This window comes from Argopecten irradians, chromosome 5 (assembly GCF_041381155.1).
Source record: "Argopecten irradians isolate NY chromosome 5, Ai_NY, whole genome shotgun sequence".
Lineage (NCBI taxonomy): Eukaryota > Metazoa > Mollusca > Bivalvia > Pectinida > Pectinidae > Argopecten > Argopecten irradians.
Genome location: NC_091138.1, coordinates 50559959 through 50632047, shown reverse-complemented (window position 1 = coordinate 50632047; position 72089 = coordinate 50559959). Strand labels below are relative to the sequence as shown.

Sequence of the window (72089 nt, the reverse complement as noted above, 5' to 3'; positions counted from 1 at the left end):
GGAAAAGGTAGAAATTAACAATGTATCCTTCTCTAAATCAATATGCAAGTGTAAGAATGTATACTAAAATACGACGTTCAGACTTGGGTTTTCCGGATTTTCTTTGTTTCGTCACACAAAATAGGCGTCAACTCACTGATTTGGGAAATTTAGACATAGATTTGGGAAAAAAACCAAGAAATACAATTGGGAATGGGGCCTTATTTCGGCCCCAAATATATAGGCAGGAAAAACACTAGCCATAATGCAATGGTAGCATCCTTATAGGGTGGGGATTCCAAATTGTGCAAATGATGGGGCTGACCCCCCGGGGGCCTGAGGGGCGTGGTCAAAAGGGGCCAATTTGGCTATTTCCATATAAACGACTTCTTCTTTGAAACTAAGCATGGTATAGCACCCATACCGTATTTCACTGCAAATAAGACCCCCCTCCCAGAGAAGAAATAAAGGTCAAAAGTGGTGGGGGGTCTTATTTGCGGACAACCCGCCTGATAACATCGATCTATGAGGTTCGCCATCTTGGATTTTTAGCTCACCTGGTCCGAAGGACCAAGGTGAGCTTATGCCATACCGTGGCGTCCGGCGTCCGTCGTCGTCCGTCGTCCGTCGTCCGTCCGTCCGTCCGTCCGTCCGTGTCCGTCCGTCCGTCCGTTCCGTCCGTCAACAATCGACTTCTTCTCCATAACCGCTGGTCGGATTTCAACAAAATTTGGCTGGTAGCATCCTTATGGGCTACTAACTGAAAATTGTACAAATGATGGGACTGACCCCCCAGGGGCCTGAGGGGCGGGGCCAAAAGGGGTCAATTTGGCTATTTTCATATAAACGACTTCTTCTCTGAAACCAAGCATGGGATAGCACCCATAATGCAATGGTAGCATCCTTATAGGGTGGGGATTCAAAAATTGTACAAATGATGGGGCTGACCCCCCGGGGCCTGAGGGGCGGGGTCAAATGGGGTCCATTTGGCTATTTCCATATAAACGACTTCTTCTCTGAAACCAAGCATGGGATAGCACCCATAATGCAATGGTAGCATCCTTATAGGGTGGGGATTCAAAATTTTACAAATGATGGGGCTGACCCCCCGGGGGCCTGAGGGGCGGGGTCAAATGGGGTCCATTTGGCTATTTCCATATAAACGACTTCTTCTCTGAAACCAAGCATGGGATAGCACCCATAATGCAATGGTAGCATCCTTATAGGGTGGGGATTCAAAATTGTACAAATGATGGGGCTGACCCCCGGGGCCTGAGGGGCGGGTCAAATGGGGGTCCATTTGGCTATTTCCATATAAACGACTTCTTCTCTGAAACCAAGCATGGATATAGCACCCATAATGCAATGGTAGCATCCTTATAGGGTGGGGATTCAAAATTGTACAAATGACGGGGCTGACCTCCCGGGGGCCTGAGGGGCGGGGTCAAATGGGGTCAATTTGGCTATTTCCATATAAACGACTTCTTCTCTGAAACTAAGCATGAGATAGCACTCATAATGCAATGGTAGTATCGTTATAGGGTAGGGATTAAAAAAAATTGTACAAATGATGTGGCTGACCCCCCGGGGGCCTGAGGGGCGGGGTCAAAAGGGTTCAATTTGGCTATTTCCATATAAACGACTTCTTCTCTGAAACCAAGCATGGGATAGCACCCATAATGCAATGGTAGCATCCTTATAGGAAGGGGATTCAAAATTGTACAAATGATGGGGCAGTACCCCCGGGGGCCTGAGGGGGCGGGGTCAAATGGGTCAATTTGGCTATTTCCATATAAACGACTTCTTCACTGAAACTAAGCATGAGATAGCACTCATAATGCAATGGTAGTATCTTAATAGGTTGGGGATTCAAAATTGTACAAATGATGTGGCTGACCCCCGGGGGCCTGAGGGGCGGGGTCAAAAGGGTTCAATTTGGCTATTTCCATATAAACGACTTCTTCTCTGAAACCAAGCATGGGATAGCACCCATAATGCAATGGTAGCATCCTTATAGGATGGGGATTCAAAAATTGTACAAATGATGGGGCTGACCCCCAGGGGGCCTGAGGGGCGGGGTCAAAAGGGCCAATTTGGCTATTTCCATATAAACGACTTCTTCTCTGAAACTAAGCACGTTATAGCACCCATAAATACAATGGTAGTATCCTTATAGTGTGGGAATTCAAAATTGTGCAAATGATAGGGCTGACCCCCCGGGGGCCTGAGGGGCGGGGTCAAAAGTGGTCAATTTCCATATAAATAACTTTTTCTCTGCAACTTAACATGGGATTACGCTCATAATGCAATGGTTACATCCTTATAGGGTTTTGAATTCAAAATTTTGCAATTATGGGGCTGACCCCCCGGGGGCCTGAAGGTGGGGTCAAAAGGGGTCAATTTAGCTATTTCCATATAAACGACTTCTTCTCTGCAACTAAGAATGGAAGAGCACTTATAATGCAATGGTAGCATCCTTATAGGGTTGGGATTTGAAATTGTACCAAATGATAGGGCTGACCCCCCGGGGGCTTAGACCGGCAATAGATGCTGAGGTCAAAAGGTCAATTATGAGGCTACTATTTTCATATAAATTACTTTGTCTCTGAACCTATGTATTGGATAGCATATTTGTATGGTATCAATAGCATCATTGTATGGTTGTGATTCAAAATTAAACTTTGGGAGTCAATTTTTGCTTATTTTTTCTAATTGTCACTGAGTCTTGTGATAATTACTAACAAAAAAACCAGGTGAGCGATACAGGCCCTCGGGCCTCTTGTTTAATGTCCTGTCATTGTTGTAACAGTCGTATGACAGATGGGTAATAGCAAGATGTTCAAGTATTTTATGATAATAATGAAGACGTAGGAGTAAAATTAATCAAATGTTATTACAAATTAAAATATGAACAATACTATGGCAGTTTGTAACGTTAGTCTAAAGGGAAACGCACATTTTTGCAAGAGTCACCGCGGGGACATTCACCAATGAATCAAAACGAAGAAACAACATCATAAGCAATGTCATTTTAATCCAGAAGTTTTAATAATCGTATAGTTATTTTAAAATATTCAAATTCGGTGATTGTTTACGATCACAACTACATCTCCGTCTTAGTAAACACGTGAATCAATCGCCGTGAATCGGGAAGGGGAAAGAAAAGGACGATCGCCGTTCAGACTCAGTCCTATTTTAAAATTCACTGCAAAGACGTTTACATATCAAATTCGTTCAAATACAGAAGAATTTACGTACATTTGTCTCAGCAAAATGAGCAAAACGATCGTGATTTAACTTCAACGTGCCGACATGCACTGATGCAGTTGTTTGTAACATCGTACACACATGTAGGAAAATGGCGCCGGGATGAAGCCATACTTTCACATTTTCACACACCGGGTTTGTGTTTGGGAATTTGATCGGTATTGCTATTGATACAACGATAGTTTGATAATATTTCAGATATTAATCCAAGTATTAACTGCATTAAAACATCGTAGCAAGTATTTTTTGTATCCAGAGTAAAATACGAAACTTTGCGGCTAATCATATTATACTGACTGCGTAAACAAAACATGGCGGCCGAAAAGTAAAGCATGGTTTCTCCAACTGATCGTGAACTACAGGTACGTTACGTTCACAAATAAACATATTTGAAACTGTAAATGCCTTAAGTAAATGTTTTAGGTAATGATTGTATTGAGTTAGAATCCACGACTGCGGAAACGATCTGCATCAATGACGAATATCTTTGCCGAATTCATGTAAAAAATGACAAGCCGTAACGAACACTAAAACGTGTTGACCATGCCGATATGAAGTGTTCATGGAACATATATCGGCGTATTTTATTGAAAATAACCTCCAATTAAATATGAGCACTGTCCACAATTCGTAGTTAGTTATTGATAATTAAATTAAATCACCCGTGAATTAACTTGAATTAAATGACAAAAAATAACAAGCACACAAACAGTTGTGTTTACTACGTGATTTTTCTATGCCGATAAAACAAACAAAAGAAAGTTTCCGATATAAAGTCATTTTGGTGATATTTTTAATTACTCCATTGCTCAAATCCATCATCCAGTAAACTGAAAAAATAGGTGGGGGGTTCTTATTTGCAGACATCCCCCCTAAATCTGAAAATGTGTCAAAATAGGTGGGAGGTCTTATTTGCGGGAGGGGTCTTAATTTGCGGTGAAATACGGTAATACAATGGTAGCAATCCTTATAGTGTGGGGACACTCAAATTGAGTGTAAATGATATGGGCTGACCCCCGTGGGGCCAGAGGGGTGGGGTGCAAAAGGGGTCAATTTGGCTATTTCTATATAAATTGATTTCTCTCTCTGCAACTAAGCATGGTATAGCACCCATAATGCAATGGTAGCATCCTGATAGAATGGGGAATTCCAAATTGTGCAAATGATAAGGGCTGACCCCCGGGGGCCTGAGGGGCGGGGTCAAAAGTGGTCAATTTCCATATAAATGACTTTTTTTCTCTGCATCCTTAACATGGGATTATGCTCATAATGCAATGGTTTACATCCTTATAGGGTTTGGATTTCAAAAATTTATGCACAGATGATGGGCCTGACCCCCGGCGGGCACTGAAGGGCCATGCGGGTCAATAAGGGGTTTACTTTAGCTAATTTCCAAATAATAACAACTTCTTCTGCAGCAACTAAGTAAGGGAATTAAGCAGCACTTAATTAATGTCTATTGGATAGCAGTCCTACATATAGGGGTGGGGACTCAAAAAATTGTGCAAATAGAATAGGGGCTGACCCCCTGGGGCCTTTGCACCGGGCAAAATAGAATTCTGACGGTCTCAAAACAGGTCAATTAACGGCTACTACTTTCCTAATTTAAAATTACTTGTTCTATGAAATCCTATGGTATTGGTTAGCAAATTTGTATCGGTTTAAATAGCAGACATTGTATGGTTTTTGTGATTCAAATATATTAAACTTTGCGCGTAGTCAATTTTGCTTATTTTAGCATAATTGTAGTTAATTTTACTTATTTTTTTCTAATTGTCAGAGTCTTGTGATAATTACTAAACAAAAAACCAGGTGAGCGATACAGGCCCTCTGGACCTCTTGTTTATAACTAGTATTTTTATTAGGGCTTTTCACTATTTGTGAAAAAGACATATTGTTTTCGTTAAGTTTCTTATTCTTCTTCTTATTCTTATTATTAGGGCTTTTCACTATTTGTGAAAAGACCTATTGTTTTTGTTAAGTTTCTTATTCTTATTATTAGGGCTTTTCACCTATTTGTGAAAAGACCTATTGATTTTTCGTTAAGTTTCTTATTCTTATTAGGTTTCACTTTTTCCGTGCTTTTCAAACAAGACATTAGGTCTTTTCACTATTTGTGAAAAGACCTATGGTTTTCGTTTAAGTTTCTTATTGTTTTTCACTATTTGTGAAAAAGACTATTGTTTTCTAAGTTTTGTTCTTATATCTTATTATTATTCTTAATTTTATTATTATTATTCTTCTTCCAGTTTTTGTGAACGCTCTATCGGTCAAACGGTAAGACATAGGATAAAAAAGATTTCAGCATTTTAAAACTGTGTATCAGAAGGTGATCTATGAAGAAAATTAAGTAGGTCAAAAATTCCAAAATGGCCGCAATGATGTAAAACCTAAAACCACAGACAACCTGTCTATAACTCAAAAAGTATGAAAGCTATTTCAAACCTGAAGGTATTTTATTATAAGGAAATGGACATATCTAACTTTAACCCAAAATACATGTTTCCACAAAATATGTCTTGTTAAAAAAGCTCGCTATGAGATCAAAGTTTACCAAAAGTGACTATTTTTAGATTTTTTTTTTATTATTCATTTTTTTTCCCTAGCTTTTTTTAATACATCGATTCAGTATGTCATTCTAAAGGTTTGGATGTCTTCAAAAATAAAATTGGTCCACTAATTAATTTTTTATGACGTAATTCATATTTAACTAAGATTTTTTGGCAAATTTCGACAATTATATTTTAAAACATCTCCTCTGATTCCACCAGTCCCGATTCAAGCCCAAACTCACACAAGATATTCCACTTATTACCGTGACTAATTCTTGTTAATATGGTGTTGATTCAAAATTCAAATATGGCCGCAATGACGTCACTTTTCCGGTTTAACCTAGACAGCCATAATTCGTTAACCACTAATGCTAATTTCTTTCATTTTTTGATATGTTATGAAGAATAGCATACTGAGAAAAACTTTGTAATTGTACATTTTTCTCTAAAATGTCAACTTCCGAGTTGATTATTGACTAATAGTGGCAAAATCGCCGTTTTCGATGAAAATCACGAAAAAATCTTCTTCTAAAGTTCTACATAGTATAGAGGCTTCATGTTTTGCATGACGTAAGCTTAGGTAGTTGACTACCGGATTTGAAAAAATAAACGAGCTTGACTATCATCCAAGGTCACAGAGTGCGTTTGATTGTAGAGTTATGAAAATAATCCTGTGAAAATTCAGCTCATTGAGACAGCCGTAGCCGGTTAACCCACACAAGCCAATTCCTTTCATTTTTGGATATGTTATGAAGAATCAAAAATGAAACAATTAATTTGATAACCACTTTTCTGTAAAACGTCAACTTCCGGTTGTTTATTGACTAATAGTGAAAAATCGCCGTTTTCGATGAAAATCACGAAAAAATCTTCTTCTAAAGTTCTACATAGTATAGAGGCTTCATGTTTTGCATGAAGTAAGCTTAGGTAGTTGACTACCGGATTTGAAAAAATAAACGAGCTTGACCTTCATCCAAGGTCACAGAGTGCGTTTGATTGTAGAGTTATGAAAATAATCCTGTGAAAATTCAGATCATTGAGACAGCCGTAGCTCGTTAACAACAAAGCCAATTACTTTCATTTTTGGATATGTTATGTAGAATAAAAAATGAAACAATTCATTTCTTTACAACTTTTCTGTAAAACGTCAACTTCCGGTTGGAAATAAGGGACAAAGTTCAAAAATGCAATTTTTCGACAAAATCATTAAAAAATCTTCTCAATTTCTAGAAGGCCTAGAGACCTAATATTAAGCATGAAGCATGCTGAAATAAAATGCCTACCAAGTTTGTTAATTTGATTGACCTTGACCTATATCAAAGGGCACTCGGGCTAACAATCCTAAAATCTTCAAATAACTTATTGTAAAGTTCTGAAAGGCCTAAGACGTGGTATTGGACTTTTTTTTGGTACGTTGAAACTAAGCGCTACCAAGTGTTTTATAAAATGACCTTGAACGAAGTAGCTTTTAGGTGAAAAGCCCGTCAAATTGTCCCGGTGACAATTTCTAGTTCTTATTATTATTATTCTTCTTCCTGATTTTGTGACCGTTCTATCAGTCAAACGGTAAGACATGTGATAAAAATTATTTCGGTATGTTTAAATCATATATCTGAAGGTGTTCCACGAACAAAATTAAGTAGGTCAAAAATTCCAAAATGGCCGTCATGTTGTAAAACCTAAAAACACAAAATCTGTTATAACTCAAAAAGTATGAAAGCTATTTCAAATATGAAGGTATTTTATTGTAGGGAATGAACATATCTAACTTTTACCCAATACATGTTTCCACAAAATATGTCTTGTTAAAAAGCTCGCTATTAGGTCAAAGTTTACCAAAAGTGACTATTTTTAGAATTTTTTTATTATTCATTTTTTCCGCAACTTTTTTCAATATATCGATTCAGGATATCATTTTGAAGGTTTGGATGTCTTCAAAAATCAAATTGGTCAAAAAGGCGTCCGTCGTCCGTCCGTCCGTCCGTCCGTCTGTCCGTCCGTCAACATTTCCTTTAAATCGCTACTAGTCATAGAGTCTTGCTTGGATTGTGACCAAATTTGGCCACAAACTCCCTTGGGGGGAGGGGGAACAGAACTTGTATAAATTTTGGCTCTGTCCCCCCCCCCCGGGGCAGGAGGGGAGGGGGCCCAATAGGGGAAATAGAGGTAAATCCTTTAAAATCGCTACAAGTCATAGAGTTCTGAATCGAATGTAACCAAATTTGGCCACAAACATCCTTTGGGGAAGGGGAACTGAACTTGTATAAATTTTGGCTCTGGTCCCCCAGGGGCAGGAGGGGTGGGGCCCAATAGGGGAAATAGAGGTAAAATCCTTTAAATCGCTACTAGTCATAGAGTTCTGAATGGAATGTAACTAAATTTGGCCACAAACATCCTTGGGGGAAGGGGAACAGAACTTGAATAAATTTTGGCTATGATCCCCCGGGTCAGGAGGGGCGGGGCCCAATAGGGAAATAGAGGTAAATCCTTTAAATCGCTACTTGTCGTAGAGTTCTGAATGGATTGTAACCAAATTTGGCCATAAACATCCTTGGGGGAAGGGAACAGAAATTGTATAAATTTTGGCTCTGACCCCCTGGGGGCAGGAGGGGCGGGGCCCAATAGGGGATTTAGAGGTTAATATTAAAATTCCTTCAGAAAAGAAACAATGAACCTGTATTCAGAACATTACTTGGACACTACAAAACAGGTGGAGCGATACAGGCACACCTGATGCCTCTTGTTTATACACGTAATTAATATTCAACTAAGAGATTTTTTAGCAAAATTTTGGACAATTATATTTTTAAAAGACATCTCCTCTTCATTCCACCTGTTCGATTTTATATAACCCAAACTCAACACAAGATTTTCCACTTATTAGATTAACGTGACTAATTCTTGTTAATATGGGTGTTGATTCAAATTCAAATATGGGATGCAATGACGTCACTTCCGGTTTAATCTTGAACAGCCATAACTCATTAACCACTGAGCCAATTTCTTTCATTTTTAGCTCACCTGGCCCCGAAGGGCCGTGTGAGCTTATGTCATTGGCGCGGCATGTCCGTCGTCCGTCCGGTTACGTCAACATTTCCTTTTAATTCGCTACTAGTCATAGGAGTTCTGCATCATGGATTGTAACCAAATTTGGCCACAAAACATCCTTGGGGGAGGGGGAACAGAACTGTTTAATATAATTTTGGCTCTGTCCCCCCCCGGGGGCAGGATGGGGCGGGGCCCAAATAGGGGAGGAAATAGTGGTAAATTCCTGATAAAATCGCCTACTTTGTCCTTAGGAGTTCTGGCTATGGACTTTGTAACCAAATTTTGACCACAAATCATCCATTGGGGAGGGAGGGAAAACAGAAGCTTGTATAAATTTTGGCTAATGGTGGGCCCAGGGGCGAGTGAGGGGCGCAGGGACCCACCCCAATAGGGGAGGTACTAGAGGTAAATCCTTTAAAATCGCATATATAGTCAATAGAGTTTTCTTCCATGAAATTTGTAACCTAAATTTTGGCCACAGAAAATCACCTCTGGGGATGGGGAAACAGTATCTTGTACTAATTTTGTATCTGGTCCCCTAGGGGGCAGGAGGGGCTTGGCCAATAGGGGAAATAGAGGTAAATCCTTTAAATCGCTACTAGTCATAGAGTTCTGAATGGAATGTAACCAAAGGAGAAGGTACGTTAAGACTCGAATATGGCCCACAAAATTAATTCTCCAGTAAAGAACTACATGTTTTGCCATATAACAGTTGAATACATTTGCTAACACGTTACATTCCGAAAATATCCCGCATGTGCCAATTATGTTCACTATGACGTCATCAACATGCAGTTTCCCGCCATTTTCACAAAAAAACCTTGAAAAATCATACTTTTTGAGTGGTTTTCTCTAAAAATAAATGTGGCCGCCTTCATGGAGCAGAAAGAGATTTTCACACGTTGTGTATCGTGTATTTAGGCATATCCATGCAAAATATAAAGTTGCTCCAAGGTGGCTGGCCCAAATTCCATTTTTCAAGCCTTTTCTTAAGACCTAAAGATGATGGAAATTTCTCTTAGCAAAATTTGGCCGGAGAAGTTGAGGAATATCATCTTATTTGATGACGTCAATAGGTTGGAGCACAATCGTTGTACATGGTTAGTAAATAAGTTATGTTTTGATGTATGGCACTTGTTATGAGAGTATTTCATTGATGTGAAAATTGATGTGGAATCAGATAGTCAATATTTTTAGGCGCTGTAAAATTGATGGAATTTTACTGGTCATTTATTCTATCTACTCCTGCTTGGCCACACAATTTACATCAATTGGGGTAAGGGATACAGAACTTGTGTAAATTTTGGATCTGGTCCCATGGGGGCAGGTGGGGTGAGGGCACCTTTTGGGGTTTAGTGGGTATCTTTAATCGCGATCGTAATAGAGTTCTGAATGGAATGTAACTTAATTTGGCCACAAACATCCTTGGGGGAAGGGGAACAGAATTTGTTTAAATTTTGGCTCTGGTCCCCCGTGGTAGGAGGGGCGGGGCCCAATAGGGGAAATAGAGGTAAATTCTTTATATCGCTACTAGTCATAGAGTTCTGAATGGAATGTAACCAAATTTGGCCACAAACATCCTTTGGGGAAGGGGAACAGAACTTGTATAAATTTTGGCTCTGGTCCCCCGGGGGCAGGAGGGGCGGGGCCCAATAGGGGTAATAGAGGTAAATCCTTTAAATCGCTACTAGTCATAGAGTTCTGAATGGAATGTAACCAAATTTGGCCACAAGCATCCTTTGGGGAAGGGGAACAGAACTTGTATAAATTTTGACTCTGGCCCCCCGAGGGAAGGACGGATGGGGCCCAATAGGGGTAATAGAGGTAAATCCTATAAATCACTTCTTGTCCTAGAGTCTTGCTTGGATTGTGACCAAATTTGGCCATAAACATCCTTGGGGGAAGGGGAACAGAACTTGTATAAATTTTGGCTCTGAACCCCTGGGGGCGGGAGGGGTGGGGCCCAATAGGGGATTTAGAGGTTAATATTAAAATTCCTTCCGAAAAGAAACAATGAACCTGTATTCAGAACATTACTTTGCATTACAAACCAGGTGAGCGATACAGGCCCTCTGGGCCTCTTGTTTTATATGTCATGTAGAATAGGATATGGAGAAACTTTGTAATTGTACATTTTTCTCTAAAATGTCAACTTCCAGTTGATCATTGACTCATAGTGCAAAATCGCCGTTTTCGGTGAAAATCACGAAAAAATCTTCTTGTCAAGTTCTACATGGTATAGAGGCTTCATATTGCGCATAAAGCATGTTTAGGTAGTTGACTATCAGTTTTGAAAAAAATAAACGACTCCAGTCGATCATTGACTCATAATGGAAATTCGCCACTTTCGGTGCAAATCATGAAAACAACTTCTTGTCAAGTTCTACATGGTATAGAGGCTTCATATTGCGCATGAAGCATGTTTAGGTAGTTGACTATCAGTTTTGAAAAAAACAAACGACCTTGACCTTCATCCCAGGTCACAGAGTGCTCGTGATTTTAGAGCTATGAAAATGATCCAGTGAAAATACAGTTCATTGAGACAGCCGTAGCTCGTTAACCACACAGCCAATTTCTTTATTAGCTCACCTGGCCCAAAGGGCCGGTGAGCTTATGTCATGGCGAGGCGCCTGTCGTCCGTCCGGTCGTCCGTCGTCCGTCTGTCCGTCCGTCGTCCGTCTGTCCGTCAACATTTCCTTTAAATCGCTACTAGTCATAGAGTTCTGCATGGATTTTAACCAAATTTGGCCAGAAACATCCTTGGGGGGAGGGGAACAGAAATTGTATAAATTTTTGCTCTGACCCCCCGGGGACAGGAGGGGCGGGGGCCCAATAGGGGAAATTGAGGTAAATCCTATAAATCGCTACTTGTCCTAGAGTTCTGCATAGATTGAAAACAAATTTGGCCAGAAACATCCTTGGGGGAAGGGGAATAGAACTTGTATAACTATTGGCTCTGACCCCCCGGGGGCATGAGGGGCGGGGCCCAATAGGTGAAATTGAGGTAAATCCTATAAATCGCTACCTGTCCTAGTGTTCTGCATGGATTGTAACCAAATTTGGCCAGAAACATCCTTGGGGGAAGGGGAACAGAACTTGTATAAATTTTGGCTCTGACCCCCCGGGGACAGGAGGGGCGGGGCCCAATAAGGGAAATTTAGGTAAATCCTATAAATCGCTACTTGTCCTAGAGTTCTGCATGGATTGTAACCAAATTTGGCCAGAAACATCCTTGGGGGAAGGGGATCAGAACTTGTTTAAATTTTTGCTCTGACCCCCCGAGGACAGGAGGGGCGGGGCCCAATAGGGGAAATTAAGGTAAATCCTTTAAATCGCTACTTGTCCTAGAGTTCTGCATGGATTGTAACCAAATTTGGCCAGAAACATCCTTGGGGGAAGGAGAACAGAACTTGTATAAATTTTGGCTCTGACCCCCCGGGGACAGGAGGGGCGGGGCCCAATAGGGGAAATTTAGGTAAATCCTATAAATTGCTACTTGTTCTAAAGTTCTGCATGGATTGTAACCAAATTTGGCCAGAAACATCCTTGGGGGAAGGGATCAGAACTTGTATAAATTTTGCTCTGACCCCCCGAGGACAGGAGGGGCGGGGCCCAATAGGGGAAATTAAGGTAAATCCTATAAATCGCTACTTGTCCTAGAGTTCTGCATGGATTGTAACCAAATTTGGCCAGAAACATCCTTGGGGGAAGGGGAATAGAACTTGTATAAATTTTGGCTCTGACCCCCCGGGGACAGGAGGGGCGGGGCCCAATAGGGGAAATTGAGGTAAATCCTATAAATCGCTACTTGTCCTAGAGTTCTGCATGGATTGTAACCAAATTTGGCCAGAAACATCCTTGGGGGAAGGAGAACAGAACTTGTATAAATTTTGGCTCTGACCCCCCGGGGAACAGGAGGGGCGGGGCCCAATAGGGGAAATTTAGGTAAATCCTATAAATTGCTACTTGTTCTAGAGTTCTGCATGGATTGTAACCAAATTTGGCCAGAAACATCCTAGGGGGAAGGGAACAGAACTTGTATAAATTTTTGCTCTGACCCCCTGGGGACAGGAGGGGCGGGGCCCAATAGGGGAAATAGAGGTAAATCCTATAAATCGCTACTTGTCCTAGAGTTCTGCATGGATTGTAACCAAATTTGGCCAGAAACATTCTTAGGGGAATAGGAACAGAACTTATATAAATTTTGGCTCTGACCCCCCGGGGGCAGGAGGGGCGGGCCCAATAGGGGAAATAGAGGTAAATCCTATAAATCGCTACTTGTCCTAGAGTTCTGCATGGATTGAAACCAAATTTGGCCAGAAACATCCTTGGGGGAAGGAGAATAGAACTTGTATAAATTTTGGCTCTGACCCCCTGGGGGCAGGAGGGGCGGGGCCCAATAGGGAAATTTAGGTAAATCCTATAAATCGCTACTAGTTTAGAGTTCTGCTTGGAGTTTAACCAAATTTGGCCCAGAAACATCCTTGGGGTTAACAGAATTCCTATAATTTTTGGCTCTGACCCCCTTGAGCAGAAAGAGTGGGGCCCAATAGGGGAATTAGAGGTAAATATTCAAATTCCTTCAGAAAAGAAACAATGAACCTTACTAGGCATTACAAACCAGGTGAGCGATACAGGCCCTCTGGGCCTCTTGTTTTTGGATATGTTATGTAGAATTGAAAGTGAAACAATTGACTTACAGACCACATTGCTGTTATACATGAACTTTTGGTTGTAAATAAGGGTCAAAGTTCAACTGTGAAATTTTTTGACAAAATCATTAACAAATCTTATTTTGAATTCTAGAAGGCCTAGACACCTAATATTAGGCATGTAGCATGCTGACATAAATGCCTGTCAAGTTTTTCCATATGATTGACCTTGACCTATATTCAAGGTCACAGGGGCCAAAAAACCTAAAATATCCAAAACACTTCTTCTGAAGTTCTGGAAGGCCTAGATATCTTTTATTAGGCCTACAGGATGCTGAAATAAAGGGCTGACAAGTTTGTTAATATAAATGACCTTGAACTCAATAACTTTAAGGTGAAAAGCCCATCAAATTGTCCCGGTGACAATTTCTAGTTAGGGCTTTTCACTATTTGTGAAAAGACCTATTGTTTTCGTTAAGTTTCTTATTCTTATTAGGGCTTTTCACTATTTGTGAAAAGACCTTTTGTTTTCGTTAAGTTTCTTATTCTTATTATTATTCTTCTTCCTGTTTTTGTGAATGCTCTATCGGTCAAACAGTAAGACATGGGATAAAAATTATTTCAGTATGCTTAAGCCATGTAACTGAAGGTGTTCCAGGAACAAATTTAAGTAGGTCAAAATATCCAAAATGGCCGCCATGACGTAAAACCTAAAAACAAAAAAACTGCTATAACTCAAAAAGTATAAAAGCTTTTTCAAATCTGAAGGTATTTTCTTGTTGGACAATAAACTTTTTTTCCCTACATATCTAACTTTTTTTTCCGGATGATACATGTCATGTCCGTCCCGTCGTCCGTCGTCCGTCAAAATATGTCTCGTTGAAAAGCTCGCTACTAGTCATTAGAGTCAAAGTTTACAAAATCCTTGGTGACTATTTTTCTGAGAATTTTTAGAAGTTAAATCCATAATCTCAAATCGCCTTACTTGTACCTAGAGTTACAGCATGTGTAAGAAACAAATAAGTAGACCAATAAACACATCCTAGTGGGGAAGGTGGGGATCTAGTACTTGTATAATAATTGTGTGGCTCTGACCCCCGCGGAGGGAGCAGGATGGTGCGGGGACCCAAGTAGGGGAAAAATAAGACGGGTAAATACTTTAGAATCGCCTACTTGCTCCTTGAGTTGCTGCATGGATTGTAAACCAAAAATTAGCCAACCAACTTTCCTTGGGGGGAAGGGAGGAAGGATCAAGAAACTTGTATGAATATTTTGGGCTCTGGTCCCCCGGGAGCAGGAGGGGGGGCGGTGGACCATAAAAAAACAGGGGAAAATCAGAGGGGTAAATTCTTTTATAAACGCTTATAGTCATAATATAGCTTCTACATGATTTGTAACCATATTTGGCCACAAACAACCTTGGTGTAAAAGGGGATTAAAGTATTGTATTTCAATTTTGGCTCACTATGCCCCCAGTGGCAGGCAGGAGGCGGGGCCCAATAGTGGGAAATAGAAGGTAAAGAACCTATTATACTGCTATTCTCTTTATGAGTTCTGAATGGTAATTGTACCCAAATATTGGGCCATCAAAACATCCATGGGGTGGAAGGGGAAACATAAACTACGTCTACGAATTTTGGCCTCTGGCACCACAGGGGGCATGGAGGGGCGGGGTACAATAGTGGGTAATATAGGGTAAAGAATCCTTAAAAATTGCTAATAGTCATTACAGAGTTCTGGCATTCGGTTAGTAACCTAATTTGGACCACAAACATACCTTGGGGGAATGTGTGAACTGAACTTCATGTAAACTAATTTTGACTCTGACCAACACGGGGCTGGAGGGGCGGGCCCAATAGGGGAAATAGAGGGTAAATCCTTTAAATCGCTACTAGTCACAGAGTTCCACATGGAATGTAACCAAAATTTGGCCAGAAACATCCTTGGGAGGAATAAGAACTGAGTTTGTACATAAATTTTGGCTCTGGTCACCCCGGGGGGGCAGGGCCCAATAGGGGAAGATAGAAGGTAAATTCTTTAAATCGCTACTATCATAGAGTTCTGTATGGAATGTAACCAAATTTGGCCACAAACATCCTTGGGGGAAGGGGAACAGAACTTGTATAGAGTTTTGGCTCTGGCCCCCAAGGGGCAGGACGGGTGGTGGGGCCCAATAGGGGATTTAGAGGTTAATATTAAAATTCCTTCAGAAAAGAAACAATGAACCTGTATTCAGAACATTACTTGGCATTACAAACCATGTGAGCGATACAGGCCCTCTGGGCCTCATGTTTTTATTATTCAAATTTTTTCCAAACTTTTTGCATTAAATCGATGCAGTATCTCATTCTGAAGTTTTTGATGTCTTCAAATTAAATAATTGGTCCACTAAATAATTTTTATTACGTAATTTAATATTTAACTAAGAATTTTTTGCAAATTTCGACAATTATATTTTAAACATCTCAAATGCCTACCAAGTTTGTTAATGTCGATTGAACCCTTGACCTATATCAAAAGGGCACTCAGGCCTGGCTAACAATCCAGCTAAAATCTTCAAATGACTTATTGTAAAAGTTCTGAAAGGCCTAAGACTGCTGGTGATTGGACTTTTGTGGTACACTAGAAACTAAGTGCTACCGAAGTGTGTTATGAATGACCTTGAACGGAGTAGTCTTTGAGGTGAAAAGCCCGTCAAATTGTCCTGGTGACAATTTCAAGTTATTATTATTATTAAATATTGTATTAGGGCTTTTCACTATTTGTGAAAAGACCTATTGTTTTTCGTTAAGTTTCTTATTCTTATTATTCTTATACTAGGGCTTTTTCACTTTTTGGTGAAAAGACCTATTGTTTTTCGTTAAGTTTCTTATTCTTATTCTTATTATTATTATTCTTATTATTACAAGCTAACCGATACTTACATTATATATATCATTGGCTTCTTAGGTAAAATATGTGTTCTCCGTTTAAATATGACAATAAAAAAGCTAACCTAATTTTATAACAAGATACGTATAATTCATTTTTCACAAAAAATAATGCGGGCAGGCCACTTGAAATATCATGATACACACGTGCATATCAAAAGGTTTCCAATACTTTTTAAATGACATACGTATCAAATTACTAGTAAACGCTTCTGTCATAATTTGCGTGCCCCTGTGTTTTGGCTGATGTGACCAAGATTGCATTTTACGGATTCGGAATAGCAGTTGAAACTGCTTGTTTTACACATGTTCATAGAAATTTACCTGTCAAAAACAGATATATCTAGATTTAATATCCCATGAAAAGTTACATAATATAATTATAAGACCACGATCGAGAGCATCATAGGTAGCGTTAGGCAAAGGACGTCTCCTTGTAGGCGGTGTATGGGATTTGCAAATTATTTAGTCTAGATGAAATAAATGGTTATTCTAGGTACTGGTGTATGTAAATAATGAATGTACTGGCAATATTTCCAACGTTGGAATTTTTATTTTGCTATAATTAATATCGATGCCGCCACCTTTTGTGCGATGAAATGAGAAGTTGTTGCCGAGTCATCTTGGTTTTCACTGTCGACACCAAAATAAAACTTGTATTGTAAGATAGTGAACGTGTATGATGTTTTATCCTGCAATTTTTTTTCATTATATATACAAAAGATGGTATTCAAAAACGAAAGCCTGTTATTTACACGACTTCGCTCAAAGCGAAGTGCTTCTTTGACGACCAAGAAAAGATGCATTCACTAAACGGAATGAGTGTGTACTCCTTTTTACTACCTTGGGAAATATGTAAGCGACATCATTCCGATGATTGTGACGTCATTGTTTGGCTGGACTGACCGCCGTTTTAGTCACTCCTACTAAAAGTGACGTCACTGGAATGTTCGAGATCAAGCCATCAAATTTAGAAATTGAATTAAACGGAAAGAAATTAAACATTTATTTACTGATATCGTAATATTTTCCTATTACAACTATTACAGGAATTTCTTATTATCCGGTATCGATTTCTGCTCGACTTATGTCGATATTAGTGCTGAAAGTGCATTGTTTTCTTGATATTGTTCCGCTTGTTTTGTTGACTTTAAATTCGTAAAATGAACTTAACCCCACGAAGGGCGTCAGAAAGCTTGTTTTCAACGGGAATAAACACCGTAGTGATAAAGACCTTTCAAGTATGGCAACAGTGAATAATTGCATCAGGGAAATAGGGGACACAAAAAGTCGATTTTCTCTCAAAAGTAAGTAAGTTACAATACATTAATTTTGCTGGAACACTTAAAAAGTCGTCCTGATTTTAGAACAATCAGAATTATGAAGATATCTCTTACAGTATTTTTAGCCCACCATCTGGGCTATTCAAATCGCCTTTTGTCCGTGGTCCATCGTCCGTCCGTCCTTCCGTCCTTCCGTCCGTCCGTCCGTCCGTTAACAATTCTTGTTACCGCTATTTCTCAGAAAGCACTGAAGGGATCTTTCTCAAATTTCATATGTAGGTTCCCCTAGGACCTTAGTTGTGCATATTGCATTTTGGGACCGATCGGTCAACAAGATGGCCGACAGGCGGCCATCTTGGATTTTGATAGTTAAAGTTTGTTACCGCTATTTCTCAAAAAGTTTTGAAGGTATAGTTCACAAATTTCATATGAAGGTTCCCCAAGGACCCTTGTTGTGCATATTGTTATTTGGGACCGATCGGTAAACAAGATGGCCGACCGACAGCCATATTAGATTTTGATTGTTAAAGTTTGTTACCGCTATTTCTCAGAAAGTACTGAAGGGATCTTTCTCAAATTTTATATGTAGGTTCCCCTTGTATCCTAGTTGTGCATAGTACCTTTTAGGACTGATGCATAATGCCTTTCGGGACTGATCGGTAAACAAGATGGCCAACCGGCCGCCATCTTGGATTTTGATAGTTACAGTTTGTTACCACTATTTCTTAGAAAGTACTATAGCGATCTGTCTCAAATTTTATATGTCGTGTGTTTGAAAAGCAGGGAAAAGATCCCTCTTTCCATTGTCAGACATAGATCATTCTTTGGTGGGCGCCAAGATCCCTCTGGGATCTCTTGTTATTATTATTATTATATATAATGTAAGTTAATTATTCTTCTTCCTGTTTTTGTGATCGCTCTATCGGTCAAAAGGTAAAACATAGGATAAAAATGATTTTAGTATGTTTAAAGTATGGATCTGAAAGGTGGTTCCATGAACAAAATTAAGTACCGTATTTCACCGCAAATAAGACCCCTCCCGCAAATAAGACCTCCACCTATTTTGACACATTTTCAGACTTAGGGGGGATGTCTGCAAATAAGACCCCCCACCTATTTTTCCAGTTTACTGGATGATGGATTTGAGCAATGGAGTAATTAAAAATATCACCAAAATGACTTTGTATCGGAACTTGTTTATTTTATCGGCATAGAAAAATCACGTAGTAAAGAACTGTTTGTGTGCTTGTTATTTTTGTCATTTAATTCAAGTTAATTCACGGGTGATTTAATTTAATTATCAATAACTACTAAATGTGAACAGTGCTTATATTTAATCGGAGGCTATTTTCAACAAAATACGCCAATATTTGTTTCCATGAACACTTCAACACGTTTTAGTGCTCGTACGGCTTGTCATTTTTTACATGCTTCGGCAAAGAAATTCGTCATTGATGCAGATCGTTTCTGCACTCGTGGATTCTAACTTAATACAATCATTACCTAAAACATCTACTTAAGGCATTTACAGTTTCAAATATGTTTATTTGTGAAACGTAACGTACCTGTAGTTCACGATCAGTTGGAGAAACCATGCTTTACTTTTCGGGCCGCCATGTTTTGTTTATGCAGTCAGTATAATATGATTAGCCGCAAAGTTTCGTATTTTACTCTGGATACAAAAATACTTGCTACGATGTTTTAATGCAGTTAATACTTGGATTAATATCTGAAATATTATCAAAAACTATCGTCGTATCAATAGCAATACCGATCAAATTCCCAAACACGACCCGGTTTGAAAATGTGAAAGTATGGCTTCAACCCGGCGCCATTTTCCTACACATGTGTGTACGATGTTACAAACAACTGCATCAGTGCATGTCGGCACGTTGAAGTTAAATCACGATCGTTTGCTCATTTGACTGAGACAAATGTACGCAAATTCTTCTGTCTATGAACAAATTTGATATGTAAACGTTTGCAGTGAATTTTAAATAGGCCTGAGTCTGAACGGCGATCGTCCTTCTGATTCACGGCGATTGATTCACGTGTTTACTAAGACGGATTCATTGCCATTGATGAATGTCCGCGTGACTCTTGCAAAAATGTGCGTTTCCTTTCAGACTTACGTTACAACTGCCCTAATATTGTTTAACAAGTTATATTTTAATTTGTCATAACATTTGATTTAATTTTACTCAAGCGTCTTCATTATTGTTATAAATACTTGAACATATTGCTATTACCCATCTGTCATACGACTGTTACAACGATGACAGGACATTAAAAAATCCAAGATGGCGACCTCATAGATCGATGTTATCAGGCGGGTTGTCCGCAAATAAGACCCCCCACCACTTTTGACCTTTATTTCTTCTCTGGGAGGGGGGTCTTATTTGCGGTGAAATACGGTAGGTCAAAAATTCCAAAATGGCCTCCATGACGTAAAACCTAAAACCACAAAAACTGCTATAACTCAAAAAGTAGGAAAGCTATTTCAAATCTGAAGGTATTTTATTGTAGGGAATGGACATATCTAACTTTTACCCATGATATGTTTCCACATAATATATCTCCTTAAAAAGCTCGCTAGAGGTCAAAGTTAACAAAAAGTGACTATTTTTAGAATTTTTTAGCTCACCTGGCCCGAAGGGCCGGTGAGCTTATGTCATGGCGCGGCGTCCGTCGTCCGTCGTCCGTCCGTCCGTCCGTCCGTCCATCAACATTTCCTTTAAATCGCTACTAGTCATAGAGTTCTGGATGGATTGTAACCAAATTTGGCCATAAACATCCTTGGGGGAAGGGGAACAGAACTTGTATAAATTTTGGCTCTAACCCCCTGGGGGCAGGAGGGGCGGGGCCCAATAGGGGAAATAGAGGTAAATTCTATAAATCGCTACTTGTCCTAGAGTTCTGCATGGATTGTAACCAAATTTGGCCAGAAACATCCTTGGGGGAAGGGGAACAGAACTTGTATAAATTTTGGCTCTGACCCCCCGGGGGCAGGAGGGGCGGGGCCCAATAGGGGAAATAGAGGTAAATCCTATAAATCGCTACTTGTCATAGAGTTCTGCATGGATTGTAACCAAATTTGGCCAGAAACATCCTTGGGGGAAGGGGAACAGAACTTGTATAAATTTTGGCTCTGACCCCCCTCGGGGGCAGGAGAGGCGGGGCCCAATAGAGGAAATGAAGGTAAATCCTATAAATCGCTACTTGTCCTAGAGTTCTGCATGGATTGTAACTAAATTTGGCCAGAAACATCCTTGGGGGTAGGGGAACAGAACTTGTATAAATTTTGGCTCTGACCCCAAGGGGGCAGGAGGGGCGGGGCCCAATAGGGGAAATAGAGGTAATCCTATAAATCGTTACTTGTCCTAGAGTTCTGCATGGATTGTAACCAAATTTGGCCAGAAACATCCTTTGGGGAAGGGGAACAGAACTTGTATAAATTTTGGTTCTGACCCCCCGGGGGCAGGAGGGGCAGGGCCCAATAGGGGAAATAGAGGTAAATCCTATAAATCGCTACTTGTCCTAGAGTTCTGGATGGATTGTAACCAAATTTGGCCAGAAACATCCTTGGGGGAAGGGGAACAGAACTTGTATAAATTTTGGCTCTAACCCCCCGGGGGCAGGAGGGGCGGGGCCCAATAGGGGAAATAGAGGTAAATCCTATAAATCGTTACTTGTCCTAGAGTTCTGGGGCCGCGGTGGCCGAGTGGTTAAGATGTCCCGACATATTACCACAAGCCCTCCACCTCTGGGATGCGGGTTCGAATCCCATGTGGGGCAGTTGCCAGGTACTGACCGCTGACCGGTTGTTTTTCTCCGGGTACTCCGGCTTTCCTCCACCAACAAACCTGGCACGTCCTTACATGACCATGGCTGTTAAATAGGATGTAAAACTAAACAAACCAAACCAAACCTAGAGTTCTGCATGGATTGTAACCAAATTTGGCCAGAAACATCCTTGGGGAAAGTGGAACAGAACTTGTATAAATTTTGGCTCTGACCCCCGGGGGGCATGAGGGGTGGGGCCAGAAAAGGGAAATGGAGGTAAATCCTTAAAATTGCTACTTGTCCTAGAGTTATGCATGGATTCTGACCACATTTTGGCCACAAACATCATTGGGGGAAGGGGAACAGAGTTTGTATATATTTTAGCTCTGACCCCCCTGGGGCCCAATAGGTGAATCTGAGGTAAATCCTATAAATTGCTACTTGTCCTAGAGTTTTGCATGGATTGTGACCAAATTTGGCCACAAACATCCTTGAGGGACGGGGAACAGATCTTGTATAAATTTTGGCTCTGACCCCACCAGGGATAGGAGGGGTGGGCCCAACAGGGGAATTTGAGGTAAATCCTATAAATCGCTACTTGTCCTAGAGTTCTGCATGGATTGTAGCCAAATTTGGCCACAAACATCATTGGGTGAAGGGGAACAGAGTTTGTATAAATCTTGGCTCTGACCCCCCCTGGGGCAGGAGGGGCGGGGCCCCATAGGGGAATCTGAGGTAAATCCTATAAATCGCTACTTGTCCTAGAGTTCTGCATGGGTTGTGACCAAATTTTTCACAAACATCCTTGGGAGAAGGGGAACAGAACTTGTATAAATTTTGGCTCTGACCCCCCGGGGGCAGGAGGGGCGGGGCGCTATAGGGGAATTAGAGGTAAATATTCGAATTCCTTCAGAAAAGAAACAATGAACCTGTATTTAGAACATTACTTAGCATTACAAACCAGGTGAGCGATACAGGCCCTCTAGGCCTCTTGTTTCTTCTGCTTGAACCCTGCAATTTACAACGTGCCTTTTAAATTTAAATATGAAAGTTGCTAGTTGAATGGATCCTCTCCTCTGTGAGGGCAACTTATGTATCATTTCCCTCTTATAAGTAATAAAAATCTTCTCTTTTTTTCCAAAAAAAAAAAAAATGAAAAATATGGTATTTTATATACATAGTCAGAATAATCAGGTTTCTGATATATGTTTCAAGCCAGAGTAAAAAAAATAATAATGAAAAGCCATTAGATAAAATAAGATATTCCAATAATCTAGAAATAAATGTTTTTGTTAATTAAGAAAAAAATACAAGTGCTCAAGTGATGGCGAGAATTGGTACTGTCTCACCGAGAACTGGTCGCCCGTCAGTGTACTGTCAAGAATGCTGGTTCCAATGGCATGCACTTCAGACAAAATTGTTTTCTTATGTTTCATTTTAATAATGAAAAACTTTTTCATTATTCACACTTACTGAACATCTATTTTAATACAGAGTTTAATAGGTACTATAACTACTTATCAAGCTAATATACAGGAAAGTTTGCAGTGAAGCGTCATCAACTTTTTGCCAAATAATTATTTAACTATTGTTACCAATTTCAAGTCCAGTCTATGTGTGTTATATAGCACATTTATCCCCGGAAAGTGGAATAATAACGTATTATGGTTCCATAGTAACATGTTTTGAGGTAAAAATATATTTCCACTACAATAGGTAGGTGTTATTCAACTATGATAGGCTGAGCTGTACAACACTAGGCATTCTAATGACTTTGACCAAACTTATTTGTCCTTAAAGTCACATCATCAACAATCGAATGAATTCTTGTATGCTATGCTCTGACCTTCACTTGATGTACAAATTGCTGTTGAAAGTAGACAGGTCATGGTGTTGAAATTTACCATATTTTAAAATCAGTCTGATATACTATAATCATTGTTATGTCCGTCGTATGATAATTCTACTGAGGAGTTTGGTAGACGTGCCTGGACCAGACATAACACAACTTGTTGCTGTTGAATATGTAATTTATTCAACACTGCTAAGTTACAACTAACACTCAAAAAGCTCGTGTCTTGGTAATTGTGTAACAAAAAATACTGTGAAACCTCTATTTATAAAATGTTGTCTTATAACTACTCCATACTTTCAATTTATGTATCTCATCAATTTGGAGGAAAAAAGAAATGAATGAATGAACTCCTCCATACTTTAATATGTTAGCACAAATGATTATCATGGCACAAACCTAGAAGTGAAATAACAAAAAGTCTGACATTGTGTTTCTTTAGATCATTTGGTGGTGGACGAGGAAGGGGAGGTAACCGTGGCGGTCGAGGTGGTAGAGGTGGTGGAAGGGAGAATAAGAAGACTCCAACAGCAGCAGAACTGGATGCTGAACTAGATGCATACAACTCAAAAGTAACCCATTATCTACAATTCTGTGTGGTGGACAATATCTCATTAAGGTTACAGGTCTCACACTGTCCATCGCCATTGGCGCCAATGGTGAATTCAAAAATACATTTGGCGATTTAAAACAGCATTGACGAAAGAAGAATTTTTCATGAATCCAAAATTATCCTTTCACTACAGACATTTCCATACAGTTCAATTTACCAATCCTAGCCATACACCAGGCAGTTGGGCACTGGCTTGGTAAATAAGTAAACAAAAGAGGTGTATACACTGACCAACACACACGGGTCCTAATTAACAGCATGGGTCTGTTTCCACTCGGGTGACCTGAGACACTGACATGTCTGTGTGATCAGAACTCGTGTGACCACTGAGACACTGACATGTCTGTGTGATTAGAACTCGTGTGATCACTGAGACACTGACATGTCTGTGTGTGTGAGGAAGGCTCTGGGTTCTGTCCCCTGGCCGAGACACACCAAAGTCTATAAAAGTGGTAGTTTCTGCTCCTGCTTAGCGTTCAGCATACAGGGAGTGGGACGACTGGTTCGCCCGTTGTCAGTATAATGTGACCGGGTGGGGTGTGTTGCTTGGTGTCTTCGGCGGTATGCTTCAGTGATATAGCACTATAAAAAGGGCAACAGTTCCACTATACAAGAAGACGCAACACAAACATACCGCAGTCTCCCAGTACACTCACCTCGCACAACATACACGCAAAACACTGCATACATGGGAGGCCATCCTTACATGACCATAGCTGTTAATAGGACGTTAATTAATCAAACAAACAAGTGATCAGAACTCGTGTGACCACTGAGACACTGACATGTCTGTTTGATCAGAACTCGTGTGACCACTGAGACACTGACATGTCTGTGATCAGAACTCGTGTGACCACTGAGACACTGACATGTCTGTGATCAGAACTCGTGTGACCACTGAGACACTGACGTGTCTGTGTGATCAGAACTCGTGTGACCACTGAGACACTGACGTGTCTGTGTGATCAGAACTCGTGTGACCACTGAGACACTGACGTGTCTGTGTGATCAGAACTCGGGTGACCACTGAGACACTGACATGTCTGTGTGATCAGAACTCGTGTGACCACTGAGACACTGACATGTCTGTGTGATCAGAACTCGTGTGACCACTGAGACACTGACATGTCTGTGTGATCAGAACTTTGGTGACCACTGAGACACTGACATGTCTGTGTGATCAGAACTCGGGTGACAACTGAGACACTGACATGTCTGTGTGATCAGAACTCGTGTGACCACTGAGACACTGACATGTCTGTGATCAGAACTCGTGTGACCACTGAGACACTGACGTGTCTGTGTGATCAGAACTCGTGTGACCACTGAGACACTGACGTGTCTGTGTGATCAGAACTCGTGTGACCACTGAGACACTGACATGTCTGTGTGATCAGAACTTTGATGACCACTGAGACACTGACGTGTCTGTGTGATCAGAACTCGTGTGACCACTGAGACACTGACATGTCTGTGTATCAGAACTTTGGTGATCACTGAGACACTGACATGTCTGTGTGATCAGAACTTGGGTGACAACTGAGACACTGACATGTCTGTGTGATCAGAACTCTGGTGACCACTTAGACACTGACATGTCTGTGTGTAAGAACTCGGGTGACCACTGAGACACTGACGTGTCTGTGTGATCAGAACTCGAGTTACCACTGAGACACTGACATGTCTGTGTGATCAGAACTCGTGTGACCACTGAAACACTGACATGTCTTATTGTGTGTGTGATCAGAACTCGGGTGACCACTGATCATGAGACACTGATGTGTCTGTTTGATTAGAAATCGGGTGAAAATATTGAAAAAAGTTTTATATTTAGAGTGAAAATTCTAAAATAAATTGATTAGAATGCAATTGACAAAGTTTTGATTGATATATATATATTATCAACTGTAGATTACCAAACTCTCCTCTGATGTTACTGACACAGTCCCAATCTGTTTGAGGTGCTTGATTTTACTGTACACTTTGATATTGTTTTCTCTTTTATTTAATTGATATTCTTTTTTCTTTTGTTTTAGATGGAAACAGACTGAGTGGTAAAGTGTTCAGGGACAATTATAGATTTAGATAGAGGAAAATCAACAAATGATGGAAATAAAGGTCAAGGCTGCTAGCTGTAATGATGTTAAGATCAACGATGACTTTACATGTCATTCCCTCCTGACGGTGTAAACTCCACAACAGATTGTATTTTTGTAAAAGGCCAGAATCAGGATGGAAATGACATGAATTCTCCTGCCTGAGTTTTACAGATTTTAAATGAATGAGTGGTTGGGTGTAACAAGTGGTGGTGTTTGTGAGTTGTGTATGTATAATGTTTATTATTTTATGTTTATTTCATTTCTCATTGTAATAGTCTCATTGTATCTTCAGAATATCATTTATCACAGTAAAATAACTATTTTTATCGTTCTCATTGGCGCATATTTATACATGTGATTAAATGGTTTCAACAGTTTACTGTAGTTGTGTTTTATAGAGATGCATCTGCCAAAGCATAATGAATGGCTAGAAGTACAATATTAACACAAATATTTTTTTCTTTATACCACAAATTTTATGATTTATTAGCTCACTTTTCTAATTCTAAAAGAAGGAGGCTTAATGCTGTGCTACAGCAAATGAGAACGAGGCAAGTATATAAAGCCCTACCGCTCAGCCTCTCACTTGTATCAAAGTACTTCTTGAATGTACCGTGTACTAGTTATAGCCTTCTGGTGTCGCCAAAGCCTTGCAGATATATCAGTTCTGATGCTACATTCTGGCCTCATCCAGTTACGTTTGATAAAAATTGTTACAAATATTTGTAATCTGCTACATTCTATCTCAATAGCTTACCAACCGTAATTTTGTCTAGTACTCGGATATCTTTTATAGCAGCCATGTCTAAGCTGTGGTAAACTAGTCTAATCAACAAAACATTTTCACTTTGACCAGAAAAATAAATTAGGAAACCATATTGTCTAAATGGGAAAATGTCACTCGCTCATATGCACATAATTGGATATCAATACAAAACTGACGTGTGTTGTAAGTAAATCTGGTACTGATAAAAATCGCATTGTTTTACAATTATGCTTGTGATTTCTCAGCTGGCACTCGTGAGGATGACCAATTTAGTGACGTTCTCCGTAAATATGGCATTGTTACAGAGACGATGTGGCATTACATGTAATATAATTATATGCTCCACAACTTTGAATATTGTGTATGTCACTATTGAGCACCATTGTAATCACAGGACAATTCCTTGTGGATGAGATGCACCAATTGCATCATTACCGATTTACCTGTGAGGCTTAGACCGCCTGTGTCCCCAAATTGTTTGTTTGAGTTTGACAGCCCATCGACAACTTAGGTCATTTAGGGCCAAACTACAAGTTTTTCATGACTTGTTTGGTCCTAAATAACTGAAACAAACAATTTGGGGACACAGGCGGTCTGTAAATAGTACACTAAGTCACTACTTCGATACAAGTGAGTGGTAGGAGTTATATACATACATACACATGTACTTGCGTCGTTCTCGGTAGCATGGGAGTAAGGGATTGGCATATGTCATTTGGTTCAAAAGCTTTGATGCAAAATACTGTCTGCTGTAACTGCTGATATAGAAATATATTGTGTTTGGTTTGAACGATCAGGAAGGATTTGGAGAATTTCAAGAGAACCAATCTAACATTAAGTTTTGATGCAAGTTATAAAAAGCGGGTTTTAGCTCAGCTGTTGTAAATATTTCCTTAAATCACTACTAGTCATTAACGATTGGATGGAATGTTACTGTATTTTGGGCTGTAGTATCCTTTGGAGAAAAAGATTTAGAACTTATTTTGTGTAAGCCATAGCCATGAAGGAACGGCAGACGGTGCATGATGGCAATAGAAATGCCGTATATTTTGTCATGGGTTGTATAACTTATGAACTTAATTAAGGACTACATGTATGGTTTGTGCCCTTTTTGTCTCTTTTTGTTGTATAGCATTGCGGCTGCTGTTATTATGGTAATCATCCTAACATTAAATACATAAATTACATAAAAACAAACTGGAAATTTTGTCAATTATTTGCTATGCTAAATATAGAAAAACAGAGCGCATCATTAAACAACGCTTATATTAATCTTATAAAGATGTATCTTAAGTGCCTGCATATTCTCAGTAAAATATTACAAGTATGTACATGTGCATGTATATAATTTATGTTTCTGATTAACTCAATAATTTAATTTCTTATAAGTTGCAAATTATTAGACTGCTATCCTTATATAACTTCAGTTTGTCTTCATAAATTTGGTATCAATTCAAGCTCACAACCCAGGTAAAATACATAGTATGAAATATGTTTGTATAAAAATTGAAATTGAACGCATGTAGGAGGGAATCCGTCCGTTAATATTCAGGATTTGAATAAATGTATCTGTGGTTGGAATAAATGTATCTGTGGTTGGACAAGGAGAACACTTTCATCTTTTATTTGCTACAAAAGCCTGAAATCTATATTTTTAGTTCATCTGACCCGAATGTTCAGGAGGACCTATAGTCATCATGCTCCGTCCGTCATCGTCGCCGTTCGCCGTGCGTAAACTTTTCATTCAAACAACTTCTTCTAAAGAACCAGAAGGCCCAGGGTACGGATATTTGGCCTGTGGCATGCTGGGATGAAGGGCCACCAAGTTTGTTAAAATGAATGACCTTGACCTTCATTGAAGGTCACGGGTCAAATAGGCTAAAATCCTTTAAACAACTTCTTGTGAATAACTAAGAGGCCTAGAGACCTGATATTAGGCCCGTGACATGCTGGGATGAAGGGCTACCAAGTTTGCTCAAATGAATTACTTTGACCTTCATTTAAGGTCACAGGGGTCATATAGGTTAAAATCCTTTAAACGACTTCTTCTCAAGAACCAGAAGGCCCAGGGTACTGATATTGAGCATGTAGCATACCGACGTGAAGAACTACCAAGTTTGTTCCAATGAATGAGCTTGACCTTCATTCAAGGTCACAGGGGTCAAAAAGGCTAAAATCTATAAACAACTTCTTCTCAGGAACCAGTAGGCCCAGGGTACTGATATTGGGCCTGTAGCATGTTGGGATGAAAAGCTATAAAGTTTGTTCAAATGAATGACCTTGACCTTCATTTAAGGTCACCGGGGTCAAATAGGCTAAAATCCTTTAAACAACTTCTTGTGAATAACTAAGAGGCCTAGAGACCTGATATTAAGCTCATGACATGCTGGGATGAAGGGCTATCACGTTTGTTCAAATGAATGACCTTGACCTTCATTCAAGGTCATAGGGGTCAAATAGGCTAAAATAATTTAAACAACTTCTTGTAAATAACCAAGAGGCCTAGAGACCTGATATTGGGCCCGTAACATGTTCAAATGAATGACCTTGACCTTCATTAAAGGTCACGGGGGTCAAATAGGCGAAAATCTTTCAATGAGTTCTCAAGAACCAGAAGGCATAGGGTACTGATATTGGGCATGTAGCATGCTGTGATGAAGGGCTTCCAAGTTTGTTCAAATAAATTACCTTGACCCTCAATCAAGTTCACAGGGGTCAAATAGGCTAAAATCTTGAAACGACTATGTTGTATTGTACTAATAGTTAGATGCTCATTAAGGCCCATGGGCCTCTTGTTTCTAAAAACATGGTACTGAACGGAGGTTATATTTACTAACATTACGATATTTGTCTCTAGTGTCGTATGTTATTTAAGTTATATTAGATTCCGTAATATAAGAAATTTATTCTATATTAAAAGAGAGGAAGATTGTCATACAAAATATATAATGTTGTTATAAGTTATACAACCCATGACAAAATATGCAGATTTTTCTATTGTATCATGCACCGTCCGTCGTCGTACCCCATCTGCCGTGCGCTGTCCGCCGTGCCCTGTGTGTAAACTTTTCTTTCCAACGACTTTTTTACAGGGTACTGATATTTGACCTGTAGCATGCTGGGATGAAGGTCTACCAAGTTTGTTCAAATGAATGACCCTGACCTTCATTCAAGGCTAAATAATAGGTTCAAATAGGCTAAAATCTTTAAACAACTTCTTCTCAAGAACAAAAAGGTCCAGGATACTCATATTGGGCCTGCAGCATGCTGGGATGAAGTGTTACTAAGTTTATTCAAATAAATTACCTTGATCTTCATTGAAGGTCACAGGGGTCAAATAGGTTACAGGGGCGTAGGAAGCGGGGGGGGGGGGAGCAGGGGGGCAACCCCCCCCCCGTTCCCCAGGACGGGGGGGCAAACATGTCTTTTTGCCCCCCCATTTTCGCCGACTGAAATTTTGTAAAAACGCTTATTTGAAAGAAAAAAAGGGTCCTCCTACACATTTTTCGTACTTCATTTTAGAAAACTTTCCGCTGCGCGGCGCATTTCCTAAAACGTTCAAGCACATAATGTCAAACCTTAAATAGTAAAAATTCAACACACACGAACTAGACTAAAAATGTTCATCAAGGGATTCTATGCACTATTTAAAAAAAATGTCTCTTAAAAGATCAATTTGTTTATATGTCTTAGCGAGACAATTAATTCATTTTTTTATGTTACACAACAATGTGCCGATGGTGTGAAGCCGGTATATTCCGATCGAGTAGGGTTGCATAATGTTATGACGACACAATTATCATTTCTAAATGCAGGTAGCTTTAAATCGAAAAATTCCCATGTTAAGAACGCTTTATAATCATTAAAATACATCGTAAAACTCATCTCAGCCATTCTAAATCGTAATTTTTTCTCGGGGGAGACCCCCGGACCACCCAACACCAAATTCATCAAAATGCATCGTAAAACTCATCTAAGCCATTCTAATCCGTGATTTTTTCTCGGGGGAGACCCCCGGACCCCCCAACACCAAATTCATCAAAATGCATCGTAAAACTCATCTAAGCCATTCTTATCCGTGATTTTTTTTCTCCGGGGGAGACCCCCCCCCCCCCCCCCCCCCCCCCCCCCCCCCCCCAACACCAAAATCTCGCCCTTTCGGGCACTCGCAAAATCATCAAAATACATTGTAAAACTCATCTCAGCCATTCTAAAATACAATATTTTTTTCCCGGGGGTCACCCCCAGACCCCTAAAACATAAAAATCTCGCGCCTTTGACGCTCACACGCTAATTTGGCCAAATTTCGTATTCGTTAATTTCCATTTAGCGTCCCCACTGGCTATAAATATATGAAAAAATGTACATAAAGCATATGGTTGGGAGTTGGAGTTGAATTAATCTCCTCCTGAAGGTGCGACGGCGGGGGGGGGGGGGGGGGGGGGTGTTTACAAAATATTGAGGACCTTTGCCCCCCCCCCCCCCCCCCCCCCCCCCCTGACGTTTCATCTTCCTACGCCACTGGGTTAAAATCTTTAAACGACTTCTTGAGAATAACTAGGAAGCCTAGAGACCTGATATTGGGCCTGTGACATGCTGGGATGAAGGGGTACCAAGTTTGTTCAAATGAATGACCTTGAACTTCATTGAAGGCCACAGAGGTCAAATATGCTAAAATCTTTAAACGACTACGTTGTATTGGCTAATAGTCAGATGACCGTTAAGGCCGATGGGCCTCTTGTTATGAAATGTCTACTTTCTGATCAAATGGACAGCAAACTACATTCTTAAGGAGAACTAACATCTATTTAAAAAAAAAAAAAAAAAAAATAAGAAAAACAAGAGGCCCATGGGCCTTAGCGGTCACCTGAGTTCGGATACAGAATGAAACAAAGACACAAAAACACTCTATATTGGCCCATCAGGCCCTTGAAACCAGTCAGTGATTTTATAACTGACTTTTCAATTTGACCCCTACTCAGGGAAAAGTCTGAGATGCCAGGGCCATGAAATTCACAATTTCTATACAGGGCCTTTAAAAGACCTTCCAATTTATAAAGAGAATTTGGTTCTATCAAATTTGTAAATTCAGAAGGAGACTTTTGAAATTTTAGCCATTTTGATCAATTTTGGCCCCATCCTCTAGCCCCTGGGGGTCGGCCAGGACCAATATGGATATGATGTTAAAATGCTATCTCAGGCTAATAATTGTAACAAAGTTTGACTCATTTCTATTACAAATGACCAAATAATGCTCAAAAATGTCTTTTCCCTATATAAACTATAGTAAACTTGACCCCCTCTCCAGGGGGGAACGTGAGACCCCAGGGTCATATAATTCACAATTTTTGTAAAGGACCTCAAGACCTTTCAATCTATGAAGAGTATTTTATTCTGCCATTTCTGGAATTTCAGAAGATTTTTTAAGTTTTAGCCTATTTGACCCCTTTTGGCCCCACCTCTCAGGCTCCTGGGGGTCAGTCGTGGAAAAATTGTTAATAGGATTCAATGGCCATCTCATACTGACAATTCTGACAACATTTGACTTATTTCCTATTACAAATGACCAAATAATGCTCAAAAACGTGTTTTCCCTATATAAACTATAGTAAACTTGACCTCATCCCCAGGGGGGAACGTGAGACCCAAGGGTCATATAATTCACAATTTTTGTAAAGGACCTCGAGACCTTTCAATCTATGAAGAGTATTTGATTCTGCCATTTCTGGAATTTCAGAAGAAGATTTTTGAAGTTTTAGCCTATTTGACCCCTTTTGGCCCCACCTCTCAGGCCCCTGGGGGGCTGGGAACATATAATTCTCAATTTTGGTTGACCTTTGGATATGGAAGGTTTCTGCAAAATTTCATCAAATTTGGTTCAGTAGTTTTGGAGAAGAAGTCGAAAAAGTAAATTGTTTATCGCCATACGACGCACGACAACGGACAAAAGGCGATTAGAATAGGTCACTTGAGACATCGTCTCAGGTGGCCTAAAATGTCTTTTCACTATATAAACTATAGTTAACTTGACCCCCACCCCAGGGGGGAACGTGAGACCCCAAGGTCATATAATTCACAATTTTTGTAGAGGACCTCAAGACCTTTCAATCCATGAAGAGTATTTGATTCTGCCATTTCTGGAATTTCAGAAGAAGATTTTTGAAGTTTTAGCCTATTTGACCCCTTTTGGCCCCACCTCTCAGGCCCCTGGGAGGCTGGGACCATATAATTCCCAATTTCGGTTGACCTTTGGCTATGGAAGGTTTCTGCAAAATTTCATCAAATTTGGTTCAGTAGTTTTGGAGAAGAAGTCGAAAAAGTTAATTGTTTATCGCCATACGACGCACGACGACGGACAAAAGGCGATTAGAATAGGTCACTTGAGACTTCGTCTCAGGTGACCTAAAAATGATGTGAAACCTATGGCAGCAACTAAGAGAATTAGCAAACTTGCATTTATCATGTATTAAGCAAAATAGATATTACAAACCTTAAAATCGAACGCATACAACATGCTATTTTAACTTCTTTCCAAATCATCATATACAAATTGGTATGGTATACGAAGTGACATAGAGAGTCTAAAAGGTGATATTTCATTCAATGGTGTACATACCGCAGGTTTAATTCTAGAGAATATGATGTAACTAATAAATGTATTTCACGACGAAGATTATGCTGCCGTAAGAATGTGCATTTTACAACACACTTTTGCAGGAAATTATCAACATGGGTTTTAAGGTCATCTGACCCGAATCGACCTGTCTGTCGTCGTGCGCCGTCCGCCTTCCGCCGTGCGTAAACTTTTCATTCAAACGACTTCTTCTCAACAACCGGAAGGCCCAGGGTACTCATATTTGGCATGTAGGTTGCTGGGATGGAGGGCTACAAGTTTGTTCAAATCAAAGACCTTGACCTTCATTCAAGGTCACAGGGGTCAAAAAGGCTAAAATCTTTAAACGACTTCTTCTCAAGAACCAGAAGGCCCATGGTACTGATATTTGGCCTGTGGGATGCTGGGATGAAGAGCTACCAAGTTTGTTCAATTAAATGACCTTTACCTTCATTCAAGGTCACAGGGGTCAAATAGGCTAAAACCGTTTAAACAACTTGTGAATAGCTAAGAGGCCTAGAGACCTGATATTAGGCCTCTGGCATGCTGGGATGAAGGTCTACCAAGTTTGTTCAAATAAATGACCTTTACCTTCATTCAAGGTCATAGGGGTCAAATAGGCTAAAATAATTTAAACAACTTCTTGTAAATAACCAAGAGGCCTAGAGACCTGATATTGGGCCCGTAACATGTTCAAATGAATGACCTTGACCTTCATTAAAGGTCACGGGGGTCAAATAGGCGAAAATCTTTCAATGAGTTCTCAAGAACCAGAAGGCCCATGGTACTGATATTTGGCCTGTGGGATGCTGGGATGAAGAGCTACCAAGTTTGTTCAATTAAATGACCTTTACCTTCATTCAAGGTCACAGGGGTCAAATAGGCTAAAACCGTTTAAACAACTTGTGAATAGCTAAGAGGCCTAGAGACCTGATATTAGGCCTCTGGCATGCTGGGATGAAGGTCTACCAAGTTTGTTCAAATAAATGACCTTTACCTTCATTCAAGGTCACGAGGGTCAAATAGGCTAAAATCTTTAAACGACTTCTTCTCAAGAACCAGAAGGCCCAGGGTACTGATATTTGGCCTGTGGGATGAAGGGCTACCAAGTTTGTTCAAATAAATGACCTTGACCTTCATTCAAGGTCACAGGGGTCAAATAGGCTAAAACCCTTTAAACAACTTCTTGTGAATAACTAAGAGGCCTAGAGACCTGATATTAGGCCTGTGGCATGCTGGGATGAAGGGCTACCAAGTTTGTTCAAATAAATGACCTTGACCTTCATTCAAGGTCACGAGGGTCAAATAGGCTAAAATCTTTAAACGACTTCTTCTCAAGAACCAGAAGGCCCAGGGTACTGATATTGAGCCTGTGACATGCTGGGATGAAGGGCTATCAAGTTTGTTCAAATAAATGACCTTGACCTTCATTCAAGGTCACAGGGGTCAAATAGGCTAAAACCCTTTAAACAACTTGTGAATAACTAAGAGGCCTAGAGACCTGATATTAGGCCTCTGGCATGCTGAGATGAAGGGCTACCAAGTTTGTTCAAATAAATGACCTTGATCTTCATTCAAGGTCACGAGGGTCAAATAGGCTAAAATTTTTAAGCGACTTCTTCTCAAGAACCAGAAGGCCCAGGGTACTGATATTTGGCCTGTGGGATGCTGTGATGAAGGGCTACCAAGTTTGTTCAAATAAATGACCTTGATCTTCATTCAAGGTCACAGGGGTCAAATAGGCTAAAACCCTTTGAATAACTAAGAGGCCTAGAGACCTGATATTATGCCTCTGGCATGCTGGGATGAAGGTCTACCAAGTTTGTTCAAATAAATGACCTTGACCTTCATTCAAGGTCACGAGGGCCAAATAGGCGAAAATCTTCTTATGAACCAGAAGGCCCAGGGTACTGATATTGAGCCTGTGACATGCTGGGATGAAGGGCTACCAATGCAAGTTTGTTCAAATGAAGGACCTTGATCTTCATTCAAGGTCACGGGGTCAAATAGGCAAAATTATTTAAATGACTTCTTCTCAAGAACCAGAAGGCCCAGGGTACTGATATTGGGCATGTAGCATGCTGGGATGAAGGGTTACCAAGTTTGTTCAAATGAATGACCTTAACCTTCATATAAGGACACAGGGGTCAAATAGGCTAAAATCCTTTAAACAACTTTTTGTGAATAACTAAGAGGCATAGAGACCTGATATTGGGCCTTTGACATGCTTGGATGAAGGGCTATCAAATTTGTTTAAATGAATGGCCTTGATCTTCATTCAAGGTCATGGGGGTCAAAAAGGCTAAAATCTTTAAACAACTTCTTTTCAAGACCCAAAAGGCACATGGTACTGATATTGCGCCTGTAGCATGCTGAGATGAAGGGTTACCAAGTTTGTTCAAATAAATGACCTTGACCTTCATTCAAGGTCACGAGGGTCAAATAGGCTAAAATCTTTAAACGACTTCTTCTCAAGAACCAGAAGGCCCAGGGTACTGATATTGAGCCTGTGACATGCTGGGATAAAGGGCTACCAAGTTTGTTCAAATGAATGACCTTGATCTTCATTCAAGGTCACGGGGGTCAAAAAGGCTAAAATCTTTAAACAAGTTCTTCTCAAGAGCCAGGCGGCCCAGGGTAATGATATAGGGCCCGTAGGATGCTGGGATGAAAGGCTACCAAGTTTGTTCAAATAAATGACCTTGACCTTCATTCAAGGTCACAGGGGTCAAATAGGCTAAAACCCTTTAAACAACTTGTGAATAACTAAGAGGCCTAGAGACCTGATATTAGGCCTCTGGCATGCTGGGATGAAGGGCTACCAAGTTTGTTCAAATGAATGACCTTAACCTTCAATCAAGGTCACAGGGGTCAAAAAGGCTAAAATCTTTAAACAAGTTCTTCTCAAGAGCCAGGCGGCCCAGGGTAATGATATAGGGCCCGTAGGATGCTGGGATGAAAGGCTACCAAGTTTGTTCAAATAAATGACCTTGACCTTCATTCAAGGTCACGGGTCAAATAGGCTAAAACCCTTTAAACAACTTCTTGTGAATAACTAAGAGGCCTAGAGACCTGATATTAGGCCCGTGACATGCTGGGATAATGGGCTACAAAGTTTGCTCAAATGAATGACTTTGACCTTCATTTAAGGTCCCAGGGGTCATATAGGTTAAAATCCTTTCAACGACTTCTTCTCAAGAACCAGGAGGCCCAGGGTACTGATATTGGGCATGTAGCATACCGAAGTGAAGAACTACCAAGTTTGTTCAAATGAATGAGCTTGACCTTCATTCAAGGTCACGGGGGTCAAAAAGGCTAAAATCTTTAAACAACTTCTTCTCAAGAACCAGTAGGCCCAGGGTACTGATATTGGGCCTGTAGCATGTTGGGATAAAAAGCTATTAAGTTTGTTCAAATGAATGACCTTGACTTTCATTTAAGGTCACCGGGGCCAAATAGGCTAAAATCCTTTAAACAACTTCTTGTGAATAACTAAGAGGCCTAGAGACCTGATATTAAGCCTGTGGCATGCTGGGATGAAGGGCTACCAAGTTTGTTCCAATGAATGACCTTGATCTTCATTCAAGGTCATGGGGGTCAAATAGTCTAAAATCCTTAAATAGCTTCTTCTCAAGAACCAGAAGGCCCAAGGTACTGATATTGGGCATGCATCATGCTGGGATGAAGTGCTACCAAGTTTGTTTAAATGAAGGACATTGACCTTCATTCAAGGTCACAGGGGTTAAATCGGCTAAAATCTTTAAATGACTTCTTCTCAAGAACTTAATGGCCCAGGATACTCATATTGGGCCCACATTATGCTGGGATAAAGGGCTATCAAGTCTGTTCGAATGAAGGACCTTGACCTTCATATAAGGACACAGGGGTCAAATAGGCTAAAATCCTTTAAACAACTTCTTGTGAATAACTAAGAGGCATAGAGACCTGATATTGGGCCTTTGACATGCTTGGATGAAGGGCTATCAAATTTGTTTTAATGAATGGCCTTGATCTTCATTCAAGGTCATGGGGGTCAAAAAGGCTAAAATCTTTAAACAACTTCTTTTCAAGACCCAAAAGGCACATGGTACTGATATTGGGCCTGTAGCATGCTGAGATGAAGGGTTACCAAGTTTGTTCAAATAAATGACCTTGACCTTCATTCAAGGTCACGAGGGTCAAATAGGCTAAAATCTTTAAACGACTTCTTCTCAAGAACCAGAAGGCCCAGGGTACTGATATTGAGCCTGTGACATGCTGGGATAAAGGGCTACCAAGTTTGTTCAAATGAATGACCTTGATCTTCATTCAAGGTCACGGGGGTCAAATAGGCTAAAATCTTTAAACGACTTCTTCTCAAGAACCAGAAGGCCCAGGGTACTGATATTGAGCCTGTGACATGCTGGGATGAAGGGCTACCAAGTTTGTTCAAATAAATGACCTTGACCTTCATTCAAGGTCACGAGGGTCAAAAAGGCTAAAATCTTTAAACGACTTCTTCTCAAGAACCAGAAGGCCCAGGGTACTGATATTGAGCCTGTGACATGCTGGGATAAAGGGCTACCAAGTTTGTTCAAATGAATGACCTTGATCTTCATTCAAGGTCACGGGGGTCAAATAGGCTAAAATCTTTAAACGACTTCTTCTCAAGAACCAGAAGGCCCAGGGTACTGATATTGAGCCTGTGACATGCTGGGATGAAGGGCTATCAAGTTTGTTCAAATGAATGACCTTACCCTTCAATCAAGGTCACAGGGGTCAAAAAGGCTAAAATCTTGAAACAAGTTCTTCTCAAGAGCCAGGCGGCTCAGGGTAATGATATAGGGCCCGTAGGATGCTGGGATGAAAGGCTACCAAGTTTGTTCAAATAAATGACCTTGACCTTCATTCAAGGTCACGGGTAAAATAGGCTAAAACCTTTTAAACAACTTCTTGTGAATAACTAAGAGGCCTAGAGACCTGATATTAAGCCTGTGGCATGCTGGGATGAAGGGCTACCAAGTTTGTTCCAATGAATGACCTTGATCTGGGGGTCAAATAGTCTAAAATCCTTAAATAGCTTCTTCTCAAGAACCAGAAGGCCCAAGGTACTGATATTGGGCATGCAGCATGCTGGGATGAAGTGCTACCAAGTTTGTACAAATGAAGGACCTTGACCTTCATATAAGGACACAGGGGTCAAATAGGCTAAAATCCTTTAAACAACTTCTTGTGAATAACTAAGAGGCATAGAGACCTGATATTGGGCCTTTGACATGCTTGGATGAAGGGCTATCAAATTTGTTTTAATGAATGACCTTGATCTTCATTCAAGGTCATGGGGGTCAAAAAGGCTAAAATCTTTAAACAACTTCTTCTCAAGAACCAAAAGGCACAGGGTACTGATATTGAGCCTGTGACATGCTGGGATGAAGGGCTACCAAGTTTGTTCAAATAAATGACCTTGACCTTCATTCAAGGTCACGAGGGTCAAATAGGCTAAAATCTTTAAACGACTTCTTCTCAAGAACCAGAAGGCCCAGGGTACTGATATTGAGCCTGTGGCATGCTGGGATAAAGGGCTACCAAGTTTGTTCAAATGAATGACCTTGATCTTCATTCAAGGTCACGGGGGTCAAATAGGCTAAAATCTTTAAACGACTTCTTTTCAAGAACCAGAAGGCCTAGAGTACTGATATTAGGCCTGTGGCATGCTGGGATGAAGGGCTACCAAGTTTGTTCAAATGAATAACCTTAACCTTCAATCAAGGTCACAGGGGTCAAAAAGGCTAAAATCTTTAAACAAGTTCTTCTCAAAAGCCAGGCGGCTCAGGGTAATGATATAGGGCCCGTAGGATGCTGGGATGAAAGGCTACCAAGTTTGTTCAAATAAATGACCTTGACCTTCATTCAAGGTCACGGGTAAAATAGGCTAAAACCTTTTAAACAACTTCTTGTGAATAACTAAGAGGCCTAGAGACCTGATATTAAGGCCCACATGTGGCATGCTGGGATGAAGGGCTACCAAGTTTGTTCCAATGAATGACCTTGATTCATGGGGGTCAAATAGTCTAAAATCCTTAAATAGCTTCTTCTCAAGAACCAGAAGGCCCAAGGTACTGATATTGGGCATGAGCATGCTGGGATGAAGTGCTACCAAGTTTGTACAAATGAAGGACCTTGACCTTCATTCAAGGACACAGGGGTCAAATAGGCTAAAATCCTTTAAACAACTTCTTTAAGAAATAAGAGGCATAGAGACCTGATATTGGGCCTTTGACATGCTTGGATGAAGGGCTACCAATTTGTTTTAATGAATGACCTTGATCTTCATTCAAGGTCATGGGGGTCAAAAAGGCTAAAATCTTTAAACAACTTCTTCTCAAGAACCAGAAGGCCCAGGGTACTGATATTGAGCCTGTGACATGCTGGGATGAAGGGCTATCAAGTTTGTTCAAATAAATGACCTTGACCTTCAATCAAGGTCACAGGGGTCAAAAAGGCTAAAATCTTTTTAAACGACTTCTTCTCAAGAACCAGAAGGCCCAGGGTACTGATATTGAGCCTGAAGCATGTTGGGATAAAAAGCTATTAAGTTTGTTCAAATGAATGACCTTGACTTTCATTTAAGGTCACCGGGGCCAAATAGGCTAAATCCTTTAAACAACTTCTTGACCTTGACCTTCATTCAAGGTCACAGAGGGCCAAATAGGCGAAAATCTTTAAGCTTCTTCTTAACCAGAAGGCCCAGGGTACTGATATTGAGCCTGTGACATGCTGGGATGAAGGGCTACCAATGCAAGTTTGTTCAAATGAAGGACCTTGATCTTCATTCAAGGTCACGGGGTCAAATAGGCCAAATTATTTAAATGACTTCTTCTCAAGAACCAGAAGGCCCAGGGTACTGATATTAGGCCTGTAGGATGCTGGGATGAAAGGCTACCAAGTTTGTTCAAATAAATGACCTTGACCTTCATTCAAGGTCACAGGGGTCAAATAGGCTAAAACCCTTTAAACAACTTCTTGTGAATAACTAAGAGGCCTAGAGACCTGATATTAGGCCCGTGACATGCTGGATAATGGGCTACAAAGTTTGCTCAAATGAATGACTTTGACCTTCATTTAATGTCCATAGGGGTCATATAGGTTAAAATCCTTTCAAACGAATTCCCCCCCTTTCTCAAGAACCAGGAGGCCCAGGGTACTGATATTGGGCATGTAGCATACCGAAGTGAAGAACTACCAAGTTTGTTTCAAATGAATGACTCTGACCTTCATTCAAGGTCACGCCGGGTCAAAACGGCTAATATCTTTAAACAACTTCTTCTCAAGAACCAGTAGGCCCGGGTACTGATATTGGGGCCTGTAGACATGTTGGGATAAAAAAGCTATTAAGTTTGTTTCAAAATGAAATGACCTTGACTTTTCATTTAAGGTCACAGGGGGCCAAATAGGCTAAAATCCTTTAAACGAACTTCTTCTGAATAACTAAGAGGCCTAGAGGTACCTGATATTAAGACTGTGGCATGCTGGGATGAAGGGCTACCAAGTTTGTTCAAATGAATGACCTTGATCTTCATTCAAGGTCATGGGGGTCAAATAGTCTAAAATCCTTAAATAGCTTCTTCTCAAGAACCAGAAGGCCCAAGGTACTGATATTGGGCATGCATCATGCTGGGATGAAGTGCTACCAAGTTTGTTTAAATGAAGGACATTGACCTTCATTCAAGGTCACAGGGGTTAAAGCGGCTAAAATCTTTAAATGACTTCTTCTCAAGAACTTAATGGCCCAGGATACTCATATTGGGCCCACATTATGCTGGGATAAAGGGCTATCAAGTCTGTTCGAATAAAGGACCTTGACCTTCATATAAGGACACAGGGGTCAAATAGGCTAAAATCCTTTAAACAACTTCTTGTTGAATATTAAGAGGCATAGAGACCTGATATTGGGCCTTTGACATGCTTGGATGAAGGGCTATCAAATTTTGTTTTAATGAATGGCCTTGATCTTCATTCAAGGTCATGGGGGTCAAAAAGGCTAAAATCCTTAAACAACTTCTTTTCAAGACCCAAAAGGCACATGGTACTGATATTGGGGCCTGTAGCATGCTGAGATGAAGGGTTACCAAGTTTGTTCAAATAAATGACCTTGACCTTCATTCAAGGTCACGAGGGTCAAATAGGCTGCAAAAATCTTTAAACGACTTCTTCTCAAGAACCAGAAGGTTTGTTCAAATGAATGACCTTGATCTTCATTCAAGGGTCACGGGGGTCAAATAGGCTAAAATCTTTAAACGACTTCTTCTGAAGAACTAAGCCAGAAGGCCCAGGGTACTGATATTGAGGCCAGTGACATGCATGGGATGAAGGGCTATCAAGTTTGTTCAAATGAATGACCATTAACCTTCAATTCACGGTCACAGGGGGTCAAAAAGGCTAAAAATTCTTTAAACATAGTTCTTTTCAAGAGCCAGGCGGCCCAGGGTAATGATATAGGGGCCTAGTAGGATGCTGGGATGAAGGGTTACCAAGTTTTGTTCAAATAAATGACCTTGACCTTCATTCAAGGTCACGGGGTAAAATAGGCTAAAACCCTTTAAACAACTTCTTGTGAATAACTAAGAGGCCTAGAGACCTGATATTAGGCCCGTGACATGCTGGGTGAAGGGTTACCAAGTTTGTTCAAATGAATGACCTTGAACCTTCATATCAGGACTACAGGGGGTCGCAATAGGCTAAAAAGCCCTTTTAAACACTTCTCTGTGAGATAACTTAAGAGGTCATAGGAGACTGATATTGGGCCAGTGACATGCTTGGATGAACGGGCTATCAAAATTTGTTTCAACATGAATGGCCTTGATCCTTCATTCAAGGGTCATTGGGGGTCAAAAAGGGCCTAAATCTCTTTAAAACAATTCTTCTCAAGACCCAAAAGGCACATGGTTCTGATATTTGAGCCTGTAGACATTGCTGGGATGAAAGGCTATCAATTTTGTTCAAATAAATGACCTTGACCTTCATTCAAGGTCACAGGGGTCAAATAGGCTAAAAGGCTTTAAAACACTTGTGAATCTTAACTAAGTAGGCCTAGATTTACTTTAAGAATTAGATAGCGCCTCTGGCATGCTGGATGAAGGGCTACCCAAGTTTGTTCAAATGAATGACCTTAACCTTCAATCAAGGTGCACTTAGGGGTCATAAATAGGCTTAAATTCTTTAAACGACTTATGGATGAATGGCCAGGATCAAGGGCCTGTAAAAATGCTGGGATTAATTAAAAGTTTGTTCAATGAAATTGACCTTGACTTTTCAAGGTCACAGGGTCAAAAAGGCCATTTCAAACAACTTCTTTCAGTAGTAAAACAGAAGCCTAGGGTACTGATATTGGGCCTGATGCCTTTGCATGGGATGAAGGGCTACCAAGTTTGTTCAAATAAATGACCTTGACCTTCATTCAAGGTCACAGGGGTCAAATAGGCTAAAATCTTTAAACAAACTTCTTCTCAAGAACCAGAAGGCCCAAGGAAATACTGATAAAGGAACAAGTGTTATCCAACTTGCATGAAGAAGGGCTACCAAGTTTTTTACGAAAATGACTTGAAGCTTCATTCAAGGTCACAGGTCTCAAAGATAAAAGGCTAAAAATCTTTAAATGAACTTCTTCTAGTTCAAAAGGCCCAAGTTTATGATATTGGCCTGTATGTAAAATGACCTTGGGCTGAATGATGAAATGGGCTAAAAGTTTGTTTGTTCAAAAAATGACCTTGACTTTCATTCAAGGGTCACTTAGGGGTCAAATAGGCTAAAACTTTAACTTAAAGAACAACTTCTTGAATTAATAAACAAGAAGGCCCAGGAAGACCTGATATTAGGGCCTGTGACATGCTGGGATGAAGGGCTACCAAGTTTGTTCAAAATGAAATTTCATTCTTGGGGTCAAATCAATCAAACAATTTTGGGGTCAAAAATAGGCTGAAAATGCTCATTTAAACAACTTTTCTCAAATGAAAATGAAGGACCCCAATGAATCTAGGCTAAAAAGTTTTAAACGATCAAAGAATAAAGGCCACTGATGTGGCATGGTGGGATGAAGGGCTTACCAAGTTTGTTCAAATGAATGACCTTGACCTTCATTCAAGGTCACGGGGGTCAAATAGGCTAAAACCCTTTAAACAACTTCTTGTTAAGAACTAAAGGCCCAGGATACCTGATATTGAGCCTGTGACATGCTGGGATGAAGGGCTACAAAGTTTGTTCAAATGAATGACCTTGACCTTCATTTAAGGTCACAGGGGTCAAATAGGCTAAAATCTTTAAACTACTTCTTCTCAAGAACCAGGAGGCCCGGGAATTACTGATATTGGGCCACATAGGATAGCCGGATGAAAGAACTACCAAGTTTGTTCAAATAAATGACCTTGACCTTCATTCAAGGTCACGGGGTCAAAATGGCTAAAAATCTTTAAACAACTTCTTGTCAAGAACCAGAAGGCCCAGGTGACCTGATATTAGGGCCTGTAGACATGCTGGGATGAAGGGCTACCAAGTTTGTTCAAAATGAAAAAATGACCTTGACCTTCATTCAAGGTCACAGGGGTCAAATAGGCTAAAATTCTTTAAAGAAACTTCTTGGGAAAGAAAAATGCCCATTGACTGATATTATGGCCTGTACATGCTGGGATGAAGGGCTAAAAGTTTGTTCAAATGCATGACTTAAAATTGACTTCTTTCAATTCTTCAAGGTCATCCAGGGGTAAAAGGCTAAAATGTTTAAAATCTTCTTCTCAAGAACCATAAGGCCCAGGGTACTGATATTAGGCCTAGCATGCTGGGATGAAGGGCTACCAAGTTTGTTCAAATGACCTTGACCTTCATTCAAGGTCACAGGGGTCAAAATAGGCTAAAAATCTTTAAAAAACTTCTTCTAAGAAAAAGAGGCCCACTTACAATGATATTAGGCCTGTAGGGCATGCTGGGTGGATGGGGCTATCAAGTTTGTTCAAATGAATGACCTTAACCTTCAATCAAGGTCACAGGGGTCAAAAAGGCTAAAAACCCTTTAAACAACGTTCTTCTCAAAAGCTAAGAGGCCCAGAGACCTAATATAGGCCTCGTAGGCATGCTGGGATGAAAGGCTACCAAGTTTGTTCAAATAAATGACCTTGACTTCATTCAAGGTCACGAGGGTTAAATAGGCTAAACCCCTTTAAACAACTTCTTGTGAATAACTAAGAGGCCTAGAAGGTACTGATATTAGGCCCTGTGACTTGCTGTGGATGAAGGGCTACCAAGTTTCCTTCAAATGAATGACTTTGATCTTCATTTAAGGTCACCAGGGGTCATATAGGTTAAAATCCCTTTCAACGACTTCTTTCTCAAGAACCAGGAGGCCACTGGGACCTGATATTGAGGCATGTGGCATACCGAAGTGAAGAAAACTACCAAGTTTGTTCAAATAAATGAAGCTTGACCTTCATTCAAGGTCACGAGGGCCAAAAAGGCGAAAATCTTTAAACAACTTCTTCTCAAGAACAGTAGGCCCAGGGTACTGATATTGGTACTGCCTGTTGCATGTTGGGATAAAATAGCTACTTATGCCAAGTTTGTTCAAATGAAGGACCTTGACTCTTCATTCAAGGTCACGGGGCCAAATAGGCTAAAAATCCTTTAAATGACTTCTTCTCAAGAACTAAGAGGCTTAGGGTACTGATATAGGGCCCGTGGATGCTGGGATGAAAGGCTACCAAGTTTGTTCCAATGAAATGACCTTGACCTTCATCTGGTCACGGGTCAAATAGCATAAAATCCTTAATACAACTTTCTTCTGAATAACTCCAGAAGGGCCTAGAGACTCTGATATTGAGGCCCCGTGACATGCTGGGATAAAAGGGGGCTTCACCAAAGTTTGCTCAAATGAATGAACTTTGACCTTCCAATTAAAGGTCCCGGGGGTCAAGAGGTTTAAAATCCTGTCAACGAATTCTTCTCAAAGAACCAGGCGGCCCAGGGTAATGATATTGGGCATGTAGCATACCGAAGTGATAAGGCTACCAGTGTTTAAAATTGTTCAAATGAATGAGCTTGACCTTCCCATTCAAGGGTCCTCAGGGGTTCAAAACGCTAATAACCCTTTAAAACAACTTCCTTTCTCAGAACCAGTGAGAGCCCAGGGAAACTGATATTTGGCCTCTAGCCGATTGTTGGGATTCGATGAAAGGGCTAACCAAGGTTTGTTCACATGAATTAACCTTAACTTTCAGTTTAAGGTCACCGGGGTCGAAATAGGCTTAAATCTTTTTACAGGTTCTTGTGAATCACTAAGACAGGCGGACCAGGTATATGATATTAAGACCCGTAGGCATGCTGGGATGATGAAAGGCTACCAAGTTTGTCCAAATGAATGACCTTGATCTTCATTCAAGGTCATGGGGGTCCAATAGTCTAAAATCCTTAAATACAACTTCTACTGAAGAACTAAAAGCCCAAGAGTACCTGATATTAGGCATTGATCATGGCTGGGGATAATGTGGCTACAAATTTTGCTCAAATGAAAAGGACAATTGACCTTCATTTAAGGTCACAAGGGTTCATAGCGGTTAAATTCCTTTAAATTGACTTCTTCTCAAGAACCAGGGAATGCCCCAGCGATACTCATATTGGGCCCCACAGGCATACTCGAAGTATAGAACTATCAAGTCTGTTCGAAGTATGAAGGAGCCTGACCCTTCATATAAGGGACACGGGGGTCAAATAGGCTATAATCCTTAAACAAACTTCTTGTTGAATACTAAGTAGGCCAAGAGACCCTGATATTGGGCTTATGTAGCATGCGTTGATAAAATGCAATTAATTGTGTTCAAATGAATGACCTTGACTTTCATTTTAAGGTACACAATTGGGGTCCATAAAGGCTAAAAGTCCTTTAAATACATTTCTTGTGTCTGTGAAAACCCCCCACCCATAACTAGTAGAGATACATGAGGGACCTCCACGATATTACGGCTGTAGCATGCTGGGATGAAGGGTTACCATGTTTTGTTTCCCTTGGAATGACCTTTGATCAATCATATCAAGGGTCATTGGGTCACTAACATAGTCTAAAATCCTAAAAACGAGCTTACTTCTCAAGAACCAGTAGGTTTGTTCAAAATGAATGACCTTGATTTCATTCAAAGGTTCACGGGGTCAATAGGCTAAAAATCTTTAAACGGACTTCTATCTTAAAACCCAGAAGGCCCAGGTACTGAAATTGAGCCTGTTGACATGCGGTATGAGGGCTATCAAGTTTGTTCAAATGAATGACCTTAACCTTCAATCACGGTCACAGGGGGTCAAAAAGGCTTAAAATCTTTAAAACTAGTTCTTTTTCAAGAGCTTAGGCGGCCCCAGGGGTACTCCATATAGGGCCCGTAATTGGATGCTGGGATGAAAGGCTATACCATAGTTTGTTCAAATGAAGGACCGTTGGAAACTTCATTACTAAGTCACCAGGGGTAAAATAGGCTCTATAAACATCTTTTTAAACAACTTCTTGTGAATATACGAAGAGGCCTAGAGACCTGATATTAGGCCGTTGACATGCTTGGATGAAGGGCTATCAAAATTTGTTTTAATGAATGGCCTTGATCTTCATTCAAGGTACATGGGGGTCAAAAAAGGCTAAAATCTTTTAAACAACTTCTTTTCAAGACCCAAAAGGCACATGGTACTGATATTTGGCCTGTAGCATGCTGAGATGAAGGGTTACCAAGTTTGTTCAAATAAATGACCTTGACCTTCATTCAAGGTCACGAGGGTCAAATAGGCTTAAATCTTTAAACGACTTCTTCTCAAGAACCAGAAGGCCCAGGGTTACTGATATTGAGCCTGTGGCATGCTGGATAAAGGGCTACCAAAGTTTGTTCAAAATGAATGACCTTGATCTTCATTCAAGGTCACGGGGGTCAAATAGGCTAAAACCCTTTAAACAACTTCTTTTCAAGAACCAGAGAGGCCTAAGAGACTGATATTGAGGCCTGTGACATGCTGGGATGAAGGGCTATCAAGTTTGTTCAAATGAATGACCTTAAACCTTCAATCAAGATCACAGGGGTCAAAAAGGCTAAAATCTTTAAACAAGTTCTTCTCAAAAGCCAGGCGGCCCAGGGTAATGATATAGGGCCCGTAGGATGCTGGGATGAAAGGCTACCAAGTTTGTTCAAATAAATGACCTTGACCTTCATTCAAGGTCACGGGTAAAATAGGCTAAAACCCCTTTAAAACAACTTTTTGTGAATAACTAAGAGGCATAGAGACCTGAGATTTGGCCCTTTGACATGCTTGGATGAAGGGCTATCCAAATTTTTTGCTCAAATGAATGGCCTTGATCTTCATTCAAGGTCCCAGGGGTCATATAGGCTAAAATCCTTTCAACGACTTCTTTCAAGACCCAAAAGGCCCAGGGAACTGATATTGGGCATGTAGCATACCGAAGTGAAGAACTACCAAGTTTGTTCAAATGAATGAGCTTGACCTTCATTCAAGGTCACGGGGGTCAAAAAGGCTAAAATCTTTAAACAACTTCTTCTCAAGAACCAGTAGGCCCAGGGTACTGATATTGGCCTGTAGCATGTTGGGATAAAAAGCTATTAAGTTTGTTCAAATGAATGACTTTGACTTTCATTTAAGGTCACGGGGCCAAATAGGCTAAAATCCTTTAAACAACTTCTTGTGAATAACTAAGAGGCCTAGAGACCTGATATTGAAGCATCTGCATGCTGGGATGAAGGGCTACCAAGTTTGTTCAATTGAATGACCTTAACCTTCAATCAAGGTCACAGGGGTCAAAAAGGCTAAAATCTTTAAACTAGTTCTTCTCAAGAGCCAGGCGGCCCAGGGTACTGATATAGGGCCCGTAGGATGCTGGCATGAAAGGCTACCAAGTTTGTTCAATTAAATGACCTTGACCTTCATTCAAGGTCACAGGGGTCAAATAGGCTAAAACCCTTTAAACAACTTCTTGTGAATAACTAAGAGGCCTAGATACCTGATATTAGGCCCGTGACATGCTGGGATGAAGGGCTACAAAGTTTGCTCAAATGAATGACTTTGACCGTCATTTAAGGTCCCAGGGGTCATATATGTTAAAATCCTTTTTGAACCTGTGACTTCTTGATTGAAGGTTAAGGTCAACCATTTGAACCAGGAGCCAGGGTACTGATATTAGGGCATGTAGCATACCGAAGTGAAGGGAACTACCAAGTTTGTTTAAATGAATGAGCCTGACCTTCATTCAAGGTCACGGGGGTCAAAAAGGCTAAAATCTTTAAACAACTTCTTCTCAAGAACCAGTAGGCCCAGGGTACTGATATTGGGCCTGTAGCATGTTGGGATAAAAAGCTATTAAGTTTGTTCAAATGAATGACCTTGACTTTCATTTAAGGTCACCGGGGCCAAATAGGCTAAAATCCTTTAAACAACTTCTTGTGAATAACTAAGAGGCCTAGAGACCTGATATTAGGCCTGTGGCATGCTGGGGTGAAGGGCTACCAAGTTTGTTCAAATGAATGACCTTGATCTTCATTCAAGGTCATTGGGTGTCAAATAGTCCAAAATCCTTTAAATAGACTTCTTCTCAAGAACCAGAAGGCCCAAGGTACTGATATTGGGCATGCATCATGCTGGGATGAAGTGCTATCAAGTTTTTTCAAATGAAGGACATTGACCTTCAATCAAGGTCACAGGGTTAAAACGCTAAAATCTTTAAATGACTTCTTCTCAAGAGCCTTAATGACCCAGGGTACTACTCATATTGGGCCCACATTAGGATGCTGGGATGAAAGGCTATCAAGTTTTTTCAAATGAAATGACCTTGAACTTCATTCAAGGTCACAGGGGTTAAATAGGTTAAAATCCTTTAAACAACTTCTTGTGAATAACTAAGAGGCATAGAGACCTGATATTGGGCCTTTGACATGCTTGGATGAAGGGCTATCAAATTTTTTTAAATGAATGGCCTTGATCTTCATTCAAGGTCATGGGGGTCAAAAAGGCTAAAATCTTTAAACATCTTCTTTTCAAGACCCAGAAGTCACATTGTACTGATATTGGGCCTGTAGCATGCTGAGATGAAGGGTTACCAAGTTTGTTCAAATGAATGACCTTGACCTTCATTCAAGGTTACAGGGATCAAATAGGCTAAAATATTTAAATGACTTCTTCTCAAGAACTAGAAGGCCAAGGGTACTGATATTGGGCATGTAGCATGCTTGAATGAAGGGCTATCAAGTTTATTCAAATGAATGACCTTGATCTTCATTTAAGGTCACGGGCGGCAAATAGACTAAAATCTTTAAATGACTTCTTCTCAAGAACCAGAAGGCCCATGGTACTGATATTGAGCATGTAGCATGCTGGGATGAAGGGCTACCAAGTTTGTTCAAATGAATTACCTTGACCTTCAATCAAGGTCACAGAGGTCAAATAGGCTAAAATCTTTAAACCACTATGTTGTATTGTACAAATAGTCAGATGACTGTTAAGGCCCATGGGCCTCTTGTTTGTTGTTTTTATTTAATTAAAGTATTAATCATAATATTGATGAATTATCTAGTACACTACCATAATTATTACTATAATATGTAGTAAAATACTATAAATTTACATGCATGCATAGGTACACTCCAGGTAAGTAGACGAAGTACATGTATAAGAAACTTGTATGAAATAGACTATTATTACACTTTCTTTGATCTTTTTACCTGTTGTTATAGAATGTAGGCGTAGCGGGAACACACGGAAAGGATTTGGTTCATATTTAGTCTACAATATCATTGATAATTGCATAAACATATTGATTCTGACTGACCCCCGAAGGACCACAGGGGCAGACCAAAAGGGGTAAGAATTTCGAAAATCTTTTAAATTCACAGATTTGATCTTCATAGATTGAAAGCTCTCCAGACCCTCTACAAAAATTAGAATTTTGTGGCCCTGGGTCTCAGATTTTCCCCAGGGAAGGGGGTCAAATTTAATAGAGTTTATGTATGGAAAACACGTTGTTAGCCCACCATAATCAGATGGTGGGCTACTCAAATCGCTTTTCGTCCGTGGTCTATGGTCCGTCCATCTGTCCGTTAACAATTCTTGTTACCGCTATTTCTCAGAAAGTACAGAAGGGATCGTTCTAAAATGTCATATGTAGGTTCCCTTAGGGCCCTAGATGTGCATATTGCGTTTTGGGACCGATCGGTCAACCAGATGGCCGCCAGGCAGCCATCTTCGATTTTGAAAGTTATGTAGTTTGTTATCGTTATTTCTCAGAAAGTACTGAAGGGATCATTCTCAAATTTCATATGTAGGTTCCTCTAGGGCCCTAGTTTTGCATATTGCATTTTGGGACCAATCGGTTAACAAGAGGCCGACAGGCTACCATCTCGGATTTTGATATTTGAAGTTTGTTACCGCTATTTCTCATAAAGGACTGAAGGGATCATTCTCAAATTTCATATACAGGTCTTAGTTTTACATATTGCATTTTGAGACTGAACGGTGACCAAGTTGACCAACAGACCGCCATCTTGTATTTAAAAAGTTTAGGTGTGTTACCGATATTTTTTAGAAAGCACTGAAGTGTATATGTAGTATATTTGAAAAAGTTTGAAAAGCAGAGAAAAGATCCTCTTCCTATTGTCAGACACAGATCCTTCTTTAGTGGGCGTCAAGATCCTTCTAATGGCAGTTGATGTTTGTTATCGCTATTTCTCAGAAAGTACTAAAGATCTGTCTCAAATTTCATATGTAGGTTCCCCTTGTGCTGCCTCTAATTGCGCATATTGCATTTTGGGAGACATCGGTTTTCAATATGGCCTTACTGGCCACCATCTTCGATTTTGATTGTAAAGTTTGAAAAGCAGAGAAAAGATCCCTCTTTCCATTGTCACACATAGATCATTCTTTGGTGGGCGCCAAGCTCCCTCTGGGATCTCTTGTTAAGCATTATTTGCTCAATCCTCAGGAAACAGTCAAACTTGGATAAACATCATATCCATATAAGCCCTAATTGACCTCCTGGTGGAGTCAAAATGGCTAAAATTTCAAAAACCTGAATTCACAGATGTAATGGAATCAAATATACTGTTCATAGATTAAAATGTCAAATTGATAAAATCACTGACTGATTTCAAGAGCGTGATAGGCCAATATAGTGTTTATATATCTTTGTTCCTTTCTTTATCCGAACTCAGGTGACTGTTAAGGTCCATGGGCCTCTTGTTCAGAACCAAATGGTTTGGCACAGGGACAAGAGGGGAGACAGGGAGTAATCATCAAATGGTGGACTTTTCAACTTGCCTTTCGTCCGTGGTCCGTCCATCAACATTTCCTTGAAATCGCTACTAGTCATAGATTTCTGCATGGGTTGTAACCAAATGGGGCCAGAAACATCTTCTGAGGACGGGAAACAAAATTTGTATGAATTTTGGCTCTGACCCCCTGATGCAAACAATGACATGTTCAAGAAACTCCGTAGCAGATCCTAGACGACACTAGCCCCCACTGACCGCATCCTAATGACGTTAAAGATGTGTAGCCAGCATATTTGAAGTGTAAATTATAGATTCATGATACACGCATGGGTAAATCACTTTCCTACAATCTAAGTTTAAAATAAAGCATTATAAGACAAAAAATACTCCGTGAATCCTTATGAAAGCCAAGATGTATGTGTAATTGTTCCTGGAGGATGTACTGTCCTTTGGACGGAGCGACTGATATTCCACCGCTTGGGTTTGACAAGATGCTTGAAGTATCTTTTGGAAGTACGAAGCAACTCCCCGCTGCTCATACGTGTGCGATGATTTTGACAACTTGGAGGGGGTTCCAAGAGCCAGAAGATTTGAAACAGGCAATGACCAGGATTTCACCTCGTTTAGCACAATAAGTGACCTTTAAGAACTCGTTTATCATTACGTAACCCAACGCTACAAACTAGATCTCGACAAAACACTTTCCCAATGACCCGCTCCAGTCGACTTGATCTATCGATCTAATTATTTTAAAAAATCAATGTCATTATTTTCCAAGTCCAAGATTCATTTTTGTACATTTGTATTGTTTTTTTCTCTAGATATTATGAAGCAAATAAGTGCAGAAATGAGTGAAGAGTCATCGAACCAAGGCTTCACTTAGTCATTTAAGGATGTGCAAAGTTTAAAAAGTGATATCAATAATCAAAATGATTACAGAGGGTTCACAGTGATTACTATAATAGTTGTATGGGTAGATTGGACACATCTATACTGAATAAAACGCTGATGGAAGGGGATGAGAAGTATAATGTAATTCTGAGTAACAGATGCCCAGGTTTTTAAGCATGGATGTACCACAATTGACGCAAAATTCGTTTTACAAACATTGATAAAACAAAATATTGAAAAAAGAGATTATATGGCTGCTTTATAGATTATAGGAAAGAATTTGATCCAATTAATTGAAGTATTTGATGGCCTAAATTAATAAATCGGAAACAAAATAAAAAGTATCCAATCACTGTATCAAGATGTGAAATTTCTTATTAGATATAATGGGTTTTTGTTTGAATACTGTAGAAAGTTTTTTTTATAGTTTATATGTCAATGTTTGTGAAATGTGTTTTATTAGAGAGAACTTTGCATCAGTAGAAATTGGTTTGATTAACTTGTTTTTTAATTATCTATGCAGATGGTACAGTTTTGCTTGCCGAGTCGCCCCGTTCTCTTCAAGAAATGATTTGATACGTTAGATATATAATTCAGAAAAAGGGGTAGACTGCATGAAAGTGAGCACTGGACATATTACCTATATACATCTTGGATGGTACTGATGCGTCATGGTCCCGTCATCAGGTGAATCCTCCTTCCTTGGTTGTTTCGGCGCTGTTCACTACAACCTCCGGAGGTGCGCCGACTGGGGTGATCAGGTCCCAGCCCAGAACCACTCAGCTGTCCGGAGGTGCGCCGACTTGGGTGATCAGGTCCCAGCCCAGAACCACTCAGTTGTCCGGAGGTGCGCCGACTGGGGTGATCAGGTCCCAGCCCAGAACCACTCAGCTGTCCGGAGGTGCGCCGACTTGGGTGATCAGGTCCCAGCCCAGAACCACTCAGTTGTCCGGAGGTGCGCCGACTGGGGTGATCAGATCTCAGCACAGAACCACTCAGCTGTCACCTAGTATATTGCAACACTGTTGTTCTAATAGTTACTGTTGATACATATGATAATGTTAATATTGATGTATTCGCCGAATTCAATTATCTTGGAATGTTATTTAACTACAATGGAAAATTTAAGAAAACTCAAATTCATGTTGCAAATCAAGATAGAAAAGTTTTTTTCCGTAAGTAGTAAGTTAAAAAATCAGGCTTTTTGATACATATATTAATAGTATATTGGGATATGTAAGTGGGGGGACATCATACAGCGCCTGATGTAGAAAAGGTGCAATAATACTTGGAGTCAATAAAACGACATGTAATGATTTTGTTTATTAAGAATTAGGAAAATTAACCTTGTGTATAACCAGCAAAATAATAAGAATTTTTGAGTATTGGATAAAACTAAAAGATACTTCTAACTGTATTTTAGTAAAATAATATTTAGATACAAGAATTGAAAACAATGACGAGCAGTGAATTATCTACATTGCAAATGAACTAGAAAAATGGGTTAGCATGCATCTAGAATTAAAGTTATGCTGACTGTTATACCTGTAAATTATTGAGAATAGAATTAATGATGTACAGAGGCAAGAGTTTATAAACAATATAAGTAATACAACATGAGGTAAACTTTATAAACATTTAGTAGATAATTTTTGTTTACAATTTTATTTAACAAAGCCTACTGACACTGAATATATAAGATGTTTAACAAAAATAAGATTTTCGTCACACAATTTAAATATTGAAAATGCAAGAAAACAAAATATTTCACTAGATAATAGATCGTGTACATGTTGTGATTTAAGTGAATATCATTTTCTGCTACAAAAACAATATTTGTGTAAATTTACGTATATTAAGAAGCATTATTACAGAAGACCCAAGTTTAAAAAAAAATAGTTTAATCGTTAACAGCGTTAAAGAATGCCTAAATACTGGTAACTTTAATCATTTTGCTTGTAAGAAAAGGTCAGAAAAAATATAAAGTTAAGAATTAAATGAATTGAATTGATTACTTAAAAAAAAGAAAACTTTGAAGCGCCGCATTCTCCGTAATACATGCCTAGGCACGTCAAATGTTTATAACTGACGATAACAATAACAAAATTCCACTTTAAATTGCGGTGATTACGTAATGTGAATGACGATCACAGAACTCTTTAAATTGTGTTTCATTTTTCACACTGTCACATGGTGCATTGTTGCACTGTCACATGGTGCATTGTCACACTGTCACATGGTGCATTGTTGCACTGTCACATGGTGCATTGTCACACTGTCACATAGTGCATTGTTGCACTGTCACATGGTGCATTGTTGCACTGTCACATGGTGCATTGTTGCACTGTCACATGGTGCATTGTGTTGCACTGTCACATGGTGCATTGTGCATTGTTGCACTGTCACACATGGTGCATTGTTGCACTGTGCATCAAGTGTGCATTGTTGCACTGTCACATGTCACACTGTCACACTGGTGCATTGTTGCATGTCACTGTCACATGGTGCATTGTTGCACTGTCACACATGGTGCATTGTTGCACATGTCACATTGTGTGCACTGTCACTGTCACATGGTCACACTGTCACATGGTGTTGCACTGTCTGTCACATGGTGCATTGTTGCACTGTCACATGGTGCATTGTTGCACTGTCACATGGTGCATTGTCACACTGTCACATGGTGCATTGTTGCACTGTCACATGGTGCATTGTTGCACTGTCACATGGTGCATTGTCACACTGTCACATGGTGCATTGTTGCACTGTCACATGGTGCATTGTTGCACTGTCACATGGTGCATTGTCACACTGTCACATGGTGCATTGTTGCACTGTCACATGGTGCATTGTTGCACTGTCACATGGTGCATTGTTGCACTGTCACATGGTGCATTGTTGCACTGTCACATGGTGCATTGTCACACTGCAGTACATTGTCACACTGTCACATGGTGCATTGTTGCACTGTCACATGGTGCATTGTTGCACTGTCACATGGTGCATTGTTGCACTGTCACATGGTGCATTGTTGCACTGTCACATGGTGCATTGTTGCACTGTCACATGGTGCATTGTCACACTGTCACATGGTGCATTGTTGCACTGTCACATGGTGCATTGTTGCACTGTCACATGGTGCATTGTCACACTGTCACATGGTGCATTGTTGCACTGTCACATGGTGCATTGTTGCACTGTCACATGGTGCATTGTTGCACTGTCACATGGTGCATTGTTGCACTGTCACATGGTGCATTGTCATACTGTCACATGGTGCATTGTCACACTGTCACATAGTGCATTGTTGCACTGTCACATGGTGCATTGTTGCACTGTCACATGGTGCATTGTTGCACTGTCACATGGTGCATTGTCACACTGTCACATGGTGCATTGTCACACTGTCACATGGTGCATTGTTGCACTGTCACATGGTGCATTGTTGCACTGCCACATGGTGCATTGTTGCACTGTCACATGGTGCATTGTTGCACTGTCACATGGTGCATTGTTGCACTGTCACATGGTGCATTGTTGCACTGTCACATGGTGCATTGTCATGCTGCACATGTGCACACTGTCACATTGTTGTTGCACTGTCACATGGTGCATTGTTGCACTGTCACATGTGCATTGTCACACTGTCACATGGTGCATTGTTGTGTCACATGGTGCATGCACACTGTCACATGGTGCATTGTCACACTGTCACATGGTGCATTGTCACACTGTCACATGGTGCATTGTTGCACTGCCACATGGTGCATTGTTGCACTGTCACATGGTGCATTGTTGCACTGTCACATGGTGCATTGTTGCACTGTCACATGGTGCATTGTTGCACTGTCACATGGTGCATTGTCAACACTGTCACATGGTCACATTGTGCATTGTCACATGGTGCATGCACTGTTGTCACATGATACATGTGCATTGTTGCATAGTGCACTGTCACATGGTGCATTGTCACACTGTCACATGGTGCATTGTTGCACTGTCACATGGTGCATTGTGCACTGTTGTCACACTGTCACACATGGTGCATTGTTGCACTGTCACATGGTGCATTGTGCATTGTCACACTGTCACATGGTGCATTGTTGCACTGTCACATGGTGCATTGTTGCACTGTCACATGGTGCATTGTTGCACTGTCACATGGTGCATTGTTGCACTGTCACATGGTGCATTGTCACACTGTCACATGGTGCATTGTTGCACTGTCACATGGTGCATTGTCACACTGTCGCATTGTCACACTGTCACATGGTGCATTGTTGCACTGTCACATGGTGCATTGTTGCACTGTCACATGGTGCATTGTTGCACTGTCACATGGTGCATTGTTGCACTGTCACATGGTGCATTGTTGCACTGTCACATGGTGCATTGTTGCACTGTCACATGGTGCATTGTCACACTGTCACATGGTGCATTGTTGCACTGTCACATGGTGCATTGTCACACTGTCACATGGTGCATTGTCACACTGTCACATGGTGCATTGTTGCACTGTCACATGGTGCATTGTTGCACTGTCACATGGTGCATTGTTGCACTGTCACATGGTGCATTGTTGCACTGTCACATGGTGCATTGTTGCACTGTCACATGGTGCATTGTCACACTGTCACATGGTGCATTGTTGCACTGTCAGATGGTGTTGTCACACACATGTTGCATTGTCACACTGTCACATGGTGCATTGTTGCACTGTCACATGGTGCATTGTTGCACATGTCACATGGTGCATTGTTGCACTGTCACATGGTGCATTGTCACACTGTCACATGGTGCATTGTTGCACTGTCACATGGTGCATTGTTGCACTGTCACATGGTGCATTGTTGCACTGTCACATGGTGCATTGTCACACTGTCACATGGTGCATTGTCACACTGTCACATGGTGCATTGTTGCACTGTCACATGGTGCATTGTTGCACTGTTGTCACACTGGTGCATTGTTGCACTGCACATGGTGCATTGTCACATGTGCATTGTTGCACTGTCACATGGTGCATTGTTGCACTGTCACATGGTGCATTGTTGCACTGTCACATGGTGCATTGTTGCACTGTCACATGTTGCATTGTGCATTGTTGTCACACTGTCACATGGTGCATTGTTGCACTGTCACATGGTGCATTGTTGCACTGTCACATGGTGCATTGTTGCACACTGTCACATGGTGCATTGTTGCACTGTCACATGGTGCATGGTGCATTGTTGCACTGTCACATGGCATTGCATTGTCACACTGTCACATGGTGTCACATTGTGCACATTGTTGCATTGTCACACTGTCACATGGTGCATTGTGTCACACTGTCACATGGTGCATTGTTGCACACATGTCACATTGTGCATTGTCACACTGGTGCATTGTGCATTGTTGCACACTGTCACATGGTGCATTGTCACACTGTCACATGGTGTGTCATTGTGCATTGTTGCACTGTCACATGGTGCATTGTTGCACTGTCACATGGTGCATTGTTGCACTGTCACATGGTGCATTGTCACACTGTCACATGGTGCATTGTTGCACTGTCACATGGTGCATTGTCACACTGTCACATGTGTGCATTGTTGCACTGTCACATGGTGCATTGTGTTGCACTGTCACATGGTGCATTGTCACACTGTTTGTCACACTGTCACATGGTGCATTGTTGCACTGTCACATGGTGCATTGTTGCACACTTCACATGGTGCATTGTTGCACACTGTCACATGGTGCATTGTTGCACTGTCACATGGTGCATTGTCACACTGTCACATGGTGCATTGTTGCACTGTCACATGGTGCATTGTTGCACTGTCACATGGTGCATTGTTGCACTGTCACATGGTGCATTGTTGCACTGTCACATGGTGCATTGTCACACTGTCACATAGTGCATTGTTGCACTGTCACATGGTGCATTGTTGCACTGTCACATGGTGCATTGTTGCACTGTCACATGGTGCATTGTTGCACTGTCACATGGTGCATTGTTGCACTGTCACATGGTGCATTGTTGCACTGTCACATGGTGCATTGTCACACTGTCACATGGTGCATTGTTGCACTGTCACATGGTGCATTGTTGCACTGTCACATGGTGCATTGTTGCACTGTCACATGGTGCATTGTTGCACTGTCACATGGTGTATTGTCACATGGTGCATTGTTGCACTGTCACATGGTGCATTGTTGCACTGTCACATGGTGCATTGTCACACTGTCACATGGTGCATTGTTGCACTGTCACATGGTGCATTGTTGCACTGTCACATGGTGCATTGTTGCACTGTCACATGGTGCATTGTTGCACTGTCACATGGTGCATTGTTGCACTGTCACATGGTGCATTGTTGCACTGTCACATGGTGCATTGTCACTGCCACATGGTGCATTGTTGCACTGTCACATGGTGCATTGTTGCACTGTCACATGGTGCATTGTTGCACTGTCACATGGTGCATTGTCACACTGTCACATGGTGCATTGTCACACTGTCACATGGTGCATTGTTGCACTGTCACATGGTGCATTGTTGCACTGTCACATGGTGCATTGTCACACTGTCACATGGTGCATTGTTGCACTGTCACATGGTGCATTGTCACACTGTCACATGGTGCATTGTCACACTGTCACATGGTGCATTGTTGCACTGTCACATGGTGCATTGTCACACTGTCACATGGTGCATTGTTGCACTGTCACATGGTGCATTGTTGTCACTGTGCACATGGTGCATTGTTGCACTGTGTCACACATGTCACATTGTTGCACACTGTCACATGGTGCATTGTTGCACTGTCACATGGTGCATTGTTGCACTGTCACATGGTGCATTGTCACACTGTCACATGGTGCATTGTTGCACTGTCACATGGTGCATTGTCACACTGTCACATGGTGCATTGTTGCACTGTCACATGGTGCATTGTTGCACTGTCACATGGTGCATTGTCACACTGTCACATGTGTCACATGGTGCATTGTTGCACTGTCACATGGTGTGCATTGTCACATGGTGCATTGTCACTGTCACATGGTGCATTGTTGCACTGTCACATGGTGCATTGTTGCACTGTCACATGGTTGTCATTGTGTCACATGGTGCACTGTCACATGGTGCATTGTTTGCACTGTCACATGGTGCATTGTTGCACTGTCACATGGTCACATTGCACTGTCACTGTCACATGGTGCATTGTCACACTGTCACATGGTGCATTGTCACACTGTCACATGGTGCATTGTCACACTGTCACATGGTGCATTGTTGCACTGTCACATAGTGCATTGTTGCATTGTTGCACTTTGTCACATGTCACATGGTGCATTGTTGCACTGTCACATGGTGCATTGTTGCACTGTCACATGGTGCATTGTTGCACTGTCACATGGTGCATTGTCACACTGTCACATGGTGCATTGTTGCACTGTCACATGGTGCATTGTTGCACTGTCACATGGTGCATTGTCATACTGTCACATGGTGCATTGTCACACTGTCACATGGTGCATTGTTGCACTGTCACATGGTGCATTGTCTGCACTGTCACATGGTGCATTGTTGCACTGTCACATGGTGCATTGTTGCACTGTCACATGGTGCATTGTCACACTGTCACATGGTGCATTGTCACACTGTCCACATGGTGCATTGTTTGTTGCACTGTCACATGGTGCATTGTCACACTGTCACACTGGTGTGCATTGTTGCACTGTCACATGGTGCATTGTTGCACACTGTCACATGGTGCATTGTTGCACTGTCACATGGTGCATTGTTGCACTGTCACATGGTGCATTGTTGCACATGTCACATATTGCATTGTTGCACTGTCACATGGTGCATTGTGCATTGCACTGTCACATGTGCATTGTTGCACTGTCACATGGTGCATTGTTGCACTGTCACATGGTGCATTGTCACACTGTCACATGTGTTGCACACTGTCACATGGTGCATTGTCACACTGTCACATGGTGCATTGTTGCACTGTGTCACATGGTGCATTGTTGCAATATGGTGCATCACATGGTGCATTGTTGCACTGCCACATGGTGCATTGTTGCACACTGTCACATGGTGCATTGTCACACTGTCACTGTGTCACATGTCACATGTACATTGTCATTTTTGCACTGTCACATGGTGCATTGTCACACTGTCACATGGTGCATTGTTGCACTGTCACATGGTGCATTGTTGCACTGTCACATGGTGCATTGTTGCACTGTCACATGGTGCATTGCTTCTTCAGAGTGTCCTGATTGGTAAAGCTAGAGACATTTATTCTTCTTTATCTGTTGATGACATTTCAAATTACCAAGTAGTCAAGAAAGCTATTTTGAAAGCTTATGAGTTAGTTCCTGAGGCTTACCGCCAGAAATTTCGAAACTCGAGAAAGAGAGATGAACAAACTCCTGTAGAATTTGCCAGAGAAAAAAAACAATTGTTTAATAAGTGGTGTGATTCTAAAGAAATTGATGAGGATTTCGGTAAATTGAGGCAATTATTGTTGATAGAGGAGTTTAAACGTTGTGTCCACATAAACATAAAAACTCATTTAGATGAGAGAAAAGTTGAAACACTTAGTGAAGCAGCTACAATGGCTGATGATTACGCTCTCACCCACAAAGGCTCATTTGTTAAAAACAGTTCTCAAGACAAAAACAGTACCACAGGTACTAGTAAATTTGGTCAGCCTAGGAACCCAACCTTTAGTGGCCCTTCTAACGACAAACCTGCACAGTCAGCCTACCGTAATTTTATAATGGACTGCTAAGCTTGTTAAGGATGTTACGGGTAATATATCACGCAAGTATACATTAAGACAGGGTATAGAACGAAAAGAAAATACCTTGTAAAACGGTTTAATGATCATCCAAACAATTGGTGTATCTTTTAACGCCAATTACCGTAATTTCTTCTAATAACTTTTTAGTTCTTGCAAGTTTACGTAACATAATTACATTTACTTCATTATTGAATAAATATAATATGTTTTTTATCCTTTGATATTTGAGATTATCAGTTTTGAAATGTTATCTTTCTGTGTTTAAAATCCTTTCACTGCTGATATGAATTCTATTTATTTATTTATATATGTATTGTCCTGTCTCTGCTGTGTTTGTCTTAATTTATATTCTGTTTTTATGTCTTTTTCTTCCCTTCTCACGGTATATCATCCACATTGTATGTGTTACAAATGTGCTCCATTTGTTTAGCTTATGCAATATTAACATGTATTCTGTCAATTTTTAACCTATACCACATTGTTATTGTATGTATATAAGAGCCTTGTATTGCGGTTTTTCTTTTTTTGTTTGTAGTATGTAGCGTGGAACATTTTATGCAGCATCATTTTTAGCTTTGCTCTGTTAACATATCCCATAAAATATATCTACATTATAATGTATGTTTTTGTTTTGAAACTGTATGCTGTGAAAAAAATTATGTTTGTCGCAAGAATAGCTCTACAGAGCTAATGTAATTTCATTGTATGTAACGACACTAACTAAAACTTCTTGTATCTTTATCTTGTATCTTGGAAAAAGTAATGTTATTTATCGAAAATAGAGCAGTGTAAAGAGTTATAAAAACGGGTGTAAAAACGGATGCACATATAAACCAAAAACAATATTTATAAAGTTACATAAGATCCTGATAACTTAAGTGTTTACAAGTACTATTTTAAGCTTTCAAAACATGTACAGACGAGTTGGGTTTGCTTTCTTAAAATACAATAATTGTATAGTTTATACCTTTATTACATTTGGAAGATAAAACTATAAAGAGAAATGAAAATAAAAAACAACACATTTGTAACGAATGTAAAATATAAATAGCTCACCCCATCTATTTCTTAGGCGTTAATTATAAATATATTCTGCAAAAGTCAATTATTGTCCGAATCATAATTTATGATTTTGCTCTGTCTGCATGTTAGCTGCTTTGATATAACGGTACATTATCGGAATAAAACATACTTGTACAATCCGGAAGTCTCCCGTACGGATTGTCGTCGGTTTGGAAGTCCCAGAGATGGAAGGTATCCGGTCCACAGCGGTAACTCTCTTTGGCAGCGTGATCGAAATCATAACCATCTTCACACGCCAGGCTACAGTTGATGGCATCGTCAGACGTGTCCCAATGACAATCGAGGACAGCGTGGGCGGGAGTTGTCAGATTGGTACATGCTACAATGAACATCCATTTCATTTGGATAAAAAATTATGGCCGACACAAAATGTTAAAGGTCAATATTTTATATATACAGAATCTTAAATGAGTGTTCATTTTATATGAAATTTTATGAAACGAGTTTAAGGCTTTTTATCGGCGAACCTGGTAAAGCCTAAGCGAGTAAAATTTAAAACTTCAAGATTAAGCTTTGAAATAAACTATGCCAATGAAATGTGTTTCAGGTTATATTATACTAGTGACATATGCAAAAATATGACATTGGCGAAGTCGGGCGGATTATGTGATAAATGGCATTCTATAACTCTATAATTATATAACGAAGAAAAATGTTATAATGAATGTGGAGTAAATGTGAACCGTATATGCTATTGTTTTCATCTATTACTCCTACTGCAATTACATTGTTTAAAGTTTACATCGACTGTGTGAATGCAAAGAATGTTGTAAAGATACATTACCAGTACAATTTTCCAAAATGCAGGTGTCGTATTCGATAGCATCTCCCTGACAATTTTTCCCGCCATTATCCGGAGTAGGGCTGTTACAAAGCCTCACTCTGGAGGTGGTTCCTTCTCCACAGGTTGTAGAACATGTGGTCCAGTTACTCCACACGCTCCACTCACCATCGACTATCATGAAGACGGTTAGAAAGTATTTAACATTAATTACTTATCGTATGTGGATATACAATGTACATTTAACACGTCAAGTACATTAACGCCGGAATACTGTACATATGATGGGGCTTTCGCAGTTTTGTTTGGACATTTGATATTGTTTTCATGTTAAGCTCAAATTTCGATGAACGTTTTTACATGAAATCCTGTGTGATGAAGAAACATATATATATATAACTAGTAACAATACTATGTATTTATTTGTAACTGGAAGACATAATTTTCCATATTAATAACAAAGAAATAAACTTTAATAAAGATTAATGTAAGAATATATTCATACCGACTGCGACTTCACAAAGTTCTCCTTTGAAGTTTACATCACAATAACACGTGTAACCACCAACACCGTCAACGCACGTGGAGTTGTTCTCACAAACATTGTCAGTACAGTCGTCAATGTTGATTCCACAGTGATCTCCCTTTAATCCAATCGGGCATTCACAGCTGTATGTATTCAAACCGTCTATACACGTACCACCATTACATGCATCCGTAGTACAATCGTCATGGTCTGATGAGAACAAACGATTTGAATTTACCTTTTCTTAAGTATTTATGTTCATTACAGAGGCACAGTATGAGATGGAAGATATCAAACGATATAAATGTTGTAGCTTTATTATATAACTACATGTAATTTATAAGGTTTTATATATTATAATAAAATAAAATTGGCTGATGTTTAATTACACCGGATATGTCCCCTATTGATCAAATTGGTTACCTGTGAAAATTAATATAATCTTTAAGCTTGCTTTTCTATGCAAACTATTTAAGTATTTGTATATACGTGCATGTTTTTAAATGATGGATGAAGATTTAAACTAAGCTCTAGGTGATGGAAGTTCTTAAACTAACTCAAGTTTACAATACGTTTATTGTTATCCATATATATTTGTAATACACCTAATATGAAAGCTCTGAATTACCGTCGCATTCACTTGGTATTTGTAAAAAGACATGGTCATCGTCGATTGTCTCGAATTGTTTCCATCCTAATATATCCCCTTGTGTGGTACTGTGGCAATGCGAGGTCTCCCTCACTATAGATCTGACGTCACGTTGTTTGGACCATATATTTAGTTGGGATAAGCTGCCAACAAATTCTCCTTCTGTAAACAACAGAAATCAGTAGACTGTAATCAATAGTTTTCAATACACATAGCAAAGAACATAAAATTGTAAGACTCACACATGTGATGCCAACGATATTACATGATGCATACTTAACCTTTTATCACAATATCGAAAGAGTAAAGCATTAAGCATTGTTCTAAATGTTTGGAAAACTATACCAAGAATTGTTCAACAAAGATATTGATTATGCAACAGTCAACTGGAGGAAAGTGTTTTGTTGTAATATCATATACAAATTGACGTCATTCCATATCATTTTACGAAGATGTTTTGCAATATTCAAACAAGAGTAAATTTCACTGATGAATTGATCATACAGAATATTAACGTTCAGACTACATACCAGCTACAACAACTCGCGGATTGTGGTTGATAGAAAGAGCTGATTGGCTGTGTGCATGGTTCTGGAGACCAATCACCGTGGAGTCCACATATAACTTTACATCTGACTTGTTCACGTGGACCAGAATGGTGTGCCACCTGGTGTCATTTATAGTTAGATCTGATGTCGCCTTAAATCTAAAAAAATAATTTAATGACTAATTAAGAACTGTATTAAAAGACAAATACATCACCCCGGATAATCACTTGATAACTGGTTTAATTACACCATCATGTCGAAATAAATAATATACAAAATCATTAAAAAAGATGTGAAAAACCACTTACAATACGAAAAGCATATCATAAATATCATCACAAACTTTGATACTTGAGTTGCTTCTTTGGATTCAAGAATGATTGAAACTTCCGCAATATAAAAAATAATTGATATAATCCGCATGTATATAATTCGAAACACAAATAAAATACCATAATAAACCCGGATCAAATCAGTTAATTTAGATATAAAACAGAACGAAGGTAATTAGCACATTTGAATATCGACATCTAATATAATACAAGATAAAAATTTCTAAACCATCATACTCCCCCAAACCCCACCACACTCATTTATACCTCCGAACAAAGCCAGATGAGTCAATCCCCACCCACTCAGTCTCGTCCTCCAGCACCAACAGACCAGTATCTAAGCCTCCGGGTCCATTGCAAAGGACTATCGGCTTCTTTAAGTAAAATCGTCTTTACTCTTGAAAAAGTAGCGACTACTATAAAACAAACATGTCACATAAGCTTACCGATTTCCTTCGATCTCCACCCTACTTCGATTCAATGCAACATTAAGTTCTTGGTCTGGATATATAACCTTTATAACTGATCCTAACTCAACATTGTCCTGTATCTTTATCCAGAAACTGACAGTAAATCCATCACCTCGGCTTAAGGTTGAATTTAACGGATGTACAGCACTTCCATTAGTGTTTGTAATTACAAGGTCAAAATCTGAAACAATTGTTATGGGTTTATTACTATATAAATGAAGCGAGCTCGTTACATAAGAATTGGAGTTGATCTTAAAATGCATGATGCTCTAGACAATCCACGCATACTGTTAACTAATTTATTTTTGCACGGGATTAAAGTTCGCGTATTTAACAGCCAATTAAAATTCGCGAAAAGAAATAACCGCGAAAACGTTTCAATTACAAATGAAATAAACTTCAAATTAAATTTCTTTGAAAATGCCGTTTGAAATGATAGTGCGAATATAAACGCCGATTTTATAACAAATCAAATTAACTTTTGAACTATGAATGGCGAAATTAAATTGGTGTGAAAAATGAAAAGCGAAAATATGTCACCGCGAAAATCAATTGTTTAACAGTTATTGGTCTTGGTAAAGGAAAACATACCGTACATTAAATCTCAAAAGTTGTCTTCGCAGATTTTGTCATTACTGACCTTCACAGCTCGCCTCAGAAGTTTCTCCTTCGTGGATTGTTGTACGAGATACTGGACATGAAGAACACTCCGTGGAACCATACGTATCTGTGTACGACCCAACATCACACAGGGAACACGGTGGTAGTCCGCTTATGGAATACGTCCCAGGGCTACAGGCAACTACAATTTTCAACATAAGGCATCTGTTTCCTGGATTCCCAGTTTAAATTTTGCAAAACACAATCATATCGCATAATTTCGTGTTTTCTTCCCTATTTTACCTCAGAGCTACTTGATGTGCTTAAAGTTTGTATTCTATTTTGTATAAATTTGCATATTTATATACATAACGGACTATTTCGCATTGAATTAATAATGCAACAAACAGGAATCGTATTGCATTAATTAAAACAATTATACTATGTACAAAATCAACGATACTAAATTTGTCAAACCTTTACATCTCAGAAACACTTTTACATTCGAACACATTACCTTCACAATCCGTTCCTGATTTTGCCCCTTTATGCCGTGTAGTCCTGCCGACTGAACACTGAATACAATCGGTCTGGGCTGCTGCTGGTTGGTACTGACCAGTGGGACAAAGAGGACATTCCTGTTTATCGTCGTCATAGAACGTTCCAGATGGACACTCAACTAGGAAAATGTTAGGGCAGAAGTAAATTGTACTCTCATAGTGAAGGGGTGTTTCTGTTGCAAGCTTTGCGAAATTGTAACTAAACAGGTGGATCCTGTATTATTCATATGGGATGTTATTGTTTTGTTTCCTCGTGGAAAAAAAAGTGGAAGAATGGATGGAGGAATGAAAAAATAATCTTGCTTACGTAACATATTTAGATAAATAAATGTGTTCTTATGGAAAGGTACTACTAGATAAAGTCTGTTAAGTCAAAAGTTTATTCTGAAGAGATATGACATTATGCTTTTTATACGGTATAGACGGTTATTTTCGCTTGTCAAATCTCAGATCTATACAAGGGAAAATTCGCGTTTAAATGTCCCGCGAAATCGCGAAAATATCATCTCCGTCGAAATATCCGGCTATATAGTATCTATAAGATGGACCCAACAACTAAACAATATGCCATACCTTTAGTCATATACAGAATATTGAATACAAATATAGTACCAACATACCACAGGATTCGCTGGTATATGATGGGATGGTTTGGCCCTCACAACAATCTGAAGTTCATCACTATGAGCGTCCTGAACGATGAGAGTATCATTTCCATCCAAGTGTATATTCAGGGAATTGTTTTCCTCGCGAGATTTGACAACCCATGCCTTTATCTTTTCGTTTAGCTTGGCGAATGAATGATTTCTGAAAGCGTTCGCTGTTGTGATTTCTATGTTAAAATCAATTATTATTCCGGCCGATCTTTTACCTGATTGAAAGCCACAATTTCACCTACAAGTCAAACGTATTCTAATGTAATGTACGATTAAGCATGAGTAATACACATAGAATCGTAATTCACGATTATAATAAGACAATTCACAACCAAACAACCTTAAGGCCAATCTGAAAAGCTTGACCTAAACAAATTCGCGCTGAAATTGACCTTGATTACCTGAAACATGTTTGCCTAGTGTATACAACTATCGAAGATTTGTCAAATGAATAGGATAATGCTGAAGTTGCAGTTTAGCAAGTATTAGTGTATAATTTTCTGGGGAAAGTTAAAACTTTTCATTTCGTTTTCAGTTTTTAAAATAAAGTAGTGTTTAAATTCGTCATGAATAACAATAATTAATAAAACAATACAATCACCTCAACATTTCTAGTGTAACAGCTTTCCACGTGGTTGGTATGCACATAATCATTTATAGAACGACTTTAACAGAATTTGTATAAACTTCTGTCTGAATGGGTAATCGCAACAGTGGAGCTTTTCAACTGTTCACCATCATAGTAAATAGTCCAATACTTATTCCAGCGGACGCCGTAGTGGCTATGGGATGGTCCCCTATACAATAAAAAAGCAAAACAATGGCATATTTTAAATACTCCAATATAATTTCCACATATTGTACTATGTTGACGATTGTTTTTTATTAAATAAGAACTTCAAAGAGCAAATTGTATATCATAATAACTACTATGGTTAGTACGGGGATTAAGAGGTTTTTTTCAGCAAGTGAGTAGAGCTAGATGAGATCCCATATGTTGTTCCCACCCACTTCTAATGATCACGCAACCTCCGCCTGTATACCCCATGGCCATGCGGACAACAACAGCTACTAATAGCCTCTGCCCTTTAATTGACCCAAAATCGGATGTTTCGTGTCCTAGAGTATAGAAAACAGAAAAAGACCCTAGAGAATAGAGCTATCAACATCTCTTTGGTGAAATATAGCAAGACCTGGTGTAAACAAGCGTCACCCCTAAAGACTTGTGATATGTTCGTAATCAACAAGGACAGGTTTGGGAAAGGACAGCGGTATACGCAAGGGGATTATCATCTCTTGGGCAGGGCCAGTAATTAACTTGCACTCTGCCCAAGGCGCTTGTTCATGGGCACTATTCGTAATATGTTAGGGAAACCAGCGACGTTTTTTTATTTGACACAAAGGTTTAAACTGGGCCTTGGTCACATGGAACAATGGCAATTGGATCCCAGTTGCATAGTGGGGAGGTAAAAGTTTATGTGAAGACGATACAGAAAGAGCAAGCTCAAGTCACAATGTAGAGGTAAGGCAGTGTCCTTTGCCGATGTTTTATTGGAAACTGGGAAATATTTCTGTGTACATTTTGGAGCACCTCGGGCGCGAGTCTGGGTGGCGTTACAGAAAGATTATATTTTGTTGAGGACCAGGACCTTTCTCCTCCTGCATTTTTCAATCGCCGGTGATTGAGCGGGGGACTTAGGTCAGGTAGTAACCCAGAAGGTTAAGCGACTGACTGACAACAAGATATTTACGATTTAGACATTAAGAGTCGGTTAAAACTTTAACGGGGGAAAAGGCCAATACATTTGTAGTTATGAGAATGGAGGATCCACACATTTGTCCGATAGAGGCCCTAGAAAAACTTATGCCGAGGGAGTCGGGACTCATGGGAGTAGATTTATCGGTGGGGTATCTGTTTTAGACCCATGGGTTAGTTTGAAGGAATCTGTGATGTAGGAACCGCTGTCGTAGTCAGTGGTACAATAGAAAAGACTGAAAGTATTATCTGGCGTACTCCGTTTGTGACAAAGGTGGAAGACCCCATCATAGCCTCAGGGAGGATGAGCTGTATCCCCCTGTAATTTGACAGGGTCTGCCACGAGGGCGGAGGTGATGAGCCATAGAGTGTGGTATATACTTTCTAGGAGCGGTTGAATAGGTATAGTGTAGGTCCCGATGTATGGTGGACACAGCCATGTGACTTCGGCTCATATTTCGCGGATGTCGGGACGCGGATGCTGTTGATCACAACTCTGCAGGACAGCTGACCCATACTCAGATCTACCCCCATGAATGCGTTGTAGTGGGGCGGGGGGAGGAGGGGGATAGGGGCTAGTTTAATAAAAGAGGGTCGTTTGGACTTGCCAAGGGATCGGGTTTCAACTATATATAACCTATCATTTGTGTTAAGGAGTTTGGACCATAGTAGCATAGTCTGGTCGGTGGTTAATGATTAAAAGTATCGGTGTGTCAGAAAGTATATGAGCCAGTGGGGAGAGATGCCATATTGATGATTTCATGTAACCTGTACTTTTAGCCAATGTGACATAGAAAGAATAGAAATTTCTCTCATTATGTTTATTGACGATGTTTATAGTCTTGTCATTCTAGTTTTAACTATATGATAATGGGTGTTTAAATTAGTGATGGGGAATGTTTTAAATTTCCTATGTCCAGTGAAACGAGTAAAATTGAGTCCAGAGTGGATGAGTTCCACCCAAATTCAATATATATGGCAAATATTCCCGATAGAGATGTCCGGTTGAATGAGATCAATATTCCAAGTGAAATCTCGCGAGGTTTACCCATTTGCCCCTCAGTTCCTGCGAGAGCCGCGAAGGGAATAGAATGTGAGGCAGGTTGTGTGATACAGTGCATAGTGGCGTTGAAAAAAAGTAATGTTATACAATCTTACGTGGTTAGCCATTGCCATCAACGATTTCCCACCCCAATGACTAATATAAGGAAATCGTTTCGCCACGGAGAGATTTCGGTTGGTATAGCATCAATATTCCAACCATATCATCACTTATTGATGTATATTTATAGCGTGTTTGATTTTGAATCTTTCGAATCATTTTGTTAAATTCGGTATGGTTAATATTGTTTTAAAAGCAAATATATGGGGGCCCGCACTCAATCATGTGAACTTGTGTTTACATATAAAATACCCATCCAACAATCCTTGCGACAATAAGGCCATTGAGTCCGGGTGTTCCATGTTCCAAAAATCAATTTCCATCTATGCTGGCTCTTATATGTGTACAACAACATATACCTATTACTGGAACCCTGGTGGTGCATAGCCTTTTCCTCAGTGAACATCATGACCACACCTTCCCTCCCAACCAGTAATCACAAGCAACAGCACCATGTGATGGGGGTTCAAGTCGATCCTCACAAAGATGTTTGTCTACAAATACACAAAACATACGAAACAGGTAGCAGTATTATCAAAACTGACGGCATACACTTTTCCTTAAACAAAAGACCAACAATGCCGAAACGCTGTCGTTACAATTCAAATTTCCAACCGTTTCTGCGCGTTTAATCAAAACCTGCGTTTAATAAATGACCCTTTATTTTTAAATACTTCTATGATTAAACACATCTATATACCTTCGCAGAAAGGCTGCAGAGAGCCCCATCTCCAAGACACGACCTGGCCATTGCTGTCTTTCTCACAACTTGCCTGGCTTGATCCCTTAATAACAGACCCGCATGCATAATTTTTTTAATTTATTTATCCATGAAAAGTTATGCATAAAGCTTAGCCAAACTGCTTCCTTTCACGTACGTCACTACGTTATCAGAGGGCGATACTAAAATTTTTTCGGGCATCTCCGAACTAAAAGGATGCAAGGCAATAATCCTTTCGAAAATTTGACAGTTATTATGGTTGTTGAATAATTTATATTATGAATAAATATCTGATCATTTAAGCATATGTTACTGTTGTAAAATCCTACAAGAAAAAAAAGACATTAATTTACAGTATAATTTAATCCATGCCAAAAATAAGTGTCATGCAAGTATCGTGTATTGTGAATGTTGCACAAAGCATTCAATAAGGTAAGAATTGCCCGTGAGTTTTCTTTTACCGATGATCGCCCAATCAGTTTTCGTTACAGCTGTCCCGATAGAGAAAAATAAAACTTCAATATAATTTGTATTTCGGACATCAAAAAACAGTACAACTATAATCCTTTTCGATAGTTATAGTCAGAGGTTAAAATTTGAATTCCGAGAATTTAACTCCGAGGTGGCTGTAATCAACAATCTAACCTCTGTTTTACATTGCCAATCATATTTTATTAGGGATTTTCCATTTACTGATGGAATTCTCTATTGTTATTTGTTATGTTTTTTTCTTCTTTTTCTTTTTTTATTTCAACAAATGTCGTCTCCCGTAACGATTCGGCCTACGAATTTCATTTTTGGCTTGTTGTTAAAACGTTCAAAAGTTTTTGAAAAGCGCCTTCAA

At 40.0% G+C, this 72089-nt stretch overlaps 2 protein-coding genes across 2 annotated transcripts in view; one reads left to right on the top strand and one right to left on the bottom strand.

The window, feature by feature from the left end:
- The window catches only part of LOC138324147 (THO complex subunit 4-like), a 44363-nt gene extending 17928 nt beyond the window's left edge, over nucleotides 1-26435 (top strand). The window contains exons 5-6 of the mRNA XM_069269230.1: nucleotides 23789-23918; nucleotides 25996-26435. Coding sequence (XP_069125331.1) covers nucleotides 23789-23918; nucleotides 25996-26010 — 145 coding nt within the window. The 3' untranslated portion in view covers nucleotides 26011-26435. The remainder of the gene's footprint in view (nucleotides 1-23788; nucleotides 23919-25995) is intronic.
- Nucleotides 26436-60491: 34056 nt separating this feature from the next.
- LOC138324483 (sushi, von Willebrand factor type A, EGF and pentraxin domain-containing protein 1-like) lies at nucleotides 60492-70483 on the bottom strand. Its single transcript, XM_069269547.1, has 10 exons — nucleotides 70411-70483; nucleotides 66908-67069; nucleotides 66431-66592; nucleotides 65767-65971; nucleotides 64971-65146; nucleotides 64420-64602; nucleotides 63771-64001; nucleotides 63269-63439; nucleotides 62594-62803; nucleotides 60492-60679 (listed from the first exon to the last, which is right to left on the bottom strand). The coding sequence occupies exons 1-10, from the start codon at nucleotides 70481-70483 to the stop codon at nucleotides 60492-60494; spliced, it is 1761 nt and encodes a 586-aa protein (XP_069125648.1).
- Between the last annotated feature and the right edge of the window lie 1606 nt (nucleotides 70484-72089).

Excerpts from the sequence above, each read along its gene's own strand:
- LOC138324483 (XM_069269547.1), bottom strand. The coding sequence starts at position 70,483 with ATGCACTGTATCACACAACCTGCCTCACATTCTATTCCCTTCGCGGCT. Across the intron at positions 67,070-70,410 it reads AGGAACTGAGGGGCAAATGG|TTGAGTGTCCATCTGGAACG; the intron begins GTAAACCTCGCG and ends ACATTTTCCTAG. Across the intron at positions 64,002-64,419 it reads AATACCAAGTGAATGCGACG|ACCATGACGATTGTACTACG; the intron begins GTAATTCAGAGC and ends TGTTCTCATCAG.